Source organism: Gastrolobium bilobum, unplaced genomic scaffold (genome assembly GCF_033153095.1).
Source record: "Gastrolobium bilobum isolate Gb01-03AN ecotype WA unplaced genomic scaffold, APGP_CSIRO_Gbil_v1 utg6656, whole genome shotgun sequence".
In the NCBI taxonomy this organism is placed as follows: Eukaryota; Viridiplantae; Streptophyta; class Magnoliopsida; order Fabales; family Fabaceae; genus Gastrolobium; species Gastrolobium bilobum.
This window is the reverse complement of record NW_026896856.1, coordinates 133,709-205,797: the sequence shown is the minus strand read 5'-3', so window position 1 is coordinate 205,797 and position 72,089 is coordinate 133,709. Positions and strand designations below refer to the sequence as shown.

The 72,089-nt window shown below is 37.4% G+C and overlaps 5 protein-coding genes across 5 annotated transcripts; 2 read left to right on the top strand and 3 right to left on the bottom strand.

The window, feature by feature from the left end:
- Nucleotides 1–16,863: 16,863 nt before the first annotated feature.
- On the bottom strand, nucleotides 16,864–18,081 carry LOC133302404 (B-type cell cycle switch protein ccs52B-like). The gene is made up of 5 exons (XM_061502171.1): nucleotides 17,890–18,081; nucleotides 17,679–17,780; nucleotides 17,509–17,571; nucleotides 17,335–17,409; nucleotides 16,864–16,983 (listed from the first exon to the last, which is right to left on the bottom strand). The coding sequence occupies exons 1-5, from the start codon at nucleotides 18,079–18,081 to the stop codon at nucleotides 16,864–16,866; spliced, it is 552 nt and encodes a 183-aa protein (XP_061358155.1).
- Nucleotides 18,082–25,317: 7,236 nt separating this feature from the next.
- LOC133302408 (uncharacterized) lies at nucleotides 25,318–29,536 on the top strand. The gene is made up of 4 exons (XM_061502175.1): nucleotides 25,318–25,456; nucleotides 25,562–25,661; nucleotides 28,257–28,646; nucleotides 28,903–29,536. Exons 1-4 carry the CDS (start codon nucleotides 25,350–25,352, stop codon nucleotides 29,029–29,031), a joined length of 726 nt encoding a protein of 241 aa, XP_061358159.1. The 5' UTR covers nucleotides 25,318–25,349; the 3' UTR covers nucleotides 29,032–29,536.
- A 2,290-nt stretch (nucleotides 29,537–31,826) lies between these two features.
- On the bottom strand, nucleotides 31,827–33,953 carry LOC133302411 (pentatricopeptide repeat-containing protein At1g03540). The gene has a single exon (XM_061502178.1). It carries the CDS (start codon nucleotides 33,951–33,953, stop codon nucleotides 32,034–32,036), a length of 1,920 nt encoding a protein of 639 aa, XP_061358162.1. The 3' UTR covers nucleotides 31,827–32,033.
- Nucleotides 33,954–37,173: 3,220 nt separating this feature from the next.
- LOC133302407 (endoplasmic reticulum oxidoreductin-1-like) lies at nucleotides 37,174–48,905 on the bottom strand. The gene is made up of 10 exons (XM_061502174.1): nucleotides 48,531–48,905; nucleotides 47,950–48,081; nucleotides 46,881–47,133; nucleotides 40,754–40,864; nucleotides 40,119–40,237; nucleotides 39,686–39,790; nucleotides 39,352–39,554; nucleotides 38,715–38,838; nucleotides 37,455–37,637; nucleotides 37,174–37,356 (listed from the first exon to the last, which is right to left on the bottom strand). The coding sequence occupies exons 1-9, from the start codon at nucleotides 48,687–48,689 to the stop codon at nucleotides 37,455–37,457; spliced, it is 1,389 nt and encodes a 462-aa protein (XP_061358158.1). The 5' UTR covers nucleotides 48,690–48,905; the 3' UTR covers nucleotides 37,174–37,356.
- Nucleotides 48,906–52,541: 3,636 nt separating this feature from the next.
- On the top strand, nucleotides 52,542–53,342 carry LOC133302403 (uncharacterized). Its single transcript, XM_061502170.1, has one exon. The coding sequence runs from the start codon at nucleotides 52,542–52,544 to the stop codon at nucleotides 53,340–53,342; it is 801 nt and encodes a 266-aa protein (XP_061358154.1).
- Nucleotides 53,343–72,089: the final 18,747 nt, after the last annotated feature.

The window sequence follows — 72,089 nt, the reverse complement described above, 5'->3', positions numbered from 1 at the left end:
ATTTTCAAGATGATGCAAGAGGTTTCACTTTAAAAAGGAAAAGAAGGAAAGAAAAGAAAAGAAAAAGAACAAGACAACCTGGGTTTTTCTTCATTTTTAAATCAGAACTAAGGGAAGTTCTAATCATGGTCTTTGTCTTCTTCTTGGTCCGAGGGGTTATCTTCCATGTTTTCATCTTTTTGCTCAACCTCCTTTTCCATTTCTTCATCTTTGCCTTGATTTTTCCACTTTGGGTGCTTGGTGTCTCCATTCTTGCCACTCCAAACTCAGTTTGGTTGCCTCGGGTGAAGGTGATTGAGGTTTGGGGGACTCCAAACTCAAGCCCTTGATGTGGCTTGAGTGTTTGGAGGACTCCAAACTCAAGCCTTTGTTGTGGCTTGAGTTCTTCTTTTTTGGGCATCAGTACCATTTTCTCCCTGCAAAACATCTTGAATAAAATTAAAAAATAAACATGAATACTAACTTATCCTAATCCTAAGAATTAAAAAACGAGAATGAAAAATTGCAAGAAATTAAGATACTGAAATTAAAATGCATAAAATTTAAAACTTTCTAATTGAACTTTGGACTGTGTAACACCCCGTATATATCTGATAATGTTATCATATCATCGTATTAAGTTGCGCTTAATTAAAAATGCGGAATATCTTTTTCTTTTCAATTATGACGTCATTATTCATTACCAACTTGCTTACTCAATCAATTAATAAAACATTGCCTGTATGTAAATTGCAAAAGACAGCTAACTGAAATACCTCAATATATAAATAACATATATATGTCTCTGGTCACGGAACTACAACACGTAGCCCGAATAACCCTGATGGTTAATACAACTCAAGCTAAAAGGTACTAACATCAAAGCGGCATGGACAAACCCCATGCTCGCCCAAATGAGGCAACAAGGCCAAACATAAGTCTCAGCTCAATAATCATAAATGACAGAAAACATAAACAGTATCCAACCCAGACATGTCAGCATACAACATACATATATCAACTAAGCTCCGACCTTCTGCCGCCAGAGGCATCCGCCCCCAAATTACCTGAAGCTGAAATAAGCGTCCCCAAACGTGGGGTGAGATCTCTAAACAAGAAATCTCAGTAAGACAAGGGGTCCTCAAGGATCTTCCACCCCAAGCTCACTTACATGTGCAATATAAGTTCCAAAAGCAGTTCAACAATATCATTTTCAAAAATCAGTGCAATGCAGCAGATAATCATGTCATGTGTGTCAATACATCACTATTCTACTGGCCAGAGAAATGTAGGAATACATCTATTACCCACACAGTACGCGCCCTGTCGTACCTACCCTTAGGATTCTATCCCACTGGGTGAACACCACATACATATCATAAGCCATTGCACATATTAGCTCGAAAGCATTTCAAATATCAAAGCATGTAACACAGCATGCATATAAACCATTCCCCCATGGGGTATGGTGGAACCACACAATGGTTAAACCGAGGATACGAAAGCTTACCTTGCAAGCTAACAATCCAAGCCAAGAGTCCAACCAAGCTCAAAGTTCAAACACAGCAGAATCACAATCTGTTATGGACCAATTAACATATCAAAATCATGCTCCACAAGCATACAACATTAAGACAACGCCTTCTTTTACGTTTTATGTCTTTAGGCTTCTCACAAAGCCATAAACCCTTAATCACTTGATTCTGAATTAACTTAATCATTACAGAAGTTCAACTTCATCAACATAGGGTCCACAAACTCATAACTTAGTTCTGTAAGAACAGTACCTTCACTGTTCACGAAAACCCAGAATATCCGGATATCTGTCGGGGGGATATCCGGATATCAATATCCGGATATCACGGATCTCCATATCCGGATATCACAGAACCACATATCCAGATATCAATATCCGGATATTTCGCGATAGAATGCAGTTTCTGCATTTCGCAAGATATCACACCAAAGGTTCATCTTTTAACCAATTCCAACGTTAAAGCATGTATTTTTAACCTCTTTTAAGTTCATATACAGATTACATACTTGTTTAACTCATTAAACATGGCAAGACTCCACTTTTACCCATTAAAACTCATGATCAAGGTTGGTGACACTTACCAAAGCTCAAAATAGAAACAAAGACTGCTCTTGGAGCTCACTCAAAGCTCCCAAAGTCAAACTTCACCAAGCACACGAAAATGGCACCTCAAGGTTGGTTCTTTGCACTCAGAGCTGGCTCCTTGAAGCTCAAAGAGTCATCACCAGAGGCTCTCTCAACACCACTACCAAGACAGCAACTAGAACCCACCAAAGCAGTTCCAAGAACTGAGAAACAAGGCCCTCTCACTCACACAAGATAGCTCACACCAAGATATGTTGATCAAGAGAAGAAACCATGATCAAAGGTGGTGTCTTTGGTGAGAAAATGAAGAAGAAAGAGAGTAGCAAGGTGGCTAGTCACAAGCTTCAGCAAAACTCACGTATGAGGCTGAGTATCAGCCTAGGGTTTAGTGTGAAGCACTATATATAGGCGGTTTAAGTCACTAACACACAACATTAACATTAATTTCTACGCTTAGAATTTTAATCCCAAACTTAGGATTCTGAACCTACTCAAATTTATAAGAATTATCATATTTTTATTATATTTTTCGCTGCACCTTTCCGGTACACGCTTTTTCATAGTCAGTATCAGTTCTGCCACCAGTTCTCATTATTTTAACTTGAAACTTGAAATCGCAGTCCAATATATTATTATAGTAATATATACTCACTTTTCAATATTTTCCGGGATACTTCATCGGTATGTATTTATACCGAGTAGCAGAACCGGTATCTGCACTTTTCGTCAGAAAAGCGACTTTCAACATTATTACACACTTACCATAATTATACAAGCCTCATAATAATCATTAGGGTCAATTATGGAATTATCTCATTAAACTTATAATTAACTAATTAATTTCCTTAATTAACAGTGTGGGTTCTTACATTCACCCCACCTTTTTAGGATTTTGTCCTCAAAATCAGAATATACCTGTCTCGGAAATCGGGATACTACCGGAGAAGCTCGTCCTCTCGCTCCCAGGTACAGTCCTCAGGAGTTCTTCCTGTCCATTGCACTTTGACCATCAGAATGATCTTGCTCCTCAGCTGCTTCTCGCCACGATCGAGAATCTTGAGTGGTCCGACGAGAGTTTTCAAGTTCTCCCGAACCTCCACATCATCAGGTTGCACCACGTGCGAAGGATCCGCTACATACTTGCAAAGTTGAGACACGTGAAACACGTCGTGGATGTTGGCTAGGTTCGGAGGCAATGCAAGCCGATAGGCAACAGGTCCTACTCTACCAAGGATCTGGTAGGGCCCTAAGAATCTCGGGCTCAACTTCCTCACTTCGAGTGCCCGTCCAACACCGGTGACAGGTGAAAGTCTCACAAAAACGTGCTCACCCTCACTGAATTCCAGTGGACGATGCTTGACATCGTAGTAACTCTTCTGGCGATTCTGCGCCTGCTTCAGCTTTTCCCTGATCATCTGGATCTGCAGGGTGGTATCTTGGACAAAGTCCAAGCAAAACAACTCACGATCCCCAGCCTCAGATCAGCAGGTAGGAGTACAACACCTCCTACCATACGACGCCTCGTAGGGTGCCATGCCCAGGCTAGCATGGAAACTGTTGTTATACGAAAATTCCACCAACGGGAGGTACCTATCCCATGCCGAGCCCTGCTCCAACGTGAAAGCCATCAATATGTCCTCCAAGGTCTAGATAGTCCGCTCAGTCTGTCCATCAGTCTGAGGGTGATAGGCTGTACTCAGTCTCAACTGAGTCCCAAAAGCTCCCTGAAGCGCCTCCCAGAACCGAGATGTGAACTTCGGGTCCCTATCACTGATGATACTCTCGGGCACCCTGTGAAGCCTCACAATCTCGCGAACATAAAGTTTGGCCAACTGTTCAGTAGAGAAGCTCACCTTCACTGGAAGAAAATGGGCAGACTTCGTCAGTCTGTCAATAATGACCCATATAGAATCACAGCCAACCTGAGTCTTCGGCAAACCCACAACGAAGTCCATGGAAATGCTTTCCCATTTTCATTCCGAAATCTCAAGAGGTTGAAGTTTACCAGACAGCTTCTGATGTTCAATCTTCACCTTCTGGCAAATCAAACACTTGGACACATACACAATTATGTCCTTCTTCATTTCTGGCCACCAGAAATTCAGCTTTAGGTCTTGATACATCTTTGTCACACCAGGGTGGACAGTAAACTGGCCCTTATGGGCCTCTTCCATAACCTCATCGGTCAACGGACCTCGAGGAATCACGACCCGCTTTTAAAACAACAGAAGTTCATCCTTATTCCAAGACACACCGTCTTGGTTCTTCACGTAATCAAGGCACTCTCTCTGCACCTGCGCCTCTTGGATCTTCTCCAAAAGCTCGTTCCCGACTCTCACAGTCTCCATCTCGAGAAGTGCACCCCCAAACAAGGAAGTCACTTTCAGATCTCGAAACTTCTCTATGATTTCAAAGTCACCCATCTTCAAACTTGATAGACTCACGGATTTCTAACTCAGAGCATCGGCTACCACATTAGCCTTGTCAGGATGGTACTTCAACTCAAAGTCGTAGTCCTTCAGAAACTCTATCCATCGTCTATACCTCATGTTCAGCTCCTTCTGATCAAACTGATACTTTAAGCTCTTGTGGTCACTGAACACTGCAAACTGCATACCGAACAGATAATGCCTCCAAATCTTGAAAGCAAAAACAATCGCAACCAACTCCAAATCGTGAGTCGGGTAGTTCTCCTCATGAGGCTTCTGATCATAAAATTCTACCCCTTTTGCAGCTTTATTTCCTTCATTATGATTTAATGCCTTTTGCTTCTGCTCATGGTAGTTCTTTATAACTTTTGGTTCATCTACGGCTTCACCACTTGATATTGCTATAGCATTGACATGTTCTTCTCCATTCTTTATTTCAATGGCCTTGATGTGCTCCTCTTCGTTTCTCCTTAGATACTTTGTGCTACTAGGTAGTGTGTCATATTATCTGATTTTGATTGCTTCTGCCAATTGTCCCATCTGAGTTTCCAAGTTCTTGATAGATGCAGTTTGGTTTTGGATAAGGGCATCACTTCTTGCCATAAAGTCTTTCAGCATGATTTCCAGCGTATTTGATGTATCAACTTGTTGACTAGGCTGTTGTTGTTGCATAAATTCATAAGGGTGTGAAATTCTGTTTGAATGTGTTGCTGTAGCAGAGAGTTCTTGTTGTTGTCCTTGTGAATATGAAAGAATTGAGTTATTCCCCCATTCTTGATTGTAGGTGTTTGAATATGAATTGTTCATGTTATAGCTTCCTACAAAACAAACAGATTGAGAGTTTTTTGGACAGTTATCATAAACATGAGGACCATTACAGAAAACACATGATATAGCATTGGTTATGGCATGAACTTGATGTGTTCTAGCATCGGCAGACATATTAAGTGACTTGATTGAATCATTCAAAGATGAAATGTGTTCTGCCAACACTGATACAACATTGTGTTCCTGCACTCCAGCAGCCTTCTTTGGTGTATTCATTCTTTCCGTTGGCCACTGGTAGTTACTAAATGCCATCCTCTCTAAGATTTCATATGCTTCTGTGAATGTCCTAGCTAAGAGAGCTCCTCCGGCTGATGCATCAACTACACCCCTTGTTTGATCATTAAGTCCATTGTAAAAAGTCTCCATCTGTATCCATTTCGGTATACCATGATTAAATAAAAAGCTTTAAAGAAATCATCCCCGGTAACGGCGCCAAAAACTTATTGTGCAATTTGCAATCAATTAAATTAATCACACAAATACGCAAGTGCACGTGTCACAAGTAATAAAGGGATGTGTGAGTCCAACTATCATTCTCACGGAGATGATTTATAAAGCAATGATTATTTAAGTAAAAAAAACTAGAAAATGATTACTTTTTATGGTTGGGTTTGTAATATAAAAAATAATTAAACTAAGAAAACAGTAAACTAAGATAATAGGTATTAAGATGATGGATGAGATATAGGTCAGGTTCAATTTCCCTGATACAGCAATACTGAAACGATGCTATAATGATGCTATATCAATGTTTAACTAGTAACCGAACACTAAGGTATGCTGGGGCTTTTGGCCAACCTAACATATATACCCAATAACTAATTCTCACATCTCTATGGCCAAACTAATCACTGAATTGTTCAAGTTCAAGTTCAAGGCTATATGGTGTGAATGATCTCTCTACCCACAACTTAATAACGTTAACTTTAACCTAATTAATCCACACAATTCAACAAGGGTCTGGATTCGGAAACCTCTCGGCCCCAACCTCCTCAATATCACATATGTATCTCTCGACATGCACACATGAATAAGATTAAGCAAACTCGTTGAATAACTAATTAAACATCAATAAAACAAAGTTTAGGCATACATCTCAATGTTACAGCATAGATACGTTATCACCTAACCTATAGAGCAATTTAGCTCATGATGGAATTAAATAAAACAGAGAAGAGGAAGAAAGAACTCATTGAAAAATAGAAAAGAAGATGAAAACAAATGTTGAAGTAAAACTTCGTCACGATCTTGCTCCAGCATCTCTTCCTCCTCTAAGAATCTCACTTTCTCCCTCTAAAACATTGTGTATGGGGTACTACATTCTTCCCTACCTTTTGACCTCTCTTTCCCCCCTTTGAATCCGTAGGGGACTCCTCTTTAAATAGGAAAGATGGTTGGTTATTTGAGCTTTAGGGTTAGGAGTGAAAATCCATGAGTTGTGCTGTTACAGCCTTATCTTATCCCTATTTTCTTGGGGTGTTAGCACTTGATTGGATAATATCTTAATCTTCTTGATTTTCTTGTGCTGTTGGCACTTGATTGGATAAGATCTTGATCTTCTTGATCTTCTTGTGGTAATATTGTTGTTGACTAAATAAGAGTTTGTTGTCCTTGATCTTTGAAATTTTTGGGATAAGAATTAATCTTCAAGATCGTCCTTGATCCTTGCTTGCTGGTGCTTTATCCATTTGTTGGAGAATAACTAACTTTTGAAATTTGAATTTCAGTTGTTCCCCTGTCCTCACTGTTATGCTGTAGCGATTGTTATATCATTACTTCGTCAGCTTCTCTGCTACAGCATTTTGACGTCAGTTTTTCCTGCAAAGACAAACACTCAACAAGTCATCTTTTCTTACACAATATCAAGGTATATTGTCTCATTTTCCATACTTAGTCATCTCAAAGCACTTAATCATGAATATGCAATATTTAGCTCAATTATCATGCAATTAAGACACTTTATATGAAATTTATGCAGCAAATTCATCATAAAAATACCAAATTAACTCTCATTTGGGAGAGTTAACACCTACTTCGTGCTAGGGGTGTTCGCGGCCTGAATTAGATCGGTTTTGGAAGCAAAAATTATCTGATCCAATCCCTTCGATTTGATTATGTAATCATCCATTCGGTTTGGATTTTTTTCCAAATCTGATCCAATCCAGTCCAATTTTTTTGGGTTTGGATTGGATCGGTTTTCGGTTGTTTGAAAATCTTAAAATTTGTTTAATGATTATTGTGTAAAAAACATCTTTTGTATATATTGGCTTTGTAATTTTTTTTAAATACAAAAGCATAAGTAAACGATAATATAGTTTGTTTGTTTTTTTTAATGAGATATAAAGCTCTACATAGATGAAATTTTGTTGATGAGATGTGATTAGGTTTTTTCTTGGATTTAGTTTATGGGTTAATGGGTCTTGGATTTAGAAATTTTTGGACTATGATTGGGGGAAGGCCCAAGTAGATAGAGAGAACTTAATATATTGGATCGGTTTGGATTGGATCGGTTTTCATTAATCAATCCGAAAACCGATCCAATCCAATTAAAATTTGCGATTTTTTTTCGATTTTTCGGTTTATTCAGTTTTCGGTTCGGTTATCACGATTTGAATGCGACTAGGGTATAATATGACGGACTGACCTATTTTGACAGCTCTTTATATTGCTGTCATAGGAGCATGATGACTTTGCCAAAGTTTAAGAGTCTTATCTAACCTTTTTTCTGAAGTTCTAAGAGTTCATGAAGGAATTCAGAGCCTATTTACATGGATTATTCTTTGTAAGATATTTTTTATTATAAATTATGTGTATATTTGGATGCAACTCTTGAAAAAAAAAATTAAAATGATATTTTTTGAAGGGGAAGGTTATACTTACAACCTATTTTCGTTCACAACGTCTTACAACCTATATCTTAACCGTTGATTTCCATCAATCAACGGTTAAGATTTTCGCAAATAAAATTTATTAATTAATTATTAATTCGCAATAAATTATAACCGTTGATTGACGGAGATCAACGGTTAAGATACGAGTTGTAAGAGGTTGTAAACGGAAATAGGTTGTAAGTATAACCTCCTCATTTTTTAAAAGCCAAAATTCCCAACTTCTGAAAAAAAAAAAGTTAATATAATCCCTCCAAAAGTCAATTCCCTCAATCCAAAATTCAAACATGTATGTTTCTTTTTAATAGTTTTATACATAAAAATGCATTTTTTTTAACATACAGATGATATTTTTTCTTTAGTATTTTTTGAATAATCTATCCAAACGCAAAACAATTTTGATTTTTAAAGTCTTTATAAAGAAGGGAAAAAAAACAAAGTATAAGTTTTTTTTTTTTGCTTAATGTTCTCCCAAATAGGACCATATTTAACGAATGTGACCCTTAGACGTTGGATTGTCCCATTTGTTTGGATTGGATTACTGAGCTTTTATGTGGGAACCAGAGATCTAGAGAAGGCAATAGGAAGTGGATCCTAAGAATGAAGTAGTTTGGATACAATTACGGTTTAGGTCTATAGGTATAATTTTTCATAAAAAATGGGCCAATTCTACTTTTTTTTCTTTTTTTTTTGCTATTGAAGGTTTAAGAGCTCGTTTGTTTGGGCTTATCAAAAAAATAACTTTTATCTCTTCCTTATTTTATAAGTACTTTTTATAAAAATTATAGCTATTTATATTTTTATAAAAATATTTAGTTTTTGAAAAAAATATTTGGCTTTTGACTTTTGCTTTTCTTAGAAGTTAAAATTTTTAGCTTTTGGAAAAAGTAAGTTTTTGGCTTTTTTTGTGACTTTTGCTTTTTTTAAAAGCAGACATCCAAACGAACTAAAAACGAGAAGTGCTTTTTTTCTTGAAAAAAAAACAATTTTGAAAAAAAAAAAAAACTCATCCAAATGAGCCCTAAGTAGGGAATGGGGCAAGTACATGTTGCTAACTCGTGTTTTACAATTTATCTCTGAAGTTATTATATTCTTACACAGCGTAAATTCTTTTTCCTCATCAAATGTATAAAATTGTCTTATTTCTTTTAGTCATGCACTTTTATGTTGTGGAAGGGAAAAGGGATATATACGATCTCTCATTGAAATAATGATCTCTTATTGAAATAATTGTCATAGAGGATATGTACTATCTTCTTTTGAAAAAGGAAAATATTTTCATTAGTGTTGCACACTTGTTATGGCTAAATGTTGTAACTGTTAGGGTTACTTTGACGTTTCACTTTTCAAAATGATGATATTAGTCACAAGTAACATAATACAGTTTTATGGACTGAAATCAGAACAGAGGAGACTATCTCTTTGCAGCTACAGTACTTCGGGCTTAACAAAACATGTAAATGCATTTTGCAGCCTAGGACCTCCTCCCCCTCCCAAGTAGAACTTCATTCACAAGTATAGAATTCACGAACTCACCATACCAAACAGAAGAACTAAGTTGAAGATCTCATTATTCCAAAGGAAATAAAACATGTAAATGCATTTTGCAGCTAAGGAACCTCGCTCCCCAAACTATCATTTCACCATGCTTAATAAGTAACCCTTGTTGCACTGCATTAACCAATTGATGCTACAATTTCAGATAGTAGCAGTGTCCATGGGTAGAGCCTAAATAAATAATAAACCCCTAAACAACCCACAGAATCCCCATGAAAAAAAAACATTGGATGAGTTTGCCCAATTCCATATACACAGACCATAATCCCATAAGCCTAAAAAGTAACAAACCCCATAAGACACTCTTCCAAGAAAGAAGAAATCAGTCCTCAGCAATACCAAATAAAAATGAATCAGACACTCATGTTCCTCATTGAATATTAAGAAGAAAAGATATACAATTACAAAGAACGAGAAATGTTTACCCTATTATTTCAGAGCCAGTCACATTTGGTTTGACCCATATCACTACAACAAAAATGCTCTTTGGCCACGGCAAAAATCGTGGCAATTGATGAAAAAAACCGTGGCCAAACTAATTGTCCACTGTTTGGAAAACCATGGATAGATTGAGCGTTGAATTATTTCAGCTACGACTATTTTTCCGCTTACCCATGACTTCCGTGATCGTGGTAACATTTTGTTAACCACGAGTTTATATTTAATTTACTACGTTTCTAACAGTAGCTAACGGTGTACATTATATTAAAAAAAAACCTCCCTTCTTATCGATCTTTCATCCTCACCTTCAATTTCATTTCATTTACTTCCAACTCTTACAGTAAAAAATAGTATAAGAACACTAGATACATTGCATTTTCATTTACATTCATTGTCCTTCACACTTTATATTTCTTTTACGAATAAAAAAAAAAGTGTACGTTCATTAAAATTATGGTACTTTGCAATTTAAAGCACTAGATACAGAGAGACAAATGATATAGATGTGAGAGGATGGTGCACCTGAACTTACCACTACTATTCACAATTAGGGATGAGCATGGGTCAACCCAAATCAGTTTTTTTGAAGAACCGAACCGGTTTAAACCGGTTCGGTTCTTTGAACCGGTGTTTTATAAAAAATAAAACTGGTTCAGTTAGGTTTAAAACCGATTCGAAACCGGTTCGACCCGAACCGTTTATGAACTGGTTTCAAACTAGAACCACTTCTGAATCGGTTTTAAAGAAGAATTTTTTTCTTTTTTCCAACTTTTTGCACTGTGCCAAAAACCATGTTATAGTTATGAAATTTGGCTATACTTATGAGCTTTACATCCTACAATAGCTACTCGATCATAATCAAATTTGATCTTTATTTACCCCCTGCTATTACAAAATCAAGTCACTGTCGCATGTCAAACACATGAAAACAATGGGCCAATCATATCATCCATTACATGTTTTACAACATAAATTGCATTCTGTACTAAAAACAGAAGACAAATGGAACAGAAGCATTTACTTTCAAAGATACACTTCATTTCACCACCAAATATATTACAGTACGAAATATTCTGCAGCTGAGCACATTCTCTCTATTATACAACAATGCCTTGACAACTGACACGTTTAAAGAAATGGATTAGAAAACAGCATAATTTTTAAGCCCTGCGTACTGGCAAAATGCTCTGAGCTTTTGGGCATTATACAGTGAATAATACGCTACATATTTGAAGAATCTCATCTCTTCTCTCCACACAAACTTCTGGCAGCTTGCAAAGCAAAATATGTAAGGATGATATTACACCCACATACAAGCTCTCACGTATCAAAGCCATACAGCAGTGCAGATATACTTCCAACTCATTCTCCACGTGACCCAACTAATCACCAAAGAATAGAAACTGATGTGGCAGATGCAGTTAATCCGTTAACTTCATAGATAGAGTTAGTTAGATTCTGTTGTAGATTAGTTTGTTTACTTTATCAGTATTTACTCAAGCTGATGTTGTATATAAAGACTTCAGCCTTGTATTATTCTTCATAATAGTGAATTCAATGAATATTCACAAGTTCAACATGGTATCAGAGCCTCACCGTCCCCCACTTTAAAAAGTGGAATTAAAATAAAAAAAAAAGCACAAAAAGGTAAACCAAAAATGGGCCTGTGCAATTCCACGCTTCTAGCCCAAAGGGCTCTTGCGTGAGGGGGCGTGTTGAGATAAAAAGTCCCACATCGATTAGATGGGAAACTAATATGGCCTTTATAAGGCCTTGAGCACTCCCACCCCTTGAGCTAGCTTTTGGGGTGGTGTATCTCAAGGTTCTTTATATGGTATCAGAGCTCTAAACAGAGCTCTGGTATTTCGCCCTTTAGTTCTTTACATTTTCTCTCTTTCTTGAAAATTTTCTTTCTTCTTCCTTGCCAACAATGGCGAATCCAGCCAGAGATTCATCAAGTCCTTTCTTTATGCATTCAAATGAAAGTCCTTCACTGGTGCTAGTTTCTCCTCCACTGACAGGAGCCAATTACCATACCTGGGCGCGAGGTATGAAGGTAGCGTTAATTTCCAAGAATAAACTTGGATTTGTTTATGGAAGCATTGAAGTTCCAAACGCAGAAGATCCAATCTTTTCAGTGTGGCAGCGTTGTAACAACATGGTTATGGCCTGGATACACCGTTCCATCTCGGAATCGATAGCAAAATCCATAATATGGAGTGAACGTGCTCGTGAAGCATGGTTAGATTTGCAAGAACGTTTTTCTCAATCCGATCTGTTTCGTACATCGGATCTTCAAGAAGAAATGTATAAACTGTAGCAAGGATCCAAGAGTGTGACTGAATTCTTTACTGAGTTGAAAACTATGTGGGATGAGCTTGAGAATCTCAACCCATTACCAACATGTAGTTGTCCAATTCCTTGCATTTGTGGAGCAATTATCAAGATGCGAGATTATCGTGAACGTGATCATGCCATCAGGTTCTTGAAAGGATTGAACGAGCAATATGCTCCAGTCCGATCACAAATTATGCTGGTAGATCCTTTACCAAATGTGAACAAAGTCTTTTCTATGATTGTGCAGCAAGAAAGACAATACATGACTGAAAGTCACACAAACGATTCTGCAATTACTCAGATTTTGAATGTCAACAAAGATCGCAATTTTACTCCATTCAATCGAGGAGGATTCAATAACAATCGAGGAGGATTCAACAATGGTGGAGGAGGATTCAACAATGGTGGTCGATCAACACCTAATCGAGGAGGTTTTAATAACCGTGGAAGAGGATTTAACTACGGAGGAAGAAACTCAGCACCTAATCGCATGTGCACTCATTGTGGCAAAGGAAATCACACTGTTGATACTTGTTTCCACGTTCACGATTTTCCACCAGGTTATAGAACCAATATCAATGTTCCACACACAGCAAATGCAGCATTCAATCAAGAAACTGATGCGGCAGTTCCAGAAAATGATGGCTCTTATTCAGGAGTCAACCTTTCACACAGTCAATACCAGCAAATTATGGATCTTTTACAGAATCCAAGCATGAGTCAGAACAATGAAACAACACATGCAGCAGTGAACTCGGTCACCATTTCAAATGCAGAAACAGTTTCACAACCACAGCCCTCAGGTGCACAATGGATAGTTGACACAGGTGCAACTGACCATATTGGTCATATTAAATCTCAATTTTCTTTACTAAACAAGATTCCTCCAATTGCTATAATTTTACCTAATGGCTCACGAATCATTGCTTGCTATTCTGGCACAGTAGTGTTATCACCCACATTAACTCTTACTAATGTTTTGTATGCACCTGAATTCCATGTAAACCTTATCTCAGTATCCAAACTTTCTAATTCCCTTAACTGTTCCATGACATTCCTTGAAAATTGTTGTGTTATTCAGCAGATAAGTACCCAACTGATGATTGGTACTGCTGAGCTCAGGAATGGGCTCTATATGATAGTCAACAGCGTGGTTGATAACAACCAGCACATTGGTACTCTTCATGGAATAAAGTGCAATGCTGTCAATAAAGATGACTCCACCTTGTGGCATCAACGACTGGGTCACATCTCAGAAGATGTTTTACGCAATATTTCTCAGCAATTTCCTTTCATACCCTGTATTCACCCAAACCCTTGTGACATATGTCACCTAGCTAAACAGAGGAGACTACCTTACTGTACAAGTATTAATAAAAGTAGCAAAGTGTTTGAACTTTTGCACGCTGACATCTGGGGTCCATACTCTATAGCTTCAATACATGGCCATAGATATTTTCTCACATTAGTCGATGACTTCAGTAAATTCACTTGGATTATCTTGATGAAAAACAAAACCGAAACACGCATGCACCTACAGAATTTCATTGCTTTTACTGAAAACCATTTCAATACTAAGCTTAAGAACTTACGCAGTGACAATGGCCAGGAGTTTCTCATGCGTGAGTTTTACCATAAAAAGGGCATTTTGCATCAAACCAGTTGTGTAGAGTGTCCTCAACAAAATGGGATTGTTGAACGTAAGCATCAACACATCTTAAATACAGCTCGTGCACTTTATTTTCAAGCCAAACTACCAAGCAATTTGTGGAGCTATGCTGTCACCCATGCTGTCCATTTGATCAACAAAGTTCCCTCTCCCAACCTTGCCCAAAAATCACCCTTTGAGCTGTTACATAGAATTGCTCCCACTCTTACCCATCTCAAAGTGTTTGGATGTCTTTGCTTTGCCTCCACACTTCATTCCAATCGCACAAAGTTCTCCCCTAGAGCACGAAAGGCAGTGTTCATTGGCTATAAAGAAGGTACTAAAGGTTATCTTTTATATGACCTTATTTCCCATAGCTTATTTTTGTCCCGAAATGTTACATTTTATGAAACCTAATTTCCCTTTCACGAAACACTACAACCACATACCACTCCCTTCCCAATACCAATCCCACCAACTTATGACACTGACATTCCTTTACCAATTACCCAGATTCCAGAACCATTACCCTTCAATCCATTACCAGCATTACCATCACAACCTACCAGCATTACTATCCCACCATATACCACTACCATCAATCCTCATTCTCCTGCTCTTCGACGTTCAACACGTGACAAGGGGCCACCACGTTATCTTGTTGACTATCATTATGGCCTTTCCACAGCTCACCATACCAAATCACATACAGGTACTTCCTCACTCACTACTCCTTACCCTTTCTCTAATTTCTTATCATATGATTCTTGTTCACCCCATTATAAATCCTTTTGTCTTAATGTTTCTGTTCATTCTGAGCCTCACACTTATACTCAAGCTCTCAAATCTGAGAACTAGAAAAAGGCAATGGATGCAGAATTAGTTGCCCTCAATCAAAATAACACTTGGTCCATAGTAGATCTTCCACATGGTAAACACCCCATTGGCTGCAAATGGGTGTACCGCATCAAATATAAATCAGATGGCTCCATTGAACGATATAAGGCGCGCCTAGTGGCCAAAGGCTTCACTCAGTTAGAAGGTGTTGATTACTTGGATACCTTTTCGCCTGTAGCAAAGTTAACTTCCGTACGCACTCTGTTAGCCATTGCAACAGCCAAGGGATGGTTCCTTGAGCAATTAGATGTGAATAACGCCTTCTTGCATGGTGATCTTCATGAGGAGGTATACATGCAAATGCCCCCTGGTCTCTCCTCTACACGGCCAAACCAAGTTTGCAAACTCCTCAAGTCCATTTATGGCTTAAAGCAGGCAAGCCGTCAATGGTACTCCAAACTTACCTCTGCCTTATGCTCTCTTGGCTATCTTCAAGCTCAATCAGATCACTCGATGTTCACCTTATCTACTGGTTCATCGTTCACAGTACTCCTCATCTATGTCGATGAAATTGTGCTTTCTGGCAACGACATGGATGAAATCAATCGTCTTAAAGGTTTTCTGGACAGCAAGTTTAAGATCAAAGACCTTGGGTTTCTCAGATTCTTTCTTGGCCTTGAAGTTGCACGCTCCAAAACTGGAATCCTCCTCAATCAACGAAAATATGTGTTAGATATACTCTCTGATGAAGGTATGCTGGCAGCTAAACCAGCATCCACTCCTATGGAGTCCTCAACGAAATTTTCTCATGACAATGGTGTTCCTCTTGCTGATCCCTCACCTTATCGAAGACTTGTTGGTCGCTTGCTTTATCTTACCACCACTCGACCCGACATCTGCTTTGCCGTACATCAACTAAGCCAGTTTGTTTCTCGTCCATTTGATGTTCACTTAGCAGCAGCAAAACGAGTTCTTCGGTACTTAAAAGGAGTTCCTTCTACTGGTCTATTTTTCTCCTCTCAATCTGATCTCACCATATCTGCATTTGCTGACTCGGACTGGGCATGCTGCCCTGATACGCGCAAATCCATAACTGGATATTGTGTCCTTATTGGTACCTCTCTTGTCTCTTGGCGCTCAAAGAAGCAATCAACCATTTCCCTTTCATCTTCTGAGGCGGGATACCGGGCTCTTGCAAGCTTGACATGTGAGCTACAGTGGCTGCAATATCTCTTCAACGACCTTCACATACCTTGGCTTCGACCTGCCTCCGTGTTCTGTGACAGTCGATCTGCCATTTACTTGGCCAAAAATCCTACATTCCATGAGCGTTCCAAGCACATTGACATTGATTGTCATGTGACACGTGAAAAGCTTCACTCTGGTTTACTCCATCTACTTCCCATCTCTAGCTCATTGCAACTTGCTGACATTTTTATTAAACCATTAGCCCCATCACTGTTCTCTGGTTTCCTCTCCAAGCTGAGTTTTCTTAACATACACACTCCAGCTTGCGGGGGGGTATTACACCCACATACAAGCTCCCACGTATCAAAGCCATACAGCAGTGCAGATATACTTCCAACTCATTCTCCACGTGACCCAACTAATCACCAAAGAATAGAAACTGATGTGGCAGATGCAGTTAATCCGTTAACTTCATAGATAGAGTTAGTTAGATTCTGTTGTAGATTAGTTTGTTTACTTTATCAGTATTTACTCAAGCTGATGTTGTATATAAAGACTTCAGCCTTGTATTATTCTTCATAATAGTGAATTCAATGAATATTCACAAGTTCAATAGATGATGTCAGCACCAGCCCGTCGGAGGCACAATAGTGACTCCATCATAACTTTTTCTTCATCAATCATTTTGAGCGCACCGCCAGCTTTTATCATTGAGTATTCACCAGAAACCTATTCCATCAATTAAGAAGGTTTATGAGAAAAAAGGGAACATGATACAATAAAGCAACAGAAACATGTTTTCAAACTATTCAGAACTATTTCTTCTCATTCACATAAAAGTATATTGGGGTTTTCTTTTATTCACATAAAAGTGGAACTTTATGCATTAAACGTGAAAATTGGTTAAACTTCACAGGGGTTGTTTATAAGGGTTTAAGGTTTGTCCATTAAATCTAATCCTCCATTTAACAGTTTCACTGTTTACCTAAGTTGATTAATGATGGGAGTTATGTGTAATAAAACAAGCTAAACTTGAGGGGTTTAATCTTTATTTGAACAGAAAATAAAGATTTCATTAACCTCGGTGAAGGATTTCATTGATGGGAAAACATTCCAAAACCGCAGTGTCTCATCCCCAGCACCAGTTACTATTGTCTGCAATTGTGTTCCACATAAAATTAAAAAATGATGTAATAAAAGAGTAATTTATTTTTATAACATAAAAAGGAAGCATGTTATGTTGACCATAAGTACCTGACCATCAGGAGACATTGCAAGGTATAGCACTCGCATGCTGTGACCAGTTAGAGTTGCAACCTAATCAAAATTTGTCCATAAGGTTAAGACATTTATTTTCTGGTTAGGTAACACTTAATTTCTTCTGGTTGGAATTTCTCTAAAATATCTAGAAATGTCCAAATTACCTTTGCCAGTGAAGGATATTTCCACACCATAATCTGATTTTGGGAGTATCCATGAGTACTTACTAGCTCATTTACATTTTTACTCCAAGCAAGGTTGCAGACCTGCAGATAATGCAGCATTAAATTAGATTGCTGAGATGCTTTCTTTGTCTGAATTTGGATTCTTGTTATGCAAGTCTCAGTGGACAAAAAAAGAGATAAGAAACAAAACCTGGCTCTCAGTGTCAACACAGTTCAATTGATGGCCATTTGTAGTGTTCCAGAAACGAATACACCTATCAGCAGTTCCACCTCCAGATACAAGGAGGTTGCTTTGATGAGGTGACCAAGCAATAATAATTAATGATAACATGAACAAGTTCCACCTCCAGACTACAAATACTACAAATACTCCAAGGACCATTCCTCCAAATTTTGCTCCAATTTCAATAATACCAGTTCAACTCAGAGATGGTAACATGAACAAAATCACTAATGTCTTGCCTCGACTAATGGGGGAATTTAATGCATTAATAATTAATGATATGGTAACAAAATAGAGGCAAAGAAAAGAAATCCAAAGACAGAATATAAATCCAAAGACAAGAAATCCAAACTCAATAAAGTAACTGGTATATTGATAGCACAAAGTTTGCTGTTGTTATTCAGTCTATCAATATTCAAGGACCTTCAGAAGTCAGAACTATAATACCGCATCACATAAAGACCTTAAATGTGAATAACGCATCACATTTTCCAGTGGAAATGTACTTGAGTCAGTGCAATATTGATGCATGGACGGTTAAGTGGGTTCTGCTCAGGACTTTTAGCATTATTTGCTTTTTGATGGGATTGTTCACTCTCATTGGATCCATTGAAGGGGTAGTAACTGCAAAACTAGGCTGAGAAGCTTTAAGACCTTTTGGAAGTTGAAACAGAAGAATTAGATTATGGTAGCACTTTTTAATTTGAAAACCAACATTAAACATAGGAGTAGCTTCTTAGTTACCCAATTTTTATAGTAAACATAAAGAATTATGCGTGGGACAATGATGAATTTAAGGTTCTGTTGCTCAGGTCTTCAAGATTGTAGCAGTAAGATGTGTAATTGAGTTGAAGATGCTTAAAATTGCGTTTGTTTCTTGGAATAATCTTAAGAACTAGTTAGTTTCATCTGTAATACTGAAAAGTAGCTGTTAAGATTCAAATTGTTGTCATGAAAGCACAAAGTTGAGCAGGTCTGTTTTTTGAAGCTGGAACCACACCTTCAGTTTACTCAGACTTGAGACCTGAGTTAGGTGTCCTCTACCAGAATAAATGAAATCCGCTTCCACTTTCATTGTTTGGGAAAAATCTCAGCTTCACATGACCTTTTAAGTTCTTTTTATTTTCTTATTGAAAGTTTCATTAATAAACAATAAAGGGAACTATAATGACAGTATCATTAAATGGGGTGAGTTGCACATCAGACTCTAATTTTCAGAGGTTTAATGAGATGACCAAGGGAATTTTATATAATTTGGTGAGTCGTTAACACCAGGACCCTAAATACCCCTACAATGCTCTTACGCGTTGAAATGTTCTCAAAAGACTATCTATCACATGTGGTAGCCAGAATCATAGTTATATCAAGTAATCTAGTTCTCAAAATTTATGGAGAAATGTTGTGTAGCTCCAAAGTGAAGTGCATCATCCCCTACGTGGGAGATCGGATCCACCTCACTCCTCTCTTCCCATGTTCTCTTGTGCTACGTGGCCTAGAAGAGTGGCCATATTGAAACTCGACAACTAGGACTTTACTCAAGAAAGACTCAGACACCGCACGTGAAACAACCTTGACATCTGCAACGTTAGATAGAATCTAACCTTGCCATTCTTCCTCTGAAGTGAGGTCAGGTGGTTTTGTGTGATCAAAGCAGAAACCTACCCAACATATGAATTAAGCACACAAACTATGAGTAAAAAAGGGTCAACAAAGAGAGAGAAAGAGAGGGAGATGTTGACCGAGCATCTTGTGGGTGAGCTACCTGCCTATCTCACACGCTCAATGGCGTTGAATTCTTTAATATAATCATGCGGTTGTTATTGTTATTCAGAACTATAATAACGCATCACATTTAAGGTAACTGGTATATTGATAACACAAATTTTGCTGTTGTTATTCAGTCTATCAATACAACTATAATATTCAAGGACATTGAAACATGCTTAACTTTTCACATCACACACACACACACACACACGCATGCACATAGGAGAAAGAGAAGAAAAGGAGAGAGAACACTGATTTGAAGACATATTCGCCCATAGAAATAGAGAGTTTAAACTCAGAAGAAAAGGATTTTGGGAGCAAATTGACTAGGGGAGCTTTCATTTGCGGACCTGAATAGGTTTATTGAGCTTCCCAAATTTTCAGAAAGGTTTAGTCCCACTCATGAAAGGTGCCAAGTCAAGTATTTCAGGATCTTATCTATATGGTTCTCCGAATGCTGAACGATTATTTGGTTGTATTCTTCCAGGGAATGTCTAATTTCTCAAAGCCATAAAAAAATCTGTATAATTCTGTATAGAGTACTCATAAAATGGAGAATAGGCTTACTTTTTCTTAAGTATAATTCTGTATAGGACACCTGTACTGATGATATTGAAGTTCTTTAATATCTGATAGCCTGGAGCGTCTACATATGCAAAGATGTAATACTGCCATAAAAATTGAAAAGAAAATACAATCAGATTTCAGAAAGCATTAAATATCTGTTGCAATACCAAAGTTGTGGAATAATCCCATTGTCACCATAACAAACATAACCATCCATCACCAACCTGAAGCAAATTTTTGACAAGGATAAAGTGCTGCTGGAATAGGATACACTATAACTTCATCTAATGTTGTAGTCCACCTAGGTTCAAGGCACAATATACATCAAGTTATTTAAAGTCATTCTCTATCAATAACCAACAAGCAAAAGGATAAAGCTTCAATGAAAAGATGAAGTTGCAATACCAGAACATCAACAGGACAATTTAAGTGAACCCAATGGCCTACTCAAAAATAAAATAAAAATTTACAAAGCCATGAATCATGTCGTTGTTTATTGAAAATTTTCATGAACCAACCCTAAATTCTATTCCTTCTACCTGTCCATACACATTTGGAAAATCTCTTGTAACCATTTCAATACGAATTCCCAATTACACAATCCTTCGTAAAGCCATAAGATTAAAAGTGAACAAAGAATTTAAATAAATTAAGGCACTTCAATGTGAGTTTTTTCTTATCTTTTTCAAATTGTAGTATTTTTATCCTGATTGATTCCAGGATATAACAATAGAATTAAAAATTATCTAATATATTTCTTCCAGGGTTAGATTGAAAATACGGATTTTGCTAGAACCCAACAATGTCAATCAATCCGTGTAGCCAAATCCACCTAGTAGGATAAGCCTTGGTTGGTTATCAATGCATTTCAAATTATTACTTATTACCAATACCTATTCCAGCATACACATTCTGAAAGGCTTCAATTCAATTCATAAATACAAATATATTCAAAGCACCAAACCCACGCATTGCCATGTAAAACTTTTAATCACATTGAGAAAGAAAAAAAAAACTTCTGAAAAAAAAAATTATAAATAAGAAAGCCGAGTAACACCTCGTCAAAGAACTGAGACCGGTCCTTCTTCAACAACCCATACACCAATCCTTGTTGCATGTCCTGTTTTTGCTACACTAGCATGGCACTCAACACTTCAACTGGGACACTCTTCAAACTCCAAACTCAGAAATCAACACTTTCCATGAACCAACACCAGAACTAGCACGAGAAAGACCTTTCCTTTGTAGGTTCCTAGATTAACATCAGCGAGATTCGATACTTAAGAGAATTATAGTTAGATGATTGAGACGGTGAATTTAGGGTTCATGAGGGAAGAAAAATACGCTTCGATTAGGAACGATGAGTTGTGTCGCATAAATGGGTTGGTTTGGATCGACCTGATTACAAATCAGGTTTGAAACGGTTCTGAATTGGATTGTTTTAAAAAATAAAACCGGTTCTAGTTTTTGAACTTGTTTAAAATAACCGGTTATTTTGGTTCAGTTTGGTGCGGTTCTCAATATGGTTCAGTTTTTTTAAATTTTTTGCACATCCCTAGTCACAATATCAAGAAAGGACTATGGCATCGTACTTTGAATCCAACTTGATGCTAGCCTACGACTAAAATTTAAGGGGGTTTGGAACAGACAAATAACGCGTAGGTCCCAGCAATATTAGGTGAGGCCTTGATGGGACCACTAGATGGTGCACCCTGTGCCTGAAGGTTTGTCTGTGAAGGAGGATTAATTTCGGGATGCTAGAGGTGTCTGATGGTTGTGACTGGTATATTGCTGATGCCAGTGAAATGGGCATGATGCAAAGCGCCTTTTATTGAAGAAAACTGCATGGCAGCCCCAAAATTTTCTTCAATTAGCTTAGCTACCTGCCTTTCTGTGCTATCATTTGACCACTTCTCCCAAGTTGGTTGGAACTCTTGTTTATGTTTTGCTATTGTCTTCTTTGATAATGGTTTTCGCCACCCCTCTTAATAATCAAGTGTGCCTGATTTTGAAATTTTTTCTTGAGCTCTAAAAGTTTGCTACTTCCTCTTGAAAAAACTACAATTTCAATCTCTAAAGTTGTGTTTGATTAAGTTTTTATGAAATTTTTAGCCTAGTTACTAAATTTTTTTAGTCCAAAATTAATTTTTTTAGCCCAAAATTACATATATATACTAAAAAAAAATCTAAAAATCAAGGAGGGGCGGTGGCCAACCCTAGCCCCTCCTCTGAATATATTAATATTTTATGAGATAATTTTATCTCTTATATGCGTATAAAAGTATGTATAGCCTATGTGAAGTTATATGAAGAGAATATATATATATATATATGGGATAGGATATTGTGACAACCAAGTTAGGTTACTATCACTGTTTACTACCAATAGTTTCACTGTTAGATTAGTTTTTTGATCCGACGGTCCTGATTTTTTTTTTTTATTTGATCCTTATATACCCTCTTTCTTCCCATTTTCTCTCTTCCATTCTCTATCTGACTATATAATCTGCTGCCGCCGCCGCTTCCCATTGCCAACGTTGCGCAGCTATCACCACTGCTGCGCCGCCGCACTCTACCGCCACCGCCGCTATTCCATTCCTAATTTTATATTTAAAATTTCTAAATCTTAAAATTCTGCAATTAATCACAATTATCATGAAAAAGGGAAACTGGGACACGCACCTGGTCTTTATTCATGTTCAGAAAAATTAAGATCGGCGCTTATCATATAAAATTAAGATAACAAGTTTAGAAAATTATGAATTGCACAGTTAGGGTCTCGGTGATGGTTCTAAGATTGGCGCTTATCATATAAAATTAAGATCACAAGTTTAGAAAATTATGAATTGCACACTTAGGGTCTCGGTGATGGTTCTTTGGGGAAAAGAAGAAGAGATTCCATTTCTGACAAAATAGATAAATTTCGATAAATATTTAGAAATTTTAAATATAAAATTAGGAATGGAACAGCAGCGGAGGCGGTAGAGTGCAGCGGCGCAGCGGTGGTGATCGGCAGCTGCGCGGCGTCAGCAATGGGAAGCGGCGTAGGTGATGAGCGGCGACGGCGGCGACATATTGTATAGTAAGAGAGAGAAGGGAAGGGAGAGAAGGAGGAAGAAAGAGGGTATATAAGGATTAAATTAGGAACGTCAGATCAAAAAACTAATCTAACGGTGAAATTATTGGTAGTAACATTGGTAGTAATCTAACTTGGTTGTTACAATATCCTATCTCATGTATATACATATATATATATATATATATGGGTTAGGATCCTTTGACACCGGTGTCAAATTTTAATTTTGACACCTCATCTGAGAACCGTTAAATCAAAAAAGATCAACGATGTTACATGCTTGCAAATTAGAGTCGTTGATCTTTTCTTTTTCACAAGTGATTATGGTCAAATAACATAATCACATGACCACTTTTTCACATCAGAGAATTCACTCTCCTATCACACCTACCTCATTTCTTCCCAATATGAAATTTTTTATCACTCACGTTTAAATTCTCAAGAGTAAATACCAAAATGCCACATGAATTAGAATGGTATGGTACGATCAATAATTCTATTTTTTTATTAATAGATGGCATCATTCCATGTAGTGCTAGTAAGGGAGTTAATTTTTAATATTCCTACATTCCATTTTTTTTTTTAATTTTTGTCATAATTTTTCCCTAATGGAATTAGACTAAAGAATTTTCATATCTGTTTCTTCGTTATGTTTGACCAAAGAGCAGAAAAAATGACAGTCTCTTCCAGTTTCTGTACATATTTTTTTCTTTTTAAAACCGCAACGGCATGATGAGAGGAATCGATTGTTTATTTCCATGGATAATCAAACCGCCATACATAGGCGGTCATACAAACAAATGAGTAGGACATGGCTTGTAGTATAAATATAGAAGCCAAAATTTAGTTTTGATCATCATTTTATATTCTAATTGTTCATATTATTCAAATAATGACTTGAGAATAGAAGTGCCTTACAGGTAGGAATGTTCGCAGTCTGGATTGGATCAATTTTGTTTTGGAAATAAAAATTATCCGATCCAATCCCTTCGCTTTGATCATAAAATCATCCATTCGGTTTTGATTTTTTTTTCCAAATCCGATCCAATCCAATTTTTTTTGGTTTGAATTGGATTGATTTTCGGTTTTTTGAAAATCCTAAATTATTTCATGATTCTTATGCAAATAACATCTTTTGTATATATTGGTTTTGTAATTTTATTTTTTTTTGAAATATAAAAACATTAGTAAACTATAATATAATTTTTTTTTTTGGCAATGAGATATGAAGCTCTACAAAGATAAAATTTTGTTGATGAGATGTGACTAGATTTTTTCTTGAAATTAGTTGATGAGTTAATAGATTTTGAGTTTAAAAATTTTTAAGCTATAATCAGGGAGAGACTCTATTGAAGTAGTCTTAGGGACAACTCAAAAACTATCTTATATGTATATAATTTTGACTCCCTAAAGTAAAGTAAGCCATACTTTTTTTTTTTGTACCCCAATCTCAATATTCGACTTTATATTTCATAATATATATATATATATATATATATATATATATATATATATATATATATATATAATATTTATACTTTTTTAAAAATTTTAAAATGACTTCATTTTAAAATCAAAGAATTGTTTACCAAAAAAAAATCAAAGAATTTTTTATAATTATAATTTATTTTATATAATATTAGTCTTCATCATAAAAAAAAAAGCTTTATTATTTTTTATAAAAAAAAATTTATACATTTTTTCTGAATAAAATTATATTTTGGATTTCTCAAATCATGTTAATACACTTTTTAATATATATTAGTATTTAATATTTCATATATCGTAGAAAATAAAATAATCTTTTATTCACGTTAAAAAAAAACATGAGATGACGTGAAAGAAAAAGGAAAAGAGAAAATATGAATCGAGATAATTTTAATATTTTATAGTACCCTATATTTTTTTTTTTTTTTTTTTTTTTATAACAAGTACCCTATATTTTAAGGCAAAATTGAAATAGCACAAATATGTATAGTACCGCAGTTGCATCGAAAAAAAATACAGAGAGATTGGAATGAAGGTAGCTCCCATCGTAGTGTTTATGTTCAGAGACACAGAGGGATTCGCCTCTGCCATCTCAGAAGCTCTCCACCCTAACCCTTCCTCCTCCTTCTCCCGCCTGTAATTTTTCTTCTTCTTCTTCTTCTTATTGAAAGGTGTTAAATTTTTCTTTGCTGAAGGAGGGTCTTCAATTTTGATGGTTGTTACTTTTTTCTTTTGTTGCAGAGAGGACTCATTTGAGTTCCCCTTGGAGGGTTATGGAATCAAAGACCTCAAAGCATCTGGCGACGTTTTTCACTATGTTGATAATCAGGGCATATACCAGGTCCTCCTTTTTTTTTTGTTCACTGTTGTTGGGGATGTTTTCTCTAATCTTCTCAAATAGATGTAGTTCATTTAAGCAGAAAAAAAGATACCCATTTGGTTGAAATGGAATTGATAATAAGTACAAGACACCCATTTGGCTTCCCTGTTGACCTATACTTCAATTTTAGAATCCCAGTCAATGTTGGGATTAAAGAAACCCCCTTTGGTCTGGGATGTAACGAGAATGCAACCTAATTATAAAGAGAAGCATGGAATAGTGTTAGAAACTAATACATCAATACAAGATCAAATATACAACATAAACTAATTGAGTTTAATTTTTTTGAAAAGGACTATATAACAGCTTGAGCAAGCTGGTGGAGATGAACTGATGTTTATTTTTTGTTCCTTTATTATGATATATTAGTCATAATTATGAATCTATTCCATGTACCTATCATAAAAATGGGCCATTTTGTTCTTGACAAAACGAAACACCGGAATAGGAATGGTCATGTAGCAGAAGCACATATATTAATATGAGTATTGTATCTGGTATAATAGGGATCTGGGGATACAACATACTACATAAATGTTTTCTGCCATTTTGAAGTATATGTGCTTCTGAGGACAATTTATTCTAATCCATTCTGCAAAATTTGATTCCTTGTACCCAACATGCTTTAAATCTGGATTTTTGAATTTTATATTTAATATATTATTTTCCTCTATTCTTATTCCATGATGCCAATGCATTTTATCTTGAGATTGTGTCACATCTCATAGACCTTTAAAACGAAAGAATTTTGAATCCTCCAAACATATTTTGTTTTACCTTCAAATATTGGAGCTGAAATTTGGGTATAAGTAAAGATGGTTGGCGGTTATTCGGTATAAAAATAGTTCTAAGGTTGTGGACTAGACTGCAATGAACTATGGTACTATTGGTGGATAAAATAATGAATATAAATACCAGTGCTTAAGGACAGGAGATTGAGCCAATGAGATTTACTTTTTCTCCCAAACAACAGCTTTAGTTTTTTCCTTTCTAAAGATAGAGTTTAATATTTATGACGAGTTATTCACTATCATATATTCTTCTGGTTTTGTTTGATACTCTCTTACTTGAGGGCATAGCTTTTTAGATCTTTGTTCAAGTTGTTTCTATGTTACAGATGTAACACTTCAACTTATACGACTATGAAATCTAGTATTTTCTTTAAATTGGATTAATTTCTCGACTGTGATTGGCTTTCTGAAAATATTTGTAAGCTGCTCCTTGATTTTGTAAAATATTACACAATTTCATCTTTTATTAATGAGCCCTTCAATTAAATAATATCAAATTTCAATATATATTTTTTTATTTGGTAATTGGGACATCATTCCCAATTACCAAGAGCTCGACATAAAAAGAGGTAGAGGTAGACCGAAACTTACCTGGGGAAAGGTAGTTAAACAAAACTTAATGGAATGGGATATAGATTGGCGGACGGTGTGTCTTAGGATGGAATGGAGAAAAGCTATAAGCAGGGTGGAAGGTTAAATCCGTTGTTATTCCTATGTTCCAGAAAGTCCCTTTTTAGTCCTTCTTCATCCCCCCTCTCTTTCTTTTCCCCTTCTTGTCTTTTATCTTATTTCCCCCTTCCCTAATTTTTATTTTTATTTATTTATTAATGTATTTATTTATTTTTATTTTATTTTTATTTTTATTTATTTATTATAATTATTATTATTATTTTTTTTTTTTATTTTTTTTTTTTTTTTTTAATCTCTTCTTATTTATCATTGGGGTCATCTACCACCGACCCCAATTAGCTTGGGTTAAAGGTGTTGTTGATGTTGATGTAATTGGGACATCATTATTTTAACCATCTTTCAATCTATGGCAAGAGTGGAAGTAATTTTTTAATAAATACTCCATCTTTTTTCTCTTTCTCATTTTGCAAAAAACTAGCATTGCATTTCATTTCAAAATTAAAAATTCCAAATACCAGCAGTGGTGGACTTATTTTCACAGACCCGTAGCTAGTTTCTACTAATTTGAATGTATATTTATTTACTATTATCTATTAATGATGGTGCTGATAGCTTGCTACTTGCAATTCTTCTTCTCTACTAATTTTGTCTTATTTTAAAACTATTACTTTGAGCAAGTAAGTATGCAATTGCAAAGATGTTAATGGTTAAACCCTTTCACATTAAGATTGAAGATAAATTCTTATCCTTACTCTTTAGTCTTCCTGCTAGAGATAAATCTGATTCTGTGAAGAACTAGCATTACATTTCATTTCGAAATTAAAAATACCTATTGGCAAGAGTGATGAAATATTCTTTCAGAGACCTACAACTATTTGCTATTACTCAGTAGCATGTATACTGATTCATTTGTTACAAACTATCCATTAATTTTGGTGCCAATGATTTGCTACTTGCAGTACCGCTTTTCTGATAGTTTTCTCTTTGGAGTTCCTACTCCGAGCAATTAGATTTAAAACATATTCATGGTTAAACTTCAACTTTACAAATTATCTTCCCAAGATAATTTGTTATCCTTGTGCTTTAATTGTCTTTGTAGACCAACATATGATTCTGTTAAACTCTTCATATCCAGGTGTCAATCGTGGTTATGCAGCATTATGAGCCACCGGTACTAGCATGTGCTCTCAATGAGGTACTCAAAGAAATTGCTGGAGATAAATCATCCTTGATGCCTACACTTTTGGTACCATTTTTGGTGGCATCATCCAAGGTTAAAGGGCAAATTAAATCCCTAAAAGCAGATGAAAGGAAGGCTTTAATTTTTGGCATACAGACTGGTCAAAGTACAGACATAATGCAGGCCTTACTCACCAAAACCCAGGAGCCACCATCTTCATTGTGGATTCAGCATGAAAGTTTTGCATGTTTTCTTCACTTTGTACGCGTAATGAAGTTACCAACCTTTTTTCTAGTTGGACAAACTAGTCAATATTTGGACAATAGATCTACCAAACAGCATGAGGTATTCATTTTCCTTATCACTTTTAAAGCACATGATCTAATTTGATATCCATAAAAAAATGTCCATTATTTGGATAATGGTTGGCCTCAATTGATATTGTATTATTATCTAGCAACCTTCCTTTAAAATAAACCCGGGGGGAACTGTTAACTCTTCTATTTTCATTTTACAACACTAAAAATAACGTTTTTGGCTTCCTTTTTCTTCTACAATAAATGGGGTATGCTCAACAGCTAATTTTTGTGGTTTGTGCTAGACAATTCATGTAATAGGTGAGATTTTGGCTAGCAGTACTGGTCTGCAGTTTTCAGAAGACAGAGTGATATGGAACCCAAAGAAAACATCAAGGGAGAGCAAGGAGCCATGGCGCGCATTATATGGTTGAATCTTGGGTCATTTACATGCAATCATGGAACCAGTGTTTCCGTGGGTCTGATTCTCAGAACCATTGATCTTTTCTGTGCTAACTGTTTCCTTAAACATTATATAAGTTTTTTTATTTTATTTTTTAAACTTATTTTCTTGTTACCTCATCGAAGTATCCGAGTCTCTTTTAATGTGTGTCAATGGGCTGAATGGCGCCATAGCATGTAGCTGCATGCTTTTCGTGCACATGTGGGGTTTATTTGTATTTCACCTTCTGGACAAAGGCTTCACTAAATAGGTTTAACTGTTTCAACCACCCATCACATTACATTCTCATTGGGTCATTGTGTTGCTTTGAGTAACGGGAGACGATAGTTTCACTGTCTATATTTTGGTAATGTGAGGTTTTCGAAAAACAAGATTCTATGATGATTATGAATGACTTCAGGATACATAGTTGTTTTAGAGATGTGGCCTTCTTTTAATTATAAGAGCTAATGTTTATAATTTTTTGTTGGTTGCTCCTCAGAATGAACATTCACGTTGACAATTTCAGTTTTTGCTTTTTCTCTTTCAAAATTGATGCAAAGATGGGTTTGTAAATTTATTAAGTTACTTTACACCCATTTGTTTTTTCTTCATGAGTTGGGATGTTGCAAACTAGTCAAGAAGTTAAATTATCTTATTGTAATAAGATCAAATATCTCTTTTGCATTTAGTTGATTAGCCAATTACTTGATTCTCTTGTGATTTCTATTGGGACGTTGTTGTCAGCTATGTAGCACCGATACGACACGCGACACGTGACACGACACGACACGACACTCCGACATGTCAATCCTAAAAAATTATAGATTTTGACACGTTGGGACACGTTTTAATATTAAATAATATTTTTAATTTTTATAGTGTATATTTCATTTAATATTTAATAATTTAACAAAAAAATGAAACTAAATTAATAATACTCATCAACACGTTATAAAGATGGAAGCTTTAATAAAAAAAATAAGAACTGGGATGAGAGAGAGACATAATATCAGATAGAGAGATCAAATCATATTAGAGAGAGATCAGAGAGAAGAAGATACAACAAGAGCGTGATAGGAATTGACAACAATGATGCTGAGATGATCTCTTATCTACTTAAGGGGAAAAAAGAAAAAAGGAAAAAATTGATATGATCAGGTGAAAGCTTTATTAATATATTTTAACTTTTAAAAAAAAAATTAAAAAAAAAATTAAAAAAATTAAAAAAAATTTACGAAAATGTCATTTGACCGTGTCGGACACGGTCAAATTCGCGTGTCGGAATGGTCAACGTGTCGGAAAAAGTCAACCGCGTGTCCGACACCGTGTCGGAGCGTGTCGGACCCGACTCTTCCTGTTTTTACAAGTGTCCGTGCTTCCTTGGTTGTCAGAATGCTTTGATACATAAAAAAAAGCACTAGGAAAACGATAATTACGTAAAGATAAGAGTCATGTTGAGGTTTGTAGCTACTTAGATGCTGATTAGTCATGTTCTTCGTTAGATGTTAGATAGACAGTCTACTTTGGGCTACTATGCTCTATTTAGGGGAAATCTAATTTGTTAGAAAAGTAAGAAGCAAACATCGATAGCCTTGCTAAGTGGAGAGACTGAGTTTTGAGTAATGGAAGTTACAACCTACGAGCTTATTTAATTAATTCTGAAAGACGTCTTTATGAAACTAATTTGTGACAAATAAGCAGTGTTACACATTTGTTCTAACATGATCTTTCATTAGAGGACAAAGCATATCAAAATTGAGCCACTTCATCTGATAAAAGATTCAGTCTCGAGAGACTTAGACAATATTTGTCAATTTCAATAATCAACTTGCAGATATTTTCATAAAAGCTCTTAGAGATCTCTGAGCAAACTATATTTATTGCAAGTTTGACGAATATGATACATACATCCCAGCACAAAGGACAAATGTTGTAAATATTGTAATTATATGTAATTATTAATTTTCTTATTTTATCATGATTTGAATTTATCCTTTAAACCAATTAGTCTTCTATATATCATAGCCATTTGTATATGTTCAATAACAAATTTCCTCAACTGTAAGTCAGACAAAATAAAAAATAAATCTCCTAAGATAAGGATAAAGACACCCTAAAAAGTAATTAAATATAATATACTATTAACCAATTACAACCACTTAGTATATAATCCTAATTACATAAAATAAAAATAAAAATAAAAATGAAATTTTAAACTAATTTGCACCATAGTTAACAATAGTGTACGATACATAATATGTATGATATGATATGATATGATAGAATTCACAAGCACATCGATACATATTGAGAGATGTATCAAAAAGAGATTGTATCGGACGATACGATATCGTAACGATACGAAAATAAAATACTTTTTTTTTTTAATTTTTAGTACAAAATAAAAATAAAGATTTGATTAATGATTTAAATTAAAAAAAATTAAAAAATTATTATTAATAAGGAAAATAATATAAAGATTTGATTTGTAATATAAATTCAAAAATAATCTAAAAAATCTGTGTTAATAAAAAAATTAAACAAATATTCAAATCTTTACTGTCTTTAAAATAAAAAAATTAATATATTTTTAAAAGTTGGATTTATACGATATTAATATATTTTAAATTATTTTTTATTATATTTTTGTATCTTACGATTTTGATGTGATTCACGAAATACAATACAAAAATCAGCTAAACAATACACAATACACATTGTGATTCAACGACCTTGGTCTACACTAAATTTGGACTGCATAAAGCACCAAAATTGGAGGGGGGAAAAACTAACCGGCTGTGTATAGGTTGAAAATATTAATAAAAAATGGCTCTAAAATTACCCCAAATTATGGGGCAAATCATTACTGTATTATTAAGGTGGATCTTGGATCCATTTTTTCACAATTTGGATCAAATTAATGTTTTTTTGTTCAAGACTTGGACCATGTCCAATGGGAGATATGTTGACTTGTGAACAAACTTCTTGAGTCTAACCATTAAATGCTTCCTTGAGTTCCTTCGCTTGAGCTCTTATAATTGGAACAATTGGGACTTGAACCGAATCCCTGACCAAATCAAACCGAGAACCCTTTCGATTTTCACTTTCAACCCAGCTCTTGCCAGGCATCTTCTTAACCCCTCTATCTTCCATCAACTTCCTGATCTCCAGAGCATCATTCCATCTACCAACTGCTCTATAAATGTTACCAAGCAGAACGTAACTTAAATGGAAGTCAGGTTCCAGCTTAATCATCTTTCTTGCAATGCGTTCTGCAGTGATATAATCTGAACATTTTGTGCAAGCTCCAAGAAGAACTGCCCAAAGTGATTGATCATATCTGCAATCTGCATTCTCTAACAAATTTTCAGCCTCTTCTATTAGCTCAGCTCGGCCTAGAAGATCAATCATGCAAGTGTAATGCTCAACCCCAGGCTTAATCCCATATTCCCTTGTCATTGAAGCAAAATATTTTCTCCCTTCATCAACCAAACCCGTATGACTACAAGCAAATAGGACAGTGATAAAAGTGATATAGTCAGGCTTCATCCCCTCTTTGATCATGTCCTCAAATAAGGACAGTGCTTCTGTCCCTCTTCCATTCTGTGCAAATCCACCGATCATTGAGTTCCATGTTATCAAATTTCTAACCTGCATACTCAGGAACAATCTATGAGCAAAATCAATGCACCCACATTTTGCATACAGATCAACCAAGGCTGACTCTACTATAACATCTCTCCAACCACCCTTTCTTACATACTGGCAATGAACCTCTTTCCCTTGTCTGACAGCAGCCAGTGCCGAACACGCACGAAGAATAGTCCCGAAGCTGTAAATTTCTGCAACTCTCTTCTCCCTAACAAGATGGAGCACAGTTTCACAATCTCCATTTTGACAGTACACACTAAGCATAGCACTCCAAGACACTGAATTCTTATTGCCCAACCTATCAAAAACAATCCTAGAGTGGCGAACTGAGCCACATTTTCCATACATGTCCAAGAGACTACTCTCAACAACCACATTCCCACACATCCCTAAAGTAACAACTTTGGCATGCACCTCTTTGCCCTGTCTCAACCACCTCAAATTAGCACAAGCAGCCAACAATGTCCCAAACGTAAATCCATCCGGAGCCAACCCATGACCCCTATGCATAACATAAAAGAACTCCAAAGCTTCCTTAAACATATCATTCCGCGTAAACGCTGAAATAACTGAGGTCCAACACACCGCATCCGGTTCACGCAATTCATCAAACACTCGGCGTGCATCCTCGACCCCGCTATTCCTCCCATACATATCAATCAAAGCACTCAAAATAACATCATTTGAATCAAACCCACGATTTATAACCACCCCATGAAAGCATCTACCAAGTTTCAAGTCCCCAAGTTCAGAACAAGCCTTGATCACAGAAGACAAAGTGAACCCATTAGGCTCAACACCAAGACCCACCATTTCAAAGAACAATTGGAGAGAATTATGAGGCTCACCCACACGAACATACCCAGAAATCATGGAAGTCCAAGAGATAACGTCCTTCACGAAGAGGCCATCGAACATTCTCCGAGCCTCATAGAAATTTGGACCCAATTTGAAGTAGAGAGCGAGCAAGCTGTTCCCTACGAACCGATCGGTTTCTAGACCGGATTTGAGGACATGGGCATGGACTTGGGTTCCGTGGTTGAAGGAAGTGGTTTTGGTGCAGGTTTGAAGGAGAGAGGCGTAGATGATTGGTTTGAGTTGAAGGGTTGTTTGTGAAGTGTTGATAAGGTAGAGGGCTTCATGAAGAGCACCATCTTTGCAGTGTTTGAGGATAAGTGACTCTTTCCGTGATGGGTTAATGGAGTCTCTGATATTGGAAGCAAGGAAGCTGCAATGGCGCTTCAATTCGAGCTTCTTCATCGCAACAAATCAAAATGCACACGTTTAATATAAACTTCGTGAATTTCACATCGCATGTAGAGTTAACGAGGACGAAAAAAATGGTAATTGGGTTTGCTTCAAGTTATTGGAATCTTGTCTATGTAAATTAGTTTTTGAAAGGACAAAACTTTGATATCAAGTTAATAATTTTGGTAAGATAAATTTGTTAGTTTTGAACATTTTTTACTGATTAAAAAATGGTAATATCATTTCTTCTTTAGAAGCATATAAGTGATATCTGCCACTTAGAGAGAAACATAATGGACCGGCAAAAAAATTTAAATATTATTTTTTTAATAAATAATTACGTAAATATAATTATTTTGAAACTATTTACATAATTATAACAGGCAAAAAAAAATTAATTTATTGCTTTTTTAATAAAAAATTACGAATAAGTAATCGTTTTGAAATTAATTACGAAAATATAGTAGTCAAACACTCTCCATAGGGGCGTGACTGGTTGGAGAGAGACACGCCCAATGTTGGGAGTGACCTAAGCGTGACTCACGCCCACATGGCCGTAGGGGTGTTCATCAACTGATCCAAACCGATTCAAATTGCGATAACCGAACCGAAAAACCGATAACCGAATAAACCGAAAACCGAAAACCGAAAAAAAATCGCAAATTTTAATTGGATTGGATCAGTTTTTGGATGGGTTGATGAAAACCGATCCAATCCAAACCGATCCAATATATTAATTCTCCTTTACCTACTTGAGTCTTTCCCTAATCATACTTTAAAAATTTCTAAATCCAAGACCCATTATCCCATCAACTAAACCCAAAAAAATTTGTAGAGCTTCATATCTCATTGCCAAAAAAAAAATACTATATTATAGTTTACTAATGCTTTTGTATTTCAAAAAAAAAAATTACAAAGCCAATATATACAAAAGATGTTATTTGCACAATAATCATGAAATAATTTTAGGATTTTCAAAAAACCGAAAACCGATCCAATTTAAACCGAAAAAAATTGGATTGAATCGGATCAGATTTGAAAAAAAATACAAACCGAATGGATGATTATATTATCAAACCGAATGGATTGGATCATATGATTTTTGCTTCCAAAACTGATCCAATCCAGACCGCGAACATCCCTACACATGGAGCGTGACCAATGTTGGGCGTGTTTCACCAGGTGCTACCACGTGTCACAAAAGTCAATAATTTGACCGTAAAACTTTGAAAGTCCATAACTTTTGACTCGGGTATCCGAATTAGGTAAAAAAATTTTGATTCCACATAACTTTTCGAGATCTACGTAATGACACCTAATTTGACCTATTTTGTCTCTCACAAAAAAATTTGAATTTACAACAATGATACCATAATTATTAAAAATGACATGACTTTGTTACCTTATAATTATTACTAAAAATAATCTAACATTTTTATAATCATGAACAAAAACTTAAAAATCAAAATAAAACGAAAAGTACTCACTTAACTTTTTAATATAAATTATTCGATATTCTGTGATGTTAACTTTTATTAATTATAAATTTCATAAAATTCTTCATTCAAAATTTTAATATATATCTCAATAACATACATAATTAACCTTATCATAACTTACCATAATCATAAGGATCTTTATTATGAATGTTTCTAATCATAACAGTGGTTTTCTGTCCATTAATTTTTGTTTAAATGTTCTTATGGTATCATTATTGTAAATTTAATTTTTTTTGTGAGAGACAAAATATGCCAAATGAGGTGTCATTACGTAGATCTCGAAAAGTTATGTGGATTCAAAAAAAAATTACCTAATTCGAATACCTGAGTCAAAAGTTATGGACTTCTAAAGTTTTACGGTCAAACTGTTGGCTTTTGTGCCATGTGGCAGCATCTGGTGAAACACGCCCAACATTGGGCGTGTCTCTCTCCAACCGGTCACGCCCCTATGGGGCGTGTTTAACTGCTATATTTTCGTAATTAATTTCAAAACGACTACTTATTCGTAATTTTTTATTAAAAACACAATAAATTAATTTTTTTGCCAATTATAACATTCAAACACGTCCCACCGGTGTGTGACTTATTGGTGAGAGACACTCCTCATTGGAGTTTAAGGGTTTAATGCCTTTTATATTTTCTATATATATACAAAAATATGTGGAATCCATCTAAGCTCATGTAAGAAGAGAAAAAAAAAATGAATCCGACACACTCTTATGAATATATAAAAATTAAATTTACCTTCCGAGAAAGAATATGTGCCACAAGCCAAAATGGTTTGGTTGTCATAAACAAGGACACAAATCAATTCATGTCTAACAGTGAGTGCCAAATCAAGTACAAAAAACTTAACTAAGGAACTAACGTGATCGACGTCTAGTAAATGTTAATAACCACAAGATTTTTTTTATTTTATTTTTTATTTTTTGTTTACAGAAGAACTATTACGTCCATTAAACAAGGGTAGAGAAAGTCAAGCAACGGTCCCAATCTAAGATACAAGATCGAGCACAACAGCAAACGAGAAACTATTTAATCAAACACAAATTTGTGGGAATAAAGGTTTGCCGTTGTGATTATATAGCATAAATAGACATTAATGGAAACCGAGACACATTGATTATTCCTTGCAGAATGCAGACACGCGAATTATAGCTTCTACACAAATTTGACATTTACACCCCAAAATAAATAAATAATCACATTTTTCAAATAAAATTTTCCATTTTTCATTTTTTGTAAATGCACCAATTTAAGAGAATGAGCTAAAATCGAGAACATTAAACCTCTCCAAGGTAAATAAACATACGATGATGTTTTCACACCATTTTTCTAATAATATTTGCACTCTATTTGATTGGATGCTAACAAAAACACATTCCATTACCTAATCTCTCTCGCAAATTAGAAAAGTGTATAAACACCATTACGCATAGAGATCAACCCTCTTAGAAGTCTATCTCCAGGACATTAGGCTCAAATCAAACTGCATATCATTCATATTTGTTACTAAAAATAAATAAATAGTTTCAGCTGAAAATTGATATGACCCCGCAATGATATCAACGAGGTTCTTCCTGGTTCCTTTTGGTGAACACTGAACAGTAAAACAAAAGCAAAAAAACAAACAAACAAACGAAAAACTAAAAAGGGGTGGGGGTAATTAAATTAAAAAAAAAAATTGTACTAAAAAAGGACAACAAAATTAGTGGGATTACATCCCAAGTAACGTATCTTCTATTAATTTCAGTTTTTTGCCCTCTGTATTCAAATATTTATTTTCAGATTCGAGATATTTTACATACATTTCTTTTACATCCTTCCTGTGAAAATTTAGAGCATGGTTTCCTAAGCCTAATCTCTGGAGTAATGTGAATCATAAAAAAAAAAAAAGAACTGTCACCGATTGCTGCCTGCAGATACCACATGCAAAATGCTCAATTAGCTACATGAAACCAATAAAGCTATAACCTAAAGGAGGGACAACAAATACCCAGAAGAAAGAATTTACCTAAGTTTTAAGTACATAGGACCAAATTTTTTTCAATGAGCTAATCATTTTTGTATGAGCAGAAAGATGTCCTTCCATGATTCTTTCAGCTGTAGGTCCCATTTCATGAACGAATTTGACAGATTCAGAAAGTCGATTGAGAAGATTCATCAATGCAATTACTTCATTCCTTTGCAGCTGCAGCTGAAATACCATCAAGTTCAACATAAAGGGTTGTTGGTCAGTCAACCATATTTTCCTATTCATAGCAAACAGGCATGTAACGTTTTTTTCTTCTTAAAAAAAATAAAATAAAATAAAGTAAATTACTCTCACATCCAGTGTATTTTAGTCTATTTTGAAAACTCAACAGTGTATTTGGTTTGTGAAAATGGTTTCTGTTACCATTTTTTGTTTTCACTTACAATTACAAAAATGCCATTTTGTTTTGACTTTATTTCTTGTTTTCAAAAGTTTGTACAGGAAATGGTGAAACTAAACCTCCCTTGATTTTTTTTAATCTTTTTACAAAGTTCTATTATTGAGGGACTTTTCTATAGGTTTATAAAATAGAGAGGAGATATGAGTAATAAAGAAAAAATTTAAAGGGTGTGAGTAATTAAAAAATAAAAACATAATGTACATGCATAATTGACTTCGCCCAAGATTATTGTGACATTGAGTGGTCAGTGTTTGAACGGTGTGGTATAGAAGTACACTATTCCTACATGAGAAGGCTACTGGACCATCAATAATGTTAAAGGGAAAAAAGGAAAAATCCCGGTGCACAAGACTTGCCGACATACGATGGTAAGGGTTAAGGTTGATTGTATGCAATCTTACCCTTACATTTTTTGAAAAGAGGTTATTTCCTAGATTCAAACACATATCCTTCCGGTCACAAGGAGCAGCAGTAGCCCTCTAGGACCATCAATAATATGTTAATAAAAAATATTACAATATTACTGGTACCAAGTAAATTTAACAATATCTAATGTAGATACTAACCATCATCTGCATGGATGAACCAAGAATTTTTCAACCATAAGATATAAATATTTGATAGATAAAAACTTCTTAACCATCAAATTATGTCCAGAAGCAGGACAGGTGAACAAAATTACGAAGATACATATGTTTTAGTTCAGGACTTAAATTAGTGGGAGCATAATATATTTAAAGGTCACTGCAGAAGCAATTTGATTTAAGGTAACAAGACATGCATAAAGGCAGCAGCCAAGAGAGAAAGAAAAAAAAAAAAGCTCCAGCAAATGTACTTACGGTCTGACCCAAGTTTTCTTGACCATCAACAGAGAAGAGAATCTTTAATGCAGTTCCAAGACCAAGAACCTGAAGCTTTCCCCACAATCGACACTTCTCGCAACCTACACAATCCATCAATGCACTGCATTCCAGAAAAAAATTATTCCATTGCCAACAAGATATATCAAATGAAGCAGTTTGTAAATTGAGTCAGTGGTAAAATAATAAATGGAGAGCAGATACAAGGAGTGTTTGTTTAGTTGTTTTCCTACAGTTTAAAGTTAAATACAGATCAGCACTTGAAAGTCCAGATGAACCTACTTAAAATCATAAGTAGGAGGAAATTTAAAAAAATGACCATCAGGAAAATGAGAAAATAAAATTCTAAAACACAGAAGATGAAAGGCAGAACCATACCACCAGACTAAAAATAATAGCAGATTTTGGGTTAAAAATCTATATATCCTGTATGCTTTCCTTGAAAAAGTTTTCAAGCCTTAATATGAACCATTGTTAATGAATTGTCTTTCCTACATATTTTTTTGTAACATAAAGCATGTTCACAAGAGACTAAGCCACAACAAAACTCTACAGGTTATCAGTGGGTGATATTTAGCTAAGGCCAGATCTATGTCAGCTAGCTTTTAGACAATACCTGATGTTTCTGAATTGTTGTTGAATTTTCTGCTTTAGCTCAGGTCCACTTTGGCCTTTCCACAGCTTAGCTTCATCAAATGGAACTGGACATGCAGATTGAAGCTTGGGGTTGTAGAGTAGTTGTTTTATCAAGGATTGTGTCTTAAGGTCCTCGTTAGGATTACCAGTATCGTACTCAGCCTGTTCCAGATAATCTGCAGCCTAAAGTGGGATTTAGTTGTAGATTGCATCAAGAATGTTATTAACTAGTATTTGTAAAAGAAGAAATATCAAGATTGATCCATATATAGATGTACTGTTTATGAATTTAAACCAGGACAATTTGTACTCACTTTGGTTACTGCTCGCAAGACAAAGAGAAAAGTGAAATACAAATTTGTGACACGATCAGGGTATTTTAGTACTCGATCATACATCAAGCTAAGATTTTTGCCCCACTGGAATAATCAAAGAGAAAGAAAGAAGTTAGATATTTAAATAGATATTTCTTATTAGATTAACACACACAGATGTTGCAAAAAAATGCAGTAGGCTTCAAGATTAGCCTACATCCACATTACTTGTGCATAAAAATTGACCAACTTCATTCTACAAGGTCCGTTATACCAAACATTAAAACTTGTAGGCTGTAAAACGAAAAACAAAACTGCAATCTACCTACATGCTCAAATACGCAATAAACTGTATTAATTCCTCGAAAGCAATGCAAATGTTTCTTTCGAACAGAAAATTAGCTACCAATGAAAAGAGGAACATGAGATTTACCAAATTTGTAGCTTCATCAAGTAGATAATCAGCAGCTATATGAATTGATATGGAGGAGTGAAGACCTGATATCAATTTATACAAAATCTTTTTCTCCTGGCATAACTCTTGAGATGGATCTACAGAAGACAAACTTTTTCTGATTATAAAGGATGCACAGCAAGATAGCTTAGAGGCTTCACATAATGCTCCCAGCATCAATAATCCATAGGTAGCATACAAAATAGTTCCTCTTTTATGATCAGTTTAAACATATCTTTCACTTAAGAAATGAATGATGAGAACATGATTAACATCCATTCCTCGGATGACAAAAAGAGACATTTGGTGATTAAAAAATGCAACATTTAAAAGGAAGCATTTACTCCAGTACAGAAAGATAGAAAGTAATATTTCACATTCAAAGCTATCAGTCTTTCAATGTTTCAGGAAAGCTATCATTAAACCATCCGAAATTCCGGGCCTTTTCAAATTACTAAAGAAGTTTAACTGTTCACCAGATTTAAGTATGACTCATTCGAGCTATAGGAGCAGCAGTCTGACTAAATTCGTTTTTATTTTGCGGGGTCTGTGTGTTTTTGGGGGAGGGGGCAGGGTATTGATTGAAGAGCATATGCTTTTCAAAGACAACTTACATTTGGGGCAGTTCTCAGAGTAGACAGCATCCCATATCCTTCTTGCAGATGGACCAGTGTAACCAGTGTATCTTTCAGGATTCAGTTGAAGATTCACATATGTCATCTCATCTGCAAATGCAGACAGACATGCTTTCAATTGAAACACTTATTTTCTTAGAAAGAAATACAGAATATTATAAAATGATTTAATATTGATACACTAACAGTGTAAAAAGTATAAAGTATTTTAAACTCAAGTGAATCTGTTAAGACTGGATCAGATTGCCAACAAAAGAAATGAAAACACAGGGGAATTTGGCCCAGAACTTACTGGATTTTTTATATTGATAATGAAAACTGAATACATCTAAGAAAGAAGGAAAATAGTTTGTCTAACAATTACAATAACAAGAAGAAATGCAGAACAGCTACAGCTATGAATTGCATAAAGGAATAACGCAATGAACAGTCACGAATGCAACACTTTCGAGAGGTGTGCTCTCTCCCAAGTTCATTCCAAATCCAGCCTGCCTTTTTCCTCCATGCCACACCCTCCTTATAACCATTTACTCGCTTAAGGCAGCCACGTCAGCCCTCACATCATGTGCCTCTCCTTCCCTTCTAACTGAATTCCTTCCATCTAAAATATTCCCTGCCACCTCAGCTGACCCCCCTTGAGCTGATCCTCTGTGACGTCTTCTACTATACACCCTCAGAGGTGTCTTATCAATACTTCCCCCCATGACTTTCACCTTGTCCTCAAGGTGGAAATTGGGAAATTGGGAATTAAGCTGGGCGGAATCCTCCCATGAATTCTCAAAATCAGGCAAGTGTAGCCACTTGATCAAGACCTCCGTACGACCAAGTGCAGTTTTTTTCCATTGCAGGACAGATTCAGGCTCAACTCTCAGTTCCCAATCATCTGTTAGTATGGAAGGCAAAGGTTGCACAGTAGTAGAGGGGGAGATAGCTTTCTTCAATAAGGATACATGAAACACATTATGAACTCGACAGTCATCCGGAAGAGCTAATTTATAGGCAGTGGCACCAATGCGCTCAACAATCTGGTAAGGCCCATAAAAACGCGGGCTGAGTTTCTCGTTCACTCTTCTAGCTATGCTTTTAAGCCTATAAGGCTGCAGTTTGAGATACACCCAGTCACCCACAACAAATTCCAAATCACGTCGATGTTGGTCAGCCTGAACCTTCATACGATTTTGAGCATTTGACAATTGCTGTTGGAGTTCAATCAAAATAGAGTCTCGGTCCTGCAGCAGCTGTGAAACTTCATCCACAGGGGAAGCCATGAAACTGGATCTAAACAAGGTGGGGGGTTCACATCCATACAGAACTTTGAATGGAGTTGTACCCGTAGAGCTTTTATAGGATGTGTTATACCAAAACTCGGCCCAAGGGAGCCAAGTTGGCCAAGTTTTTGGTTTTGGGCTGCAAAAACATCGCAAATAATTTTCCAAACATCGGTTAACCACCTCTGTTTGACCATTAGATTGAGGGTGATAAGCCGTGCTATATTTTAATTTCGTGCCACTGCATCGAAATAATTCTGACCAGAAAGAGCTGATAAAAACACGATCTCTGTCACTTACAATGGAAGAGGGAAACCCATGCAAGCGAACAATTTCTTTGATAAACAGGAAAGCCACCTCCTTAGCTGTATATGGATGAGCCAAGGGAATAAAATGGGCATATTTGGACAGTCTATCTACCACCACAAAGATTGTGTCCAGCCCATGAGCTTTAGGCAGCCCGCCTACAAAATCCATGGAGATATCCGTCCAAAGCTGAGAGGGGATAGGCAAAGGCTGCAATAAACCCGCTGGAGACAGAGTTTGGGCCTTGCTTTGCTGACATACAGCACAGGCAGCCACATAATTCTTGATATTTTTTCTCATGCCTTCCCAATATACTACACCAGCAACCCTTTTATAAGTCCGTAAGAACCCAGAATGGCCTCCAATGCAAGAATCATGGAACTCCAACAGAATTTTAGGAACCAGTGCAGATTGTTTAGCCAGCACCATTTTCCCTTTATAAAACAGCCGCCCTCCTTGCAAACAGAATCCTTGATGAGCTTGGGGGTCAAGAAGTAAATCCTGAATAATAATCCCCATTCTTGAGTCCCTGTGCAACTCACTTTCAACTTGGTCATAAGCTGTAACATCAACACAAGACAAGGAAAATAAGTCTAAGTTCCTAGAAAGTGCATCAGCAACAACGTTCTCCTTTCCGGGTTGATATAGGATCTCAAAATCATACCCAAGCAGCTTTGATATCCACTTCTGTTGGTCCTCTCCCAACAACTTCTGCTCAGTTAGGAACTTGAGACTTTTCTGATCAGTTTTAATGATAAAGTGACGGCCCAGCAAGTAAGGCCTCCACTTTTGCACCGCAAAGACAATAGCCATTAATTCTTTTTCGTAAATAGACTTTTCTTGAGCTCTAGGTGAGAACCCTTGGCTAATAAAACTTATGGGTCGATTCCCTTGCATCAAAACAGCGCCTATCCCTCGTCCCGAAGCATCTGTCACCACCATAAAAGGCTTGGTAAAATCAGGGAGTGCCAAGACAGGGACGGAACACATAGCTGTCTTCAGTTGTTCAAAAGCTTGTTGTGCCTCTGCTGACCAAACAAAGCTGTCCTTCTTTAACAAGTCTGTCAATGGTTTAGCCACCTTTCCATACCCCTGCACAAATTTCCTATAGTAGCCGGTCAATCCAAGAAATCCTCTAAGTGCCTTCACATTCTTAGGGGGAAGCCACTTGGTCATGGCTTCAATTTTCTTAGGGTCAGCACGTACTCCCTCTTTGGAAATTATGTGACCCAAGTACTCAATGTATTCCTGCCCAAAGCTACATTTTTTTCTGTTTGCAAATAAACAGTGTTGCCTCAACACCCCAAACACCAATTTAAGATGTTCCAAATGATCAGTTTGGTCCTTGCTGAAAATTAGAATATCATCAAAAAAAACAAGAACAAACTTGCGTAAAAATGGTTTGAGGACCTCATTCATAAGAGATTGAAAGGTGGAAGGAGCATTGGTGAGCCCAAACGGCATCACCAAGTACTCGTAATGGCCCTCATGTGTTCTAAAAGCCGTTTTAGGAATGTCCTCCTCACGCATCCTAATCTGATGGTACCCCGATTTCAGATCCAGTTTAGAAAAAATGTTAGAGCCTCCTAACTCATCGAGTAATTCTTCTATGACCGGAATAGGGAATTTATCAGGAATAATCAGCTTATTTAAGGCTCGATAGTCAACACACACTCTCCAACTACCATCTTTTTTCCGAATCAGAATTACTGGGCTGGAGTAAGGGCTTACACTCGGTCTGATCATCCCAGATTGTAACAACTCAGCAACCAAATTTTCAATTAAATTTTTCTGATAATGGGGATACCTGTAGGGTCGAACATTTGGCACCTGACTTCCTGGTTTGAGGATTATAGCATGATCTTGTCTTCGGGTTGGAGGGAGATCATTTGGAACTTGAAAAATGTCCTCATACTCTGCGAGCAACTCATCTAATTCTCTCCAATCTCCAGTGTTCTTCTGCTCCACAGAAGACCACATCGAAGCTATCACATACCCTTGTCCGTCCTCAGCCAACGCCTTAATTGCTGAACGAAAAGAAGCTGTCGTTTTCTTGCAGGTTATAGATGAATCTCCCTTCAACACCACTTCACGGTCACCGTCAAGGAACTTCAAGGTGAGTTTGTTGAAATCAGCACGAATCTCTCCCAAACTTTTCAGCCAGTCGAGACCCAAAATGACTTCGGCCCCACCAAGCTCGAAGATGCGTAGATCCTGACGCGTGGATGTGCCCTGTATTAGAATTTCCACCTGACGGCAGATCCCGTGGCTAGTAACCTTGTAACCGTCCCCCATTTCCACCTTAAAAGTGAGGGTCTCTTCAACATCCAGACACAAACGGTCCGCCACTGCCTTACTCACAAAATTATGAGTCGCTCCGCAGTCCACTAGCATCGTGACACGCTCTCCTCGGATGGAGCCCCATAGCTGCATACTTTGGTTCGAAGAGAGCCCTAGGACGCTGTACATAGAAAGCTGCAACGCTTCCTCTTTCTCCGTCTCGTTCTCCTCTTCTACTTGGATGTTCTCCCCTTCTGGACGGTCGGCTTCTTCGTCGTCGTTCACCAACAAGAGCTGCAGCTGTGCACTTTTGCAACGATGTTCCAGATTCCATTTTTCATTGCACTTGAAACACGCTCCCCTACGCATGCGATCTTGAAGCTCCGTTTGGGAAAGTCTCCGTCCCACAAATTTCTGATTATTACTGGTCGAATCTGCTAGGGTTCGTGCAATGCCAGCAGATTCCCCCAAATTGGCAATTCCAGAGACACGCGTGTTATTCTCAGCCACATTATTAGGGGCAGAAGCGTCATTTCTCGACGTCTGATTGAGCTGGGTTGCGTGATTGGGCCCTTGTTTGTTACTCGTTGAGCTTGGCCCAATTCGATTTGGCTGATTTGTCCTACCTAGTCCAGCCCATCTTACTCCTCCGTTAATTCCAAACCCATCCCCAATCCACGCAGCGTTCCGTTTCTCCATCAGCATCGTCTCTCTCATCATCTCAGCCAAACTTGTGACGTTTCTCTGCAACAACTCAATACGGAAGCTGTCACAAATGCCATGGAGCCATATTTCCCTTAACATATGCTCATCAGCATAATGGAGGGGGCCAATGATCCGTTCAAATTCAGCCCTGTAAACTGCCACACTTCCAGTTTGTCTCAGATTCATTAATTCCTGGTAGGGACTTCCACTCACCTCCAATTGAAATCGCTCCATTGCGTCTGCTCTGAAGTCTGCCCACGACGCATTAGGGTTGTCGCGCTCCCACACCTGATACCAATTCAGAGCAGGACCTTCCAATACCACCATCACAGATTCCACCTTGTCTCTGTCTGGGATTCTATTAATTAAGAAGAATCTCTCCACCTTGTTCAGCCAGGAGTACACATCATCTCCTGAGAATCTTGGTAGATCTAGTCTTGGGCTTTGCCATCCCGTTCTACGCATGTCCGCCTCCGTCTCGAATCTATTGTCAGATTCTGTGGATTCAAGGCTCACCCTCCGTGAGCGACCACGACGACGATTTCCCTCATGATTACGGTGCCCTCTGCGATGACGGTCGTCTTGCAATAGCTGCAGTATTTCATTGAGTCTTTGTTCATTTTGCCGGAAGCGTTCCTCCACCAACGCCTCGTTGCTTCTTAGCCTCTCTTCTAAAATCTCAAATCGGTTGTCCATGTTGCGCGTCAGAACCATTCAAAGCACCTCAGATCGGAGTGCTCTGATACCAGTTGTTAAGACTGGATCAGATTGCCAACAAAAGAAATGAAAACACAGGGGAATTTGGCCCAGAACTTACTGGATTTTTTATATTGATAATGAAAACTGAATACATCTAAGAAAGAAGGAAAATAGTTTGTCTAACAATTACAATAACAAGAAGAAATGCAGAACAGCTACAGCTATGAATTGCATAAAGGAATAACGCAATGAACAGTCACGAATGCAACACTTTCGAGAGGTGTGCTCTCTCCCAAGTTCATTCCAAATCCAGCCTGCCTTTTTCCTTCCATGCCACACCCTCCTTATAACCATTTACTCGCTTAAGGCAGCCACGTCAGCCCTCACATCATGTGCCTCTCCTTCCCTTCTAACTGAATTCCTTCCATCTAAAATATTCCCTGCCACCTCAGCTGACCCCCCTTGAGCTGATCCTCTGTGACGTCTTCTACTATACACCCTCAGAGGTGTCTTATCAGAATCCTAAGCTACCATGCTACTTGATAAAAAATAGTTAAAAGCTTTTACTAGAAGTGAAAAATTTTATACCAAGTGAGGATCAAATTGAAATTTAATCATAAAAATATCTTAGAGTATCAAGAAATCAAACAAAAAATAGTCACCACAATAAACTAATTTGAAGCACATAAGCAAATCTGATGTCACCCAAAATATATTCATTTATGGATCCTAAATTCCTAATTTCAAGATTTCAGTATTAATATCTAATATTTCACACAATTACTAGGATAAACTACAACTATGACCAGAAACAATTTATGTATGAATTAATATATAGAGTAGCACACCATTGTCAGTCTCATCATCATTTGTCCATGGATTGTCTATTTCTGTCCATCCTCTGAAAGCTTTACTATCTAAAGTCCGGTCAACAGCTGCCTGAGGTTTTCCTTCTTGACAAACAAGATCATTCAATGAAAGGCGATGGGGCTTCTTAAATGATTCAGGGAATTCACTGTCCGGGCATTCACATACACTACAATCCCGCAACCGGCACATACCATCATCAGGCCAGAAAGGGCAGTCACACCATAACTTAGCCTACAAAAGATTTCATTAACCAGTCTTTAACACAAAGGAAACACAAGGGTTGACAAAAGAGAAAAATAATATGCAATTTAGTGACCGTTATTCCAACACATAATGCATCATGACATCATCAGAGGTATTTTGTAAGTATGCTAGTTGCATAATATCATTGGACCGCATAATCTTCAGTACCACTCACTCTTGAGTTCAAACTTTGTAGATAAATTTAGTTAACATTCATCCTAAACCAACAACACATAGCAACATAAACAATAGTTTTCCAACTTGACAGGGGTAGCAAGTTCAATATTTTAAATTCCATAATTCAAGTTAGAATAGTTTGAGCTGAAGGCCACTAAGTTCAGTTGAAAATGCAGATGGATTTACATGTACCATGCATAGACTTGATTCTAAAGCTTTAAGGTGTTCCTACAACATATGTGGTTCTATCTAATTTCTCATATAATCATATTGTTAATCAAATCAAAATTCGATTAGTCCAGTGATCAAGAAAACAAGCTAGGAAACTTACAACTCTATCACAGATATTCTCTGAAAAGGCCTCTCAATCCTGAATTGTGCTATTGGTATGTATACTATTGGTAATCTTTATGAGTCATTTAAGGGATAGGAACCAACGCTAGTCAATTGGTGATAAAAAAAACACACAGTAACACCAGAAGAGTCTGTTCAAAACCTAATGGTTTAGCTGGCTCTCATCAAACTCTAGGTAACCATGAGCATCAAGCCATCAACAACATAGAAGAGGATGCTAATCAATAGGAAATTCAAGAAAAATGTAGACATAAGAACTGAAAGTAAGCAGACCTTAAAATATCGAAAGAATGGGGTTTTCACAAGCTCTTGGAGGGATGGGTTCAACACTTCCTCATTAAGATGGTCCACAGTTTCATAATCACAACAACAATCCTCCACCATGCCACTATACTTTGGTGTACCCTGCAAGAGACCAAAAAAATAAAAAATTAAGCCTTCATCGTTGATTAAAAATTATTACTATTAAAGGAAATTCCTAGTCACATAGTTTTCTATCATTTGGGGCTCCAATCAGCACAAAATGTATTACTTTCCTGTGTTCGATGCAGAAGTCAATACAAGAAATTTCCGTTACAATCACCAATAGAAGGCATCATCTCCTTAGAAGTGCAATAAATTATTACAAAAAATATAAAGAAAATCAGAAAATCATATAAATATATTCCTAGTCCTACAATTACAATTTACTGCAGATTTTAATCTATGTTAAAATACTATAAACTGTAAAATGGATTGAGGTTAAGAATTGCATAATTCAAATTAAGAAAAAGAAAAAGAAGAGAAACACCCAATGTGGGTTGGTAATAAAACACAGGAACATGGTTTGGATTTGGAAACTGAAGAGAAATTACCCTAGCACACTGACATGCTCTATCAATGGCTCCAAAGAGAGCTATTCTGGGATAAGTTTTGGAAGACATGGCAATGGCAACAAACACAGCGATGATAGCAACCACAACCCAAACCCATCGCGTTCCACTACCCCTCTTCTCAACCTCCGTTTTCACCATCACCCTTTCTGAATCTCAGTGCAACCGAAACAAAGCACTGAGGTTTTCCCAAACCCCAGAAGAAGATCGTGGATGGGTCGCTGAGAAAAACAAAAACCCTCCAACAGAAACGCAAAAAGCGAAGATTTTTGGTGTTAGTTAACGGATCTGAATTTCGAGGAGGAAATTGGTGTGGCACTGAAACTGAACGCGTTTTCGCTGATGTGGGGGAGTTTGGGAAGGTTTTTAATTTTGTGCTGCGTTTTTTTTGTTTTCCTGCAGTCAAGGTCTTCCAAAAAATGAAACAGTTTGGTGGGAAAAATAAATGAGTGAAATGTTATGGGCGTTGTAGATGGTTTTACATTTTCCCTTGTGCCAAACAGCGGGCCAGAAAATTGGAGAAAATCTAAGTCAATTTTGGATGTTGATAAGTTTGGCAACGAGGCTGTCTACACGTATGATCCACTGACACGAGTAAACTATAATATATTTCGAGAAAACATATAAGTTTGGAGAAAATATAAGACACGATAATTTTAAAAAATATCATATTTCGACTACATGTTTTGTAAGAATGTTTGTGGTCTGAATTTGATCAGTTTTGGGAGTAAAAATCATCTAATCAAATCTCTTCGGTTTAATCATATAATTATCCATTTAATTTGGATTTTTTTTCAAATCTGATCCGATCCAATCCAATCCAATTTTTTTCAGTTTGGATTAGATCGGTTTTCGGCTTTTTGAAAATCTTAAAATTTATTTCATGATTATTATGCAAATAACATCTTTTGTATATATTGGCTATGTAATTTTTATTTTTTTAAATACAAAAGCATTAGTAAACTATAATATAGTTTTTTTTGAGAAATGAGATATCAAGCTCTACACAAATAAAATTTTGTTGATGAGATGTGACTAGATTTTTTTTTGGTTTTAGTTGATGGGTTAATGAGTTTTGGGTTTAGAAATTTTTGAACTATGATTGGGGAATGACCAAAGTAGGTAGAGGGAAATTGATATATTGGATCGGTTTAGATTGAATCGATTTTCATCAACCATTACAAAATCCGATCCAGTTCAATTAAAATTTGCCATTTTTTTCGATTTTCGATTTTGTCAGTTATCGGTTTTTTGGTTCGGTCATCGCGGTTTGAATCGGTTTGGATCGGTTGATGAACACCTCTAACGTTTTGATATTAAATATTATTTTTAATATATATAATATAATTTATATTTAATACATAATAAGTCATATAACCAATCAAATATTCAAATTCCATAACATAAATATAAAACAAAAGTAATTTTTCATACCTTGTTAATTTTTTATGTCAAATTCCATAACAAAAAAAATTGACTTATAAACTAATTTTTCATTTTTAGTTAATAAAATAAAATATATACCTTAAAAAAAACGCATCGGATGCGTGTCAAAGCGTTAACTGCGTGTCGAAAAAAGTTGACCTCATGTCAGAAACACATGTCGGAGCGTTGACCGCGTGTCCCAAAATATTGATCGCGTGTCGGACTGTCGATGTCCGACACGTGTCCGACATGTAAAATTTAAAAACAAAGCCGTGTTCGTGCTTTGATGGTCTACACAGAACTATTGCTATGAAAAAAAAACTAATTGATATGAGGAATAAAATTATGTTATATGATATGATTTTAATTATTTATATATAAATTAGTTGTTATTTTCTTTTAATTCTTTGTCTTAAAGTTTATTTTTTTAATTTTTATTATTGTTGAATAATTGAGATTGTGTGATATGACTTGGTCAAATTAAATGAGATATAAAAGAATTCATTTCAATTGATATCATGTTAGGTTGATATAAAGTGTAGATTGAGTTTTAAAAATTCCAAGTCCAATTTCATTTTCAGTTCAACCAAACTCGATTTGAAAATTAGTTTTGACGGGGGCTGTGTTTTTATATTGTTTTTAAGTTTCTATTTATTTATTTGATCTGCATGTGGACTGAACGAGTAGATCTGTAAGTTAAAAAAAATATTAATAAGGGAAGAAAAAGAGCAATGGACCTCTCGCTCATGGAGAATGGGAACACGAGAGCCCAGAGAGAGATGAGGAAGACCTTCCGGAAAGAAGCATAAAAAACTGTTATGGACCTGAGGAGGGTCCATATCTGCATGAAGTCCAAATAGTACAAGTCCGGTAAGCACTATAAATAGGAGTTAAAGACCACATGTATGACTGATCTCTTTAACCTTATTTTATGCAATCACACAAGCGCACACACACACCTCCTTTGGCTGAGGCCGTCATAAAGTGTGTAATGATTTGCTGATCTCAAGATACCTAATTCATAGGTATCTAGAGAGAAAGCACCAGATCCAATATCAAATACCTAACCTAGAGTCAGACATCTCTGCCTCAGGAAAAACATTGGTGCCGTCTGTGGGGAATTCGAACCCTATCCCTACGATTACGTGGTTAAAAGCCGTTGATCAAAACGGCGAGGACGACAAGAAGTGGGCATCGACAGCCCTCAAGATCGAATTCTAGGCACCAACTTATTCCTCCGATCAGGGAGGACCCTCTGGATCGTCAACAGATAGACATCAACGCTGTGCACGTTAGCGATGTGCATTCTGATTCGGTATCAACTCCGGCTGTTAATCCGAATGCCCCATACGTGCAGGGGTTGCAACCGATGGAAGAGCAGGCTGCAGATGCCATGCAAGTCCTAAATGGTGTACCTAACGATCCACGAGTGACAGATCTGGCTGTCGCTGCGGTGCTTCGGAGAATGGAGGAGATGGAGAGAAGGCATGAGCTCCAAATGGTGGAAGGTGATAGGCAGATTCGAGAGTTAAAGACTCGGTTAGGGCGAGTCTCCAACCCAGATCCGGAACAAGCTATAACACGGGTCATGACTGACCTGAGGATCACGAATCCCCTGCAGAACAATGATCAAACCCGGACTCAAGTGAGAAATGCTGATGGCCTACCTCAAAGGGGGACTCCCAACCTGGTTCGTAACCAGGAACCTCGGCATGAGGAACACTGGGGTGGTGGAAGAGGTACAACGAGGCGGAGAGAGAGCCCCTAGCCTCAAGATGTAAGACACCCGTTCAGAAACCCGGATGATGTATCCGTGGTCTACAGGAGGAAGTATCACAGGGGGCAATACAACGATAGTCCTTTCGTGGATGAGATTGTTGATGCGCCCTTTCCAGAAAATATGAATTTATCAGAGCTTCTCAAATATGACGGAACGCAGGACCCCCAAGTACACCTGGATGCCTTTGATACGACCATGTACATCAAAGGAATAGAAGAGCCTTTGATAACACGACTCTTTGCGACTACGTTGACAGGAGCGGCTTAAACGTGGTTTTCATCACTACCAGCGGGATCCATTAGATCTTTTGAAGAATTCGGTGGAAGATTCTTGCTGAATTTTGCCACTAGCAAAAACAGTCGAAGTCAGAATTTGCGCTGGGAAAAATAAGACAGCAACCTGGGGAAACCTTGCAAAAATACTTGGACCAATTCAAAATGGCGGCTTTTTAGGTCCCATGGCTGTCTGCAAACGTTCATCTGCACCTGGTAATTGTAGGATTGCATGGCTCTTCTAGGTTGGCTAAGTCCATACACAAAGACTCAGTCTGGACTCTAGCAGAGTTCACAGCACGATCGAAGAAGTACCTAAAGCTCGAACAGATGGAGATCGAGAACATGGATCAGAGGCAGTACCCCAGCCAAATAGAAAAACATGGAAGTCGGAAGCAAAATGACTTCCGGGGGAAAAGATAAGATGACAGAATTCCAGCTAGAGGGAAATTCGAGAAATACGCACCCTTGAACTCATCCAGGTCGCAAATCTAGAGAGAAGTGGCCTCCACGGAGATGAAGAAGGTAGACAGACCTCGACCTTTGCTGAATCAGGTCGGGTTGGACCAATCTCGAAATTGTGCATTCCATGATGGGCCTGGCCACACTACTGATGAACGCTGGGATTTAAGAGATGTGATAGAAAAGTATATCAGAGACGACAATCTGCGTCAATATCTGATCAGGGCTCAAGGATGGAAGAACAACAGGAAAAGAAGGGGGGGCCGGCTTATGAGCCCGCCAAGAGAAAGAAGATTCAAAGAAGAGGGCCGAGGTAAGAGGCCAGCCATAGAAGAGGATGAATTTGTGGAACCAGAGTTTGAATGCAATGTGATTAGTGGGGCTTTTGGTGGGGGAGGCGATACCATGAACGCCAGAAGAAAATATTTAAGAGAGGTGCTTTCGGTACGGGAGCGACTTAAGTTTAAGGAAGCCGAACCAGAGCCGCCACTGTTATATTTCACCAGAAAAGAATTGGAGGATGTGATGCCAGGACACGTGGATGGACTAGTCATTACGGGAACGCTAGTCAACTGCAGAGTCAAGAAGATATCTGTAGACAACGGCAGTTGTGCCGACATAATCTTATGGCAGGGGTTCAAAAAAATGAATCTAGACGAGGAAGATTTGAAGCCTTGTAACACGACCTTGATTGCATTTAACGGCCGTAATACTATTCCCAAAGGGTATATTGATCTCAGGCTGACCTTAGGAACCAAAGAGGCGTATAAATCCGAAAGGGTAAGGTTCATCGTAGCCGACTTCACTTCAGAGTATGTTGGGTGGTTTGCTGATGGTGGAAAATATAAGTTCTGATCGGGGACGTTCATATGTTCTTGTAGAACCCAGATTCGTCCCTCAGTTCCAACCCAAGTGCGCAAGTGCACGCATCAAGTAATAAAGGGAGTATTAATGCACAAATTATCATTCCCATGAGGATAGAGTGCTAATTATTGTTTTATCACTGTTTATAAAGAGTGAAAATGAGAAGAAAAGTTAGTAAATTAACTGTCTGGTCAAACGTTCCCTACTGTCTTGACAACGTTCCTCAGGAACAGTAGGTTCAACCTGATGGCAAACAGTTGCTCGCTGTGTTATGTATGTGATCCTTCCTGTTTAGAAGAAGGTGAGATAACAATCATTGGAGTTTTTATAAGTACTAAATAAAATAACTAAAACAGAAATAACTATAATCAAGAGACAACAGGGTGGTGGTTAAAACAGTTTAACAGAAGGAACGGATTCACTGCTTCACTCTTAAAGGGGCTGTTTTCTCTGCTCAAGACTTAGCACCTTTTGGGTTTGTCCCAGTTTCTTTGCCTGCTAACTCTGATTCCTCAGCTCATGGTCTAGATGGCTCACAAGTTTCCATATTCCTATGGCTCCCTTGACTCCAACAGGTACTTAGTTCAGAACCTTAAAATGGACGAGTTGGCCCCTTATTCCTAAGGTGACCAGTAGCATTTTTGTCATGACATCTACCTTCCCTCAATGGCTAAGCTATCTGAAATTCCTTCCTTATGGAAGTTCCTTTCTCAGTATGTACCTAATTTCCATTGGCGCACAATGAATATAGCTTACTCAGCCAAAGAAATACAAAAAGCTTCGGTCAAGAGTTTTGAAAACAGTTCTTTAAGAGTTTCACAGTTTACCCGTTCCACAGATAGTTCAGCTCATGATTGATAGTTTAAACATAATTATTCTCAACTGAGATCACATAGACCCGAGATTCAGTCAAGAGATAACGATTGGAACGAAGAGAAAAACACTTATATTAATTTAAAAGACAGTTTACAAAAAGAAACAGAAAATGGAGAAAGATGGGTAATTGCTCGTGAGGAGTCTTTATGGTTGTTTATAGAAAAGGGAAGAGGGGTTGTCGCTTAACTATAATTACAACTGAAAATTAAACTAAGTTACTAACTACTACTAAGTGATCTCTTCCTTTCGGACTACAAACCCTCCAGGATTCGATGATGTTTTTGTGTGAGGGAGGTCCTATTTATAGCTGGAAGAGGAATGGCAAGACTGTAATTCCCTTGGAGCTAGTTGCTTGAATGAGGGAACGAGACGGTGGCAGTAGAGTGTGAAGCTTGCGTGAATTGCTGAATGGAATAGGGTTTGGTGATGATTAGCCGTTGTTTGCAGGCCTTCCCATATTTTGCTTCTGTTTTCAGCCAATGAGAACTCTTGATTCCCTGCTCTTCACGTTTCCAGCTGCTCAGTTGGTGCACCGCCTTGATTTTTAGAAGTCTTTAACTCTACGTTACCTGCAAAGTGTACAGAAGCATTAAATGAATGGAGCAGGTGCATTAAATGTGTCTCAGTCCGTTCCCCTTTTAATATATTTTAAAGGAATATGTTATCATCCGTTCCCCTACTGTGTTTTTGTCACAAATGTGTAAAACAAGTGATTTTCATGCTGAAGTTGCTCATCAGATGAGGGAACGTATGGTATTTTGCCATCAAAATGGGCTTAGATGGGAATGAATTTACGTCCCATCAGAGTACAATGTCATATTGGGAAGGCTGACCATCCACGATTGGGATATGTTAGTTTCTACCAAACACCAAAAGCTTAAGATGATTGGTAAGCGGAATACGGTAATTACCATTGCCGGGGATCAGAAGGAATCCCGAGACTGCTATTTCAAATCGGTTAGGACGATGGAAAGCAGTCCCAAACATTAAGCCGGGATCAAAAACAGTAACAGTAAAGAAGGCCCGAGCCAGGAGAAGAAAACTACGGTCAACATGGTGGAGTTAGACATGAGGGATGATACTCAGATGCCGAGGCCTGAATCCGATGGAGAATTAGAAGAGGTAACCATTGGAGAGCAGGGACAAATTACACAGATCGATAAGGGGTTGGCAGACGAGGTAAAAGTCCAACTTATCGCATGTTTAAGGAACAACAAGGACGTCTTCGCTTGGAAGTCCTCAGAAATTCCTAGGGTCAATCTTGTAGCTCAAAAGAAGAGGAAGCTCATCCCGGAACGTCAGCAGGTATTAGAAGATCATGTGAAGGAACTGTTGGAAGCAGGATTCATCAGGGAAATACAGTACACAACTTGGCTTTCTAATGTGATAATGGTTAAGAAGCCAAATGGAAAGTGGAGGGTATGCACGGATTACACTGATTTAAATAAAGTGTGCCTTAAGGATGCATACCCTATGCCTAACATAGACCAATTGGTTGATAGCTCTTCCGGGTTCCAGATGCTGTCATTTATGGATGCCTATCAGGGTATAACCAAATTCCACTGCATCCAAAAGACCAAGAAAAGACAGCCTTCATAGTAGAGAAGGTGAATTATTGCTACAATGTGATGCCTTTTGGTTTGAAATCCTCAGGGGCCACTTACCAGAGAATGATGAATCAAGTATTAGTAGACCATCTTGGCAAGAGCGTGGAAGTGTATATAGATGACATGATAGTTAAGTCATTGAACTTTAAGGTGCATATTGAGGATTTGAAGACAACTTTTGAAAAACTAAGACAACACAACATTCGGTTAAACCCGGCCAAATGTGCTTTTGGAGTCATTGCAGGAAAATTTCTTGGATTTATGCTGACTCACATGGGCATTGAAGCCAATCCAGAAAAATGTAGAGCCGTGCTGGAGATGAAAGCCCAGGCAAATAAGAAAGAGATAAAACAGCTGATAGGAAGGTTAGCCTCCCTCACTAGATTTTTACCTCGGTCTGCAGAAATGGCATTACCTTTCTTCAAGCTACTTCAAAAAGAGGTGTAGTATGGATGGACTTCAGAATGTGAAGCCGCATTCCAGGAGATTAAGAAGCAGCTGGCTTCATCACCAGTTTTAACCAGACCAAGAGAAGGGGAGGCATTGATAATGTCCCTTTCTGTGGGAGATGTTGCTGTCAGCTCGGTTCTAGTACAAGAAAACGAGAAAGGGCAACAACCGATCTACTTTGTGAGTCGTCTCCTACAGGGAGCAGAACTCAGGTACCAGAAGCTGGAGAAGGTGGATTTCGCCTTGTTAATCTCGGCTAGACGACTCAGAGCATATTTTCAAGGACACCAAATTGTGGTCAGATCGGACTTGCCAATTCGGCAGGTCCTTCACAAGCCTGATTTAGCAGGAAGAATGATGGCTTGGGCGGTGGGACTGTCAGAATTTGATATAGTATACGAAAGTCGTAAAGCAATCAAATCTCAAGCATTGGCGGATTTTATTAGGGAGCTTACTTCAATCCAAATGGAGAGTTCTAATAGCCCGGACACCTGGAAAGTATACGTGGACGGATCCTCTAACTCCAAAGGTAGTGGGGCTGGGTTATCATTGAAAATCCGGAAGGAATGGCGATTGAGTACTCCATGCAAATGTATTTTGAAACATCAAACAACCAGGCGGAGTACGAGGCCTTCATAGCCGGCCTGTAGCAGGCTAAGGAACTCGTAGCACGGAACTAGCAGGTTTACAGTGATTCTCAATTTGTCACCTCCCAAATTGAAAGAAGTTATCCAGCTAGGGGACCATTGTTGACAAAATATATGGACTCTGCAAGGCAGTTAATAGCTGATGAACCAAGGGTTCATCAGGTTTTTAAGCATGAATTAATATCAATTTGTGTGATTAAATGGATGGAAAAGAGGTTAATGTCCTGGAAATCTCTCAAATACAAGTTTTGAAGCTTATGTTGAAAATTTACATTGTTTTTGTAGGAAAATGAAGCTCAATGAAGCAGAAGAGAGAAGGAAGAAAATTCTGAAGAATGGAAAAATTCTAAGTGTTGGGCGCTAAAACGTCCAAATTTAAGAGTTTTAGCGCCCTGCTGTTCAAAAAGATGCTGGTGCTGAGCGCTAAAACGCCCAAATCGAACATTTTAGCGCCCTGCTGTGCGAAAATGTTTTGGTGCTGAGCGCTAAAACGCCCAAATCGAATGTTTTAGCGCCCAAGACAGTTAAAAATGGTTGCTCATCCGTCCTAGTTGAGCGCTAAAATGTCCAAGAATGAGTGTTTTAGCGCCCATGTCAGTTTCTGGTTGTTATTCAGTTGTATTTTGTAACTCTATATAAGGTAAGGGCCTTCACATTTGGACATAATTCTCTCTCTCAGATTCTAATTTGACCTTTCCCATCACACTAGGAGAGGGGAGATCAGATCAGATCAGATCTTTCATAGATTTGATCTGACTCCTCATTCTCTCTGAATTTCCAAATTCCTTAGGATTAGTTTATGTAATAGTTAGTACTTTCCTATGTAATTGCACTTGAAGATTGAAGACTCAATTATCATAACATTGGAGTTTGATCTTTCTTCTTCCTTTGTTTGTATTTCAATTATGTCTGAGTAGAGTTTTTTGTAGTCTGATTCAAAGGAACTCAAGTTTGAATTTATGAATGGTTAATTAGATGTCTTGTTTATTTATTATGTGATTTGTATGAAGTTGTCTTGATTAATTCTTCATGTTGATAAATAGTGTAGAACAAACATGTTTACATTGTTTCTCTATTTTTGACAACTTCATCATTAGTGTTCTAGTAGTCAAGACATTGATGCTAGGATTCTGATGTGGTCTTAAGACCTTAGTGATTAATACGTGTATTAAGAAAGAAATCACCAAGACATTGGGGTTTCTGATTAATGTCTCTATCATGGTAGTAAGACATTACATCTTGAGATGATAAGAAAAAGGTTGATCAACATCACATAGTAGGTAATTCATTATGGAAATTGGTTCATCCATAAATTCATGCTTGAGGGAAATTGACATCTGACTACTTGTTTACATTATAATTCACATTTTATTTGCTTATTAAGTTTTAATACAATTCAACTTAGTTTCTGGTGACAAGAAATTAATGCAATCAATGATCTTTTGGTTGATTCAACTTAAGTATATATGGTTAGTCAGTGCTTGAATACAGATCCTCGTGGGAACGATCTTTACTCATCATTTTATTACTTGTTTGACTAGTGCACTTGCTAAATCTGACAACAAGTTTTTGGCGCCGTTGTCGGGGATTTGTTTCTTCAACATTGACAGACACCATTAATATTTGAGATTGAATTTTTATTTTTCAGCAATTTATATGTATTTGTGAAGTTTTGTTCTTTCTGGTCCAGAGCGCTAAAACGTTCAGACGTGACCGTTTTAGCGCCATGCGACGCACATCAATGTGCACATGTCTCTGGAGACCAGCGCTAAAACGCTTGACTTCAACGTTTTAGCGCTGGTCCACTTATATGATTTACATGGTTATCTCATATGTTTCACACACTCTCATATTCTACTCCCTTACTCTCATTTTCACACACTCTCAAATTCTTTTACCTCTCTTCTGCATCCATCCACCAAGCAACCACAATGTATGTCCCACATTGACTTTTGTTTTCACTCTTCTTTATTTTCTGCTATTTTCATTTAGTTTCTTTTAGTTTTATTTTGTTGTTAGTTTATTTTTGTAATTTGGTTAAGTACATTGAGATATTTACTGTTTTGACTGATGCACATTACGATAGCACTGATGCTATTGATTTATATATGAATGTGTTTCAGTGATCAATTGCTGCTTTAGATTTAAATTAGTTGCTGGGGACAACAACGTTTAAATCTGGGAATTGAGTGTGAATGAATGGCATGCAAACATCATGGAGATGTCACACAAATTGATGAGCCAAAACAGGGAAACATCTCAATCTCTTTTCTTTTCTGAGTTTTCTGTGTGATTTAGATTTTAGATTTTAGTTGTGATATTGAATTTGGATTTCAGTTGTGATATGGAATTCAATGAGGATAAGACTGATCAAAGTTTTATATGATTGATCAAATTAAGGATACAATCTTATACCTTGCATGTTGAGCTTAAATGAAATGATTGCATGACTCATTCAATGTGTAAGAGTAGAGAGATTAGTTTTGATGCATAGAGAGAAAGTCAAACATGCACTCTGAACTGTGAGGAAATTGAGCCTAAACAGAAATTTTTTTGTTCAGAGAGCACTTCATTGCATAAGTAACTCTAGAACTTGCCTTGTTTCTTGCTTGAAATGGTTGATGATGTGTAGGGTAGAGGCATTTCCTTCTTGAACCCGAAAGTTTAAATGACCAACCTTAATGTTTCCATTGCATGAAACCTTTGAGCTTAAGCCTGTTTGTCTATGAAACCAAGAACCTACATTCATTCCAATCCTTCATATTAAAAGTTTCAGATAAGTAATAATGGATGAAGTGTTCTGTAGGGAGAAAAGTGTTCTTGCAATAAAGGAATGCACAAAGTGTTGGAAATATAGAAAAGAAGGAGTCTCAAGAAAAAAATGGGGGGTATTAAAGACACAAAGTGTCTGGAAGTGACAGATGGAAGTATTAAAGACACAAAGTGTCTGAAAGAAAAACAAGAGGGGAAAAGAAAAGAAAAATGTTAAAGACACAAAGTGTCAGGAAGAAAAGGAGGAAGAAAGGTTCAAAGAAAAGAACAAGGAATGAAAAGGAAGAAAGTTGAGGGAATTAGGAAGAAATTGATTAATTACTGTGAATTCCCTCTTATCTGAATCTGATTCATTTGATCTGAACTTTCCCTTTCACAGAAATCCTTACCTCTAGTCAAGCCACACACCAAGCCTCATTGCTAATCATACCAAAACCTTTTTGATTTACCTTATGGATCATTGTTATTATGAACAGTGAGAAGATGGGCAAGCCTATGGTAGTTAAAGTGCAGTGAAGAGTAAGTGATAAGTGCATCCTTAAACACTAGTGTGCAAGAGAGTTAAATTCTCACAATTTTTGAGAAATTCCTAGTGAAGGGGTGTTGTTGTTTGGAAGTCTCTGTATACTATCTTTACTGATCTGTTGAAAAGCCACATATGATGTTGGGCAAGTCATAAGAAATAAGAGATTGCATGGTTGTAAGTTGTACCAATGTGATCTTTTGTTAATTAAAGTCCATCCTCATGAATTTCATTTGTAAAGAATCTCAATTTCTTCTCTATTTTTAATTCATTGCTGAGGACATCAATGTTCAAATCTGGGAATTGTGATAAACCCTTGGTTCATCAGGTTTTTAAGCATGAATTAATATCAATTTGTGTGATTAAATGGATGGAAAAGAAGTTAATGTCCTGGAAATCTCTCAAATACAAGTTCTGAAGCTTATGTTGAAAATTTACATTGTTTTTGTAGGAAAATGAAGTTCAATGAAACAAAAGAGATAAGGAAGAAAATTCTGAAGAATGGAAAAATTCTAAGTGTTGGGCGCTAAAATGCCCAAAGTCAAGAGTTTTAGCGCCTTGCTGTTCAAAAAGATGCTGGTGCTGAGCGCTAAAACGCCCAAATCGAACATTTTAGCGCCCTGCTATTCGAAAAGGTTCTGGTGCTGAGCGCTAAAACGCCTAAATCGAATGTTTTAGCGCCCAAGACAGTTAAAAGTGGTTGCTCATCCGTCCAAGTTGAGCACTAAAACGTCCAATAATGAGCGTTTTAGCGCCCATGTCAGTTTCTGGTTGTTATTCAGTTGTATTTTGTAACTCTATATAAGGCAAGGGCCTTCACATTTGGACATAATTCTCTCTCTCAGATTCTAATCTGACCTTTCCCATCACACTAGGAGAGGGGAGATCAGATCAGATCTTTCATAGATTTGATCTGACTCCTCATTCTCTCTGAATTTCCAAATTCCTTAGGATTAGTTTATGTAATAGTTAGTACTTTCCTATGTAATTGCACTTGAAGATTGAAGACTCAACTATCATGACAATGGAGTTTGATCTTTCTTCTTCCTTTGTTTGTATTTCAATTATGTCTGAGTAGAGTTCTTTGTAGTCTGATTCAAAGGAACTCAAGTTTGAATTTATGAATGGTTAATTAGATGTCTTGTTTATTTATTATGTGATTTGTATGAAGTTGTCTTGATTAATTCTTCATGTTGATAAATAGTGTAGAACAAACATGTTTACATTGTGTCTCTATTTTTGACAACTTCATCATTAGTGTTCTAGTAGTCAAGACATTGATACTAGGATTCTAATGTGGTCTTAAGACCTTAGTGATTAATGCATGTATTAATAAAGGAATCACCAAGACATTAGGGATTCTGATTAATGTATCTATCAGGGTAGTAAGACATTACATCTTGAGATGATAAGAAAAATGTTGATCAACATCACATAGTAGGTAATTCATTATGGAAATTGGTTCATCCATAAATTCATGCTTGAGGGAAATTGACATCTGACTACTTGTTTACATTATAATTCACATTTTATTTGCTTATTAAGTTTTAAAACAATTCAACTTAGTTTCTGGTGACAAGAAATTAATGCAATCAATGATCTTTTGGGTGATTCAACTTAAGTATATATGGTTAGTCAGTGCTTGAACACAAATCCCCGTGGGAACGATCTTTACTCATCATTTTATTACTTGTTTGACTAGTGCACTTGCTAAATCTGACAACAATTGTTCGATTTGGGCGTTTTAGCGCTCAGCACCAGAACCTTTTCGCATAGCAGGGCGCTAAAATGTTCGATTTGGGCATTTTAGCGCTCAGCACCAGCATCTTTTTGAACAGCAGGGCGCTAAAACTCTTGACTTTGGGCATTTCAGCGCCTAACACTTAGAATTTCCCATTCTTCAGAATTTTCTTCCTTCTCTCTTTTGCTTCATTGAGCTTCATTTTCCTACAAAACAATGTAAATTTTCAACATAAGCTTCAGAACTTGTATTTGAGAGATTTCCAGGACATTAACCTCTTTTCCATCCATTTAATCACACAAATTGATATTAATTCATGCTTAAAAAACCTGATGAACCAAGGGTTTATCAATAGCGGAGTTTGAGAAAGTGGAGGTTAGTTATATTCCAAGAAGTGAAAACAGCAGGTCTGACATATTATCCAAACTGGCAAGTACCAAATGGTGCGAAAACCATAGGACAGTGGTTGAACAGAGTATCCCAGAACCCACATGTGTCATGCAGATATCGGAGGTGGATGATTGGTGTTGCATCATCATTGACTACATAGAAAATGGGACATTACCCACATGTAAGGAGGAAGCTAGTTAGAGATGCAACTTTGTATACCATGGTAGAAGGACAACTTTACAGAAAGGGAATTTATTCCCCTTTGTTGAAATTCTTGAGTTCGGATAGGGCAAAATACGTCCTGACTGAAATCCATGAGGGAATCAATGGCCAACATGTTGGAGGCAAGGCTTTAGCCCGAAAGGCACTTAGAGCCGGCTACTTCTGGCCATCTATGAATAATGATGCAAAGGAGAAGTGTAAAAGTGTGATCAATGCCAGAAACATGGAAAGAACCTGCTGGCCCCCCAGAAGAATTAAGCTTAATCACGACACCGTGGCCGTTCTTTAAATAGGGAATGGATCTTCTGGGTCCATTTGCAGCAGCTGAAGGACAGTTAAAATGGCTAATAGTAGTCGTTGATTACTTTACTAAATGGATAGAAGCAGAGCCAGTTGCAACGATCACTTCGGCTAGGGTTCAACGTTTCTTTGAGAGAAACTTGATTTGCAGGTTTGGGATTCCAGCCGAGGTAGTTACTGATAACGGAACCCAGTTCACAAGCAAAGCCTTCCAGGAGTGGCAAACCTTCATATCCGGCATCACTTTGCATCCGTAGAACATCCTTAGACTAACGGACAAGCAGAAGCAGCAAATCAAGTTATCATAGAAGGGCTAAGAAAGAGAATAGAGCAATCTGCCAAAAGAAAGGGGGTAGAAGAGCTATACTATGTACTCTGGGGGTATAGAACCACGATGCAGACGTCTACTGGAGAAACCCCATTAAGGTTAACATATGGATGTGAGGCCATGATCCCGGTGGAATTGGGAGAGCCGTCATGGAGAAGAGTCCAAGCCCTATCACAGACAGAAGAAGAAAATAATGAAAAAGTAGCAGTGGAACTGGATCTGATAGATGAAGCTCGGGTTATGGCTCACTGCAAAAATTTCGCGACAAAGCAGCTGGTTGCTAACCGATTCAATAAAAAGGTGAAACCTAGATCATTCCCGATAGGAGATTTGGTACTTCGAAGAGCAGACATCGGAGGGCGAAATGCGACTGAAGGAAAATTGGCTACGAAATAGGAAGGACCATTCAAAATTAAAGAGAATCTGTCAAAAGGAGCTTATGTGTTGGAAACCCCACAGGGAAAAAGTATTATAAGGACATGGAATGCAGACAAGCTGAAGGAATACTTTAGCTGAAAAGAAGAGCAAGTTTAATACCTCTTTTTTGTAGTTGGAATTTCAAGTTATGAATAATCGAATAAAGAAAGTGTTTCTTCTAAGATGTTTTTACATAAAGTCGAGGTATTGGAACCCGTCTTGCCCAAGGGCAAGAACGTGAGTTCTAGCCAGGCATATAAAAGATGAGGTATTAGAACCCGTCTTCCCAAGGGCAAGATCGTGAGTTCTAGCCAGACATATAAAAGCCGAGGTATTGGCACCCGTCTTGCCCAAGGGCAAGATCGTGAGTTCTAGCCAGGCATAAAAACCGAGGTATTGGAACCTGTCTTGCCCAAGGGCAAGATCGTGAGTTCTAGCCAGGCATTAAAGCTGAGGTATTAGAACCCGTCTTGCCTAAGGGCAAGATTGTGAGTTCTGGCCCGACATTAAAAACCTGAGGCATAAAATCGTCTTATAAGACGTGGTCAGCCGAGGTATAACGTTTGGAAACAGGGGGACACCCTTATTTCCAAAAGTTTTAACAAAAAGGAAGCTGTCGTTGACAAACAAATTAACAAAAAAAAGCAGAGCTAATAGGTAGTACCACGACAAATGATAAAGCCAGCTTCAAATCAGGCGTCACATGGCAAAGCAATAAAGTGTTCAACACAAATCCGAATAAAAATCCAAAATATGAAAAGGAAACATGAAAGTGTTACAACATAAGCCGACATCCCGACTCTTCAATTCATTGTTGACCATCGTTCCCCAAAATTTCCCGCATCTCTGCTTCAAACTCTTGGCCAGCAGCCTCCACCTCTGGAGTGATCTCTACAGTTGAAGTACCGCCTTCAATTAAATTCTAATCAGCTGATGAGGGGAATGTAAACCCCGCCCCTAATATAGCCAAAGAAATCCAACTGATCAAGCTTCATGGTAAACTCAGGGTTAAAATATCGCACTTGGTTAACTCCATTCTTGAAGGCACTAATGGCAGCCTTCTCAAGGGAGGCCTGATTAAAATCATAAGCAGCTTGCAAATTTTGGAGATCAGACTTCAATTTGTCGTTCTCCATAGTCAGTACCGCAACCTGTGATTCTCTCTCCGTTAGTGTAGTAGCTTGCTCCTTAAAATGATTCACAATACTGTCCTTATCGGCAGTCAGATTAAAGGCGTCAGAAATGAACTTCAGATCTGCTTGTGATTGTTCCAGAGAGGACTTTAATTCACAAGCACTACTTGTTAAATTCTTGTTGTCTAGAATGGCCTTATCATGATTAACCCGAAGCTCATCCAGCTCAGTAACAACTTCAGAATGTTTATCATGCAGCAAAGAGCATGGCTTCAGCATCGATGCCGCCTTGAAAGCATACAACTCGGTCTTCTGAAGCTCCTCCATTTGGGCACGAGATATAATTACAAAACCAAAAAAGGCAGCCGGTGGGCGAACGACACCTCAAAACTCAGGAGCTACCCCAGAATCCCATAAAGCACCTCTCCTAAGTCCGGCTGGGAGGGCGGCTGGAGCTGGGGTACCCCGAGGGAGGGAAATCATGGCCCGAGTGTTACCACCACCAGATGAGATTGGTGAAGCCAGGTTAGCACTGGAATCTAGATTCTCAGGGTCATTGGTGTGATCTAGTATTGAGACGTCGGGATTAAAGGCAGTAGCAGAGGTTGTGGTTGCAGAAGGGCTGACTATTCTTGCTCTTTTAGAAGATGGAGGGGGTGCGGCAGCGGACTGACCTTTTAAGGACAGAATGTAGGCCGGCCCCGGCCCCTCATCTTCCATGTCAAAATTCATGCTGGAACCTGTAAGCCAAAAAGACGACGTTAAAATAATGAAGGGAAAATATCAAAAATACTAGAGAAGAAATAACGAGCATACTAGTTCGTTCCAAGTCGGAGTGTGATCTAGCCACTAAGGAGGCTGCACTCAGATGGCCTTTGGAACGCACATGGGCCAACAAAGCCTTAGAACTGATCTTGTCCTCTTTTGACAACCTTAGCTTGAAGTCAGCCGACTTGCGAAGATGATGCTCTCAAGACCAATAGAGGGGAAATACTCCCTCCTCATTATCACCAATGAACCACGACCTCTCCCCAACCTCGGCCACCACTTTGAAATAAAAGGCTTTAAAATCTTTGAAAGAGTCACTATATATGGAGAACAGCTTCCTAGAAAGGTTACTAGATCGGCCTCGAATGCTAGTCCAGCCTTTGAACTCGGGAGGTTCCGAACCAGTACGGGGGGTGTAAATGTTAAAAAACTACAAGAAAAGAGGGACTGTGCATGAACGAGATAAGGATGCACACAACTGCTCGAATGCGATGATATAAGCCCAGCCATTGCGGTGAATCTGAGTTGGTGCAAGAAGAAGGTGATTCAAGAGCTGAATCTTGAAGGGAGAGAAGGGAAACCGGATTCCGATCTTCGTCACTAGGTCACGGAAAAAAAAGAAGGAATATGGTTCCTCGGAGTTCCGCCCTGAGCAAACAGGCTCATCCTCTGCAGGAGTGAATGTGTTGAATCCGACTGGGTTTCCGATTGGAAGCCCAGATACCTCTTCGGTGGACCTTTCAGACCTAAAGCCTAAAACCTCTTCTGTAACCCACGGGTATTGCTTTCGAAGGTTACTACTAACAGGGGCAGAACCCTTCTCGGCTGGGCTCACCTCGGTCTCTTGACCCTGACTGGAGGAGTGTTGCAGATCTAGCAAGTGTACTAGTCGTACAAGTAATAAAATGATGAGTAAAGATCGTTCCCACGAGGATTTGTGTCAATCACTGACTAACCATATGTACTTGAGTTGAATCAAACAAAAATTCATAGATTGCATAGATTTCTTGTCACCAGAAACTACACTGAATTGAATTAAAACTTGATAAATAAAGAAAATGTAAATTATATTGTAAACAAGTAGTCATATGTCATTTTTCCTCAAACATGAATTTATAGATGAACCAAATTCCATTATGAATTATCTACTATGTCATGTTGATCAACCTTTTTCTTATCATCTCAAGATGTAATCCCTTACTACCCTGATAGACACATTAATCAGAAACCCCAATCCCTTGGTGATTCCTTTCTTAATACATGCATTAATTACTAAGGTCTTAAGATCACATCAGAATCCTAGCATCAATCCCTTGACTACTAGAACACTGATGATGTAGTTGTCAAAAATAGAGAAACAATGTAAACATGTCTGTTCTACACTATTCCTCAACATGAAGAATTAATCAAGACAACTTCATACAATCACATAATAGATAAACAAAACATCTAATTAACCATTCACAAATTCAAACTTGAGTTCCATTGAATCAGACTACAAAGGACTCTACTCAGACATAATTGAAACACAAACAAGAGAAGAAAGATAAATCAAACTCCATTGTCATGATAGTTGAGTCTTCAATCTCCAAGTACAATTACATAGGAAATACTAACTATTACAAGAACTAATCCTAAAGAATTTGGAAATTCAGAGAAAATGAGGAGTCAGATCAGATCTATGAAAGACCTGATCTGATCTCCCTTCTCCTAGTGTGATGGGAAAAGTCAGAATGAGATATGATAGATTGGATCTGATATCTGGAATCTGTCAGAATGTGAAGGCCCCTTGTCCTTTTATAATTTTACAAATTACAACTGAAAACTGACATGGGCGCTAAAACTCTCATTTCTGGACGTTTTAGCGCTCAACCTTGACGGATGCCCAACTGCTGTTAACTGTCTTGGGCGCTAAAACACTCAGTTTTGGGCGTTTTAATGTTCAGGCGTTAAAACGCTCAGTTTTGGGCGTTTTAATGTTCAGCACCAGCATCTTTTGTGCAACAGGGCGCTAAAACGCTCAGTTTTGGGCGTTTTAGCGCCCAACACTTAGAATTTTCCCATTCTTCAGAATCTTCTTCCTTCTCTCTTTTGCTTCTTGAGCTTCATTTCCCTACAAAAACAATGTAAATTTTCAACATAAGGTTCAAAACTTGTATTTGAGAGATTTTCAGGACATTAACCTCTTTTCCATCCATTTAATCACACAAATTGATATTAATTCATGCTTAAAAACCTGATGAACTAAGGGTTCATCACAATTCCCAGATTTGAACATTGATGTCCTCAGCAATGAATTAAAACAGAGAAGGACTTGAGAGATGAAATTCATGAGGATGGACTTCAATTAACAAAAGATCAACATTTCATGATACAAAAATTATAACCATGCAATATCTTATTTCCTATGATTTGCCCAACATCATTTGTGATTTTTCAACAGATCAGTAAAGATGATATACAGAGACATCCAAACAACAACACCCCCTCACTAGGAACTTCTCAAAAATTATGAGAATTTTAACACTCTTGCACACTAGTGTTTAAGGATGTACTTATCACTCACTCTTCACTGCACTCAAACTACCATAGGCTTTCCCATCTTCTCACTATTCATAGTAACAATGATCCATAAGGTAGATCAAAAAGGTCTTGGTATGATTAGCAATGAGGCTTGGTGTGTGGCTTGACTAGAGGTAAGGATTTCTGTGAAAGGAGAAGTTCAGATCAAATGAATCAGATTCAGATAAGAGGGAGAATTCACAGTAATTAATCAATTTCTTCCTAAGTCCCTCAACTTTCTTCCTTTTCATTCCTTGTTCTTTTCTTTGAACCTTTCTTCCTCCTTTTCTTCCTGACACTTTGTGTCTTTAACAAAAAAAATTTCTTTTTCTTTCAGACACTTTGTGTCTTTAATACTTCCCTCTGTCTCTTCCAAACACTTTGTGTTTCACAACCTTTTCTTTCTTTTCCTTCTTTGTTTCTTATGTTTCCAACACCTTGCATTCACTTATTGCAAAAACACTTTCCTCCCCACAGAACACTCCATCCCTTATCACTTATCTGAAACTTTTAATCTGAACGATTGGAATAAATGTGGTTCTTGGCTTGATCGACAACAGGCTAGGCTCAAGTGTTTCATGCAATTGGAACTTAAAGGTTGGCCATTTGACTTTCTGGTTCAAGAAGGAAATGCCTCTACCCTACATATCATCAACCATTTCAAGCAAGAAACAGGGCAAGTTCTAGAGCTATTCATGCAGTGAAGTGCTCTCTGAACAAAATTTTCTGTATAGGCTCAATTTCCTCACAGTTCAGAGTGCATGCTTGACTTTCTCTATATGCATCAAAACTAATCTTTCTACTCTTACACATTGAATGAGTCATGCAATCATTTCATTTAAGCTCAACATGCAAGGTATAAGATTGTATCCTTTAATTTGATCAATCATATAAAACTTTGATCAGTCAAATCCTCATGGAATTCCATATCACATATGAAATCCAAATTCAATATTACAGCTAAAATCTAAATCACACAGAAAACTTAAAAACAAAAAGAAAAAGATTGAGATATTTCCCTGTTTTGGCTCATCAATTTGTGTGACATATCCATGATGTTTGCATGCTATTCATTCACACCCAATTCCCAGATTTAAACGTTGCTGTCCCCAGCAACTAATTCAAATCTGAAACAACAATGGATCACTGAAACACATTCATTTATAAACCAATAGCATCAGTACTATCATAATGTGCATCATGCAAAAGCAGTGAATATCCCAATGTACTTAACTGAATTACAAAACTAAACTAACAGCAAAATAAAACTAAGAGAAAACTACCCAGAAACATGTAAATCATATGAGAGGACCAGCGCTAAAACGTTGAAATCAAGCATTTTAGCGCTGGTCTCCAGAGACATGTGCACATTGATGTGCGTCGCATCGCGCTAAAACGGTCACGTCTGAACGTTTTAGCGCTCTGGACCAGAAAGAACAAAAATTCAAACATAAATTTAAATTGCTGAAAAATAAAAGATTCAATCTCAAATATCAATGGTGTCTGTCAATGTTGAAGAACAAATCCCCGGCAACGGCGCCAAAAACTTGTTGCAGATCTAGCAAGTGTACTAGTCGTACAAGTAATAAAATGATGAGTAAAGATCGTTCCCACGAGGATTTGTGTCAAGCACTGACTAACCATATGTACTTGAGTTGAATCAAACAAAAATTCATAGATTGCATAGATTTCTTGTCACCAGAAACTACACTGAATTGAATTAAAACTTGATAAATAAAGAAAATGTAAATTATAATGTAAACAAGTAGTCAGATGTCATTTTTCCTCAAACATGAATTTATAGATGAACCAATTTCCATTATGAATTATCTACTATGTTATGTTAATCCACCTTTTTCTTATCATCTCAAGATGTAATCCCTTACTACCCTGATAGACACATTAATCAGAAACCCCAATCCCTTGGTGGTTCCTTTCTTAATACATGCATTAATTACTAAGGTCTTAAGATCACATCAGAATCCTAGCATCAATCTCTTGACTACTAGAACACTGATGATGTAGTTGTCAAAAATAGAGAAACAATGTAAACATGTCTGTTCTACACTATTCCTCAACATGAAGAATTAATCAAGACAACTTCATACAATCACATAATAGATAAACAAAACATCTAATTAACCATTCACAAATTCAAACTTGAGTTCCATTGAATCAGACTACAAAGGACTCTACTCAGACATAATTGAAACACAAACAAGAGAAGAAAGATAGATCAAACTCCATTGTCATGATAGTTGAGTCTTCAATCTCCAAGTACAATTACATAGGAAATACTAACTATTACAAGAACTAATCCTAAAGAATTTGGAAATTCAGAGAAAATGAGGAGTCAGATCAGATCTATGAAAGACCTGATATGATCTCCCTTCTCCTAGTGTGATGGGAAAAGTCAGAATGAGATATGATAGATTGGATCTGATATCTGGAATTTGTCAGAATGTGAAGGCCCCTTGTCCTTTTATAATTTTACAAATTACAACTGAAAACTGACATGGGCGCTAAAACTCTCATTTCTGGACGTTTTAGCGCTCAACCTTGACGGATGCCCAACTGCTGTTAACTGTCTTGGGGTGCTAAAACGCTCAGTTTTGGGCGTTTTAATGTTCAGCACCAGCATCTTTTGTGCAATAGGGCACTAAAACGCTCAGTTTTGGGCGTTTTAGCGCCCAACACTTAGAATTTTCTCATTCTTCAGAATCTTCTTCCTTCTCTCTTTTGCTTCTTGAGCTTCATTTCCCTACAAAAACAATGTAAATTTTCAACATAAGGTTCAGAACTTGTATTTGAGAGATTTCCAGGACATTAACCTCTTTTCCATCCCTTTAATCACACAAATTGATATTAATTCATGCTTAAAAACCTGATGAACTAAGGGTTCATCAAGGAGGCAATGTCCACATTTAATTCTGCAGAAGGGGACTCCATAAATACCTAGAACAACAAAATGGGAGGATTAAAAACAAGAAAAATATGTAGCAATGAGGATATGTACCCGAGCTAAATAAACAATTATCGGAAGAGCTTGAAGAGTCATCGAATCCGACAACAGAAGCAGGGATAGGTGAACCAGGGTAATGTGAACAACTACCTAATACTAAATCGGCCTTAAAGTCATTCCCTTTCTCAACAAATTGAGCGCTAAGGTAAATGCAATTGAAGCAAGGTTCTAGACCTTTATTATTCAGATAAGTGGGTATTCTTGGGTACGAAGCAGGAAGAGGAGCAAGGTTACAGGTTGGAGTCGGAGTTGAAAGTGAAGGAGGAAAGGATGAAGCCAGATCATGAATTGAACGTCTGGGTAAAACTCCTAAACTACGGTCGGGATCCCGATTGTGTCCCCGGGTTAGGGGGCGAGATGAAGATGCCCTCATACCGGGATAACCCCTGCCACCTCGGTGACCCCCGCTCCGCCCTCGGATTGAGGAGCGAGATGAAGATGCCCCTCTATTTCCATCGCCTCGATAACCTCCTAGTAAGGCGGCTTGGGTCTCCTCCTCGGTTCGAGGTCTGCCATATAACCAGAACCTTGGACCGGGAGGCAGGCTTTGCATAAACCTTTCTTCTTCTTTCGCATTTCCCTCTTCCTCCTCGACATCAATTTCATCACCACGGCTAAAGATGCGACGGCAGGTGGGCCTCCCACGGACCGTAAAGTTTCTCTCACCCATACCAGAAGGGTTTTCAAACTAAGATATGTGGGACATGAACATGCAGCAGATAATCTTATATAAGCAACACAGTGTAAATAAGCGAAGCTTAATCAAAAAAGCAAGAACAATATGGCACATTACAGATGCAGGTATGTGCATGCAACTGAACAATGCAGGAAGAACACAACAGAGTAGGAAACCACATTGAAGTAAAAAGGAAAGCAGGCAAAACGATGAAAAAATACCAATAAAATGCACCCGAGGAGAATAAGCATCAGGAAGGTTTGAGGATGATGGGTGGAAGGGAAATGCGATGAGCTATGCGAAT

Bases quoted from the DNA above. Each gene is read 5' to 3' on its own strand.
- LOC133302404 (XM_061502171.1), bottom strand. From the start codon at position 18,081: ATGGTCCTTGGAGTATTTGTAGTATTTGTAGTCTGGAGGTGGAACTTG. The intron at 17,781-17,889 runs GTTTTGTTTCTT...CATTATCTGCAG, and splicing joins GTGTTGACACTGAGAGCCAG to GTCTGCAACCTTGCTTGGAG. The intron at 17,572-17,678 runs GTAATTTGGACA...AATTTTGATTAG, and splicing joins AATATCCTTCACTGGCAAAG to GTTGCAACTCTAACTGGTCA.
- LOC133302408 (XM_061502175.1), top strand. From the start codon at position 25,350: ATGAAGGTAGCTCCCATCGTAGTGTTTATGTTCAGAGACACAGAGGGA. The intron at 25,457-25,561 runs GTAATTTTTCTT...CTTTTGTTGCAG, and splicing joins TCCTCCTCCTTCTCCCGCCT to AGAGGACTCATTTGAGTTCC. The intron at 25,662-28,256 runs GTCCTCCTTTTT...CTTCATATCCAG, and splicing joins ATAATCAGGGCATATACCAG to GTGTCAATCGTGGTTATGCA.
- LOC133302411 (XM_061502178.1), bottom strand. From the start codon at position 33,953: ATGAAGAAGCTCGAATTGAAGCGCCATTGCAGCTTCCTTGCTTCCAAT.
- LOC133302407 (XM_061502174.1), bottom strand. From the start codon at position 48,689: ATGGTGAAAACGGAGGTTGAGAAGAGGGGTAGTGGAACGCGATGGGTT. The intron at 48,082-48,530 runs GTAATTTCTCTT...GGTCTCTTGCAG, and splicing joins GAGCATGTCAGTGTGCTAGG to GGTACACCAAAGTATAGTGG. The intron at 40,865-46,880 runs GTGTGCTACTCT...CTGCATTTGCAG, and splicing joins TGATGATGAGACTGACAATG to ATGAGATGACATATGTGAAT.
- LOC133302403 (XM_061502170.1), top strand. From the start codon at position 52,542: ATGAAGAAGGTAGACAGACCTCGACCTTTGCTGAATCAGGTCGGGTTG.